This window comes from Pelophylax lessonae, assembly GCF_965119305.1.
Source record: "Pelophylax lessonae genome assembly, chromosome: 2".
NCBI classification, from domain to species: domain Eukaryota; kingdom Metazoa; phylum Chordata; class Amphibia; order Anura; family Ranidae; genus Pelophylax; species Pelophylax lessonae.
In genome coordinates this window covers 236,409,640-236,481,728 of record NC_138769.1, presented here as the reverse complement: position 1 = coordinate 236,481,728, position 72,089 = coordinate 236,409,640, and positions in this window count along the sequence as shown.

The following is a 72,089-nucleotide window of genomic DNA, read 5'->3' as shown; positions in this document are numbered from 1 at the left end:
AGGTATGTAGAGTTTGTTGTCAAAGTAGAGGAAGCCTTCTGCATCAGCACTTAGTTGTGGTGGTGGTGAATCCAGTCCTAGACTGTGCAGAATCTCTTCCTTTAAGGAACGAACAACACCAATAATACGGTCATGGGGTATTATAGGAAGTGAAGGGATTTCAGCACAGTTATCTTCGGTTAACCGTGATAACGCATCCGCCTTCTTGTTTTTATCTGCAGGTGTGTAGGTCACTAAGAAATTGAATCTTAGGAAGAATAATGACCAACGTACCTGCCGATGGGAAAGGGTCTTATTGGTCTGAAGGTATTGGAGATTCTTATGATCTGTATATATGAGTATTGGCAACCGGGTACCTTCAAGTAAATGTCGCCAATTTTCAAGTGCCAGTTTTATGGCAAGCAACTCTTTTTCACCCACTGGGTAGTTCACCTCTGGGCTACTTAGTGCTTTAGAAAAGAAAGCAACTGGGTGGAGTGGTGAAGTATTCGTTGGTGGTTGGGAAAGAACTGCTCCTACAGCCATATTTGACACATCCACCTCTAGGATGTATTGGAGGGATGGGTCTGGATGGCGTAGTATGGGAGCAGAAGTGAAGCTTGATTTTAACAAGCGGAAAGCTTTATTTGCTTCTTCAGACCATTTGTATGTTTTTTTCACACTTGTAAGTTGTGTGAGCGGTCTTACAATAGAAGAGAAGTTCTTGATGAACTTCCTATAAAATTTTGAGAACCCAAGGAATCGTTGTAATGCCTTACGAGTTGTTGGTACAGGCCAATCCAGAATACACGATATCTTGCTCATATCCATCTTGATGCCATTCTTTGATATGATGTATCCTAGGAATAATACTTCTTCCTTATGAAATAGGCATTTCTTCAGCTTTACATATAAATTGTGTGCGAGTAATCTGGACAACACAAGTCTTACATGTCTTACATGTTCAGACAAGGATTGAGAGTAAATGAGTATATCATCCAGATATACCACAACACAAACATCGAGTAGGTCTCTGAAGATGTCATTTATAAACCGCTGGAATGCTGCGGGAGCATTACACAATCCAAAGGGCATCACTAGATATTCAAAAAGTCCGTATCTAGTTCTGAATGCCGTCTTCCACTCATCCCCATTACGGATACGGATGAGATTTTATGCCCCTTTTAGGTCCAACTTTGAAAAGTAGGTGGCTCCACGCACTTGTTCAATGAGTTCCAGAATGAGAGGTAAAGGATAGCGATCCTTTATTGTGATAGTATTTAACTGCCTATAGTCAATGATAGGCCTGAGACTTAGATCCTTATTGCGGACAAAGAAAAGTCCTGCAGCGGTGGAAGAAGTAGAGGGTCTAATAAACCCTTTCGCTAAATTCTCATCCAAGTATTCCTTAAGATGAGAAAGTTCATCCTGAGATAGAGGATAAACATGTCCAAAAGGTAGTTTACTGTTAGGGAGTAGATCAATAGAACAATCATAGTCCCTATGGGGAGGCAATACTTGAGCATTTTTCTCAAGGAAGACTTCAGATAGATCCTGATAGCATGGTGGTGGTGTGATTTCATCTGACACCATTGACAGGATTTTTTTATAAGATTGGAGGTTACACGTGGTCTCACAATAGTGAGAGGGGAAGGTTAGTGTCCGCGTTTTCCAATCAATGTTTGGTTGATGTATGTGTAACCAGGGAAGCCCCAAAATAATGGGAAAATGTGGTGAAGTTAATACATCAAAGGAGGTGGTCTCAACATGAGACTCGTTAGTAGTAACAAGAAGTGCTTGTGTCTGATTGGTAATTGGACCAGAAGATAACGGAATACCGTTAATTAAACTAACAGAGACAGGAATAGGTTTTGAAATAATAGGTATTTTATTCAAAGCAACAAAACTAGTATCAATGTAGTTCCCACAAGATCCTGTGTCGATCATAGCCTTGGTAGTGATTCTATTTTGGTCCCACTGTAAGATCAAATGAATGAAAAGATAGGGATTAGAAAAAGAAGTCGTTAATCCCGCCAGTAATACATGTGAACACTCACCCTCTTTTTTGCGGACAAGGGGACAGACGCTTATCAGATGATCAGCGGAAGCCCAATACATGCAGAGATTTTGAGATTTTCTCCTGGCTCGTTCAACAGACGATAATGGTGGGCGTATGATTCCTACCTCCATAGGAGTAGGGTCAAAGGACGAAAACCGAGAAGGATTGGGTAATGGTACTCCCATTTTCTCAGCCTTCCTTTCTCGTAAACGTCTGTCAATATTGATGCTGAGTTGTATTAAGGCATCCAAAGTGCCAGGTAAATCCACTCGGGCGAGCTCGTCTTTAACGGCTTCGGATAAGCCGAGCCTGAACTGGGTTTGCAGAGATGCATCATTCCACCCTGAATCAAGGGTCCATCTCTTGAACTCTGCTACGAAGTCTTCAACAGGTCTCCTTCCCTGTTTTAAAGCCCTCAATTGGCTGTCAGCAGTACTCTGCCTATTTGGGTCTTCATACAGGCTAGAGAGTTCTGCTAGGAACGCAGGATAGGAGTTGAGAAGAGGGTCATTTTTCTCAAAGAGAGAGTCTGCCCAAGCCCGTGGATCACCTGACATATATGAGATAGTGGTGCAGACTTTAATTTGGTCTGTATTGTAAGTACGAGGTTTTAAATTAAAAAGCAATTGACATGCGTTTTTAAATTCACAAAATTTTTTCCGATCACCTGTAAACACTTGTGGAGGGTTTATTTTGGGCTCACGGGGTTGAGCAGCAGTGAGCTGTGATACACGGGCTATCTGCTGTCTCAAAGTCTGATTTTCTTTTTATACTTCGGTAAGAGAAACAATTAATGCATCTACCTTTTGTATTAGGTGCATCACATGAGTGGCTAATTCTGCTGAATCCATTTTTTCTGGTTCATGCAATCTGTAACGCTCTGGGGTTTGATTTAATGAACTGGATGTGCAGCTGCAGAATTTCCACTCAGTCGTCTTGTAGAGATGTGTTGAATCACCTTATCCAACTCTCCTGACTCATCATAGTGGCTCAGCCCGCTTCAGTATGCACATACACAAACACTCAGATAAGATGTTGCTGGAGTGATAGATATCTATGCAATAGTATTGAGGTGATATACTGAAGGAATAGGCTTGAGTAGTGATAGCAATTAATGATAGGCACTCAGGTAGTAATGTTGCAGGAGCGGTAGCAGATGGTGATAGATAGTATGCAGGAGGGTTAGCAATCATGTACAAGTAACAGGTGGTAGGGGATAGCAGATGAAGTGTACAGGAGATGCTAAGTTAATGCAAGGATATAAGTTACAGGTGGTAGTAGGCTCAAGAGCTAGCAATCTAAGTAACGATGCAGGTGATAGATATTGTAGTGCATATATCCTAGAGTTTAGCAACAGTTCTTAATATGCAAGAATAGATAGCACGTGACTTGATAGGAAGGGATCCCCTGTGGGGTACTTATCACTAGCTGGTAAGCGAGGTAAAGGATCAGGTAGCGAGGTAAAGGATCAGGTAGCGAGGCTCCGGTCAATCCAGGTATAGGAAGATAGCTGGAGGATTCGGCAGCGTCAGACAGGGATGTATAACGAGCGCTTGCACGAACACCTTGTGAGTGCACAGCGTCGGTTGAAATAGCCGCTCAGAGCGGCGCCTAGTGATGACGTCATCAGATGTTAAAGAGAAATGCAGCTATATGCGTTCCACCTACCTGAATGGTGGAACGCAATGCGGAAGTAAGAGGCTAGAAAGGTACTGAAAGTACCAGGATCTTACAGTCGGGCTGTCGCAAATCAAGTGCCTCACTGGCATGTTGTTTCACCGCTGAATATCTGAAAAGTGCGCCATGGCCGTGTAGGAACGCCTAAAATGGCCACACACCTTCCTGGCCTGCTTGAGGATGTCCTGTAAGCCTGGGTACTTCTGCACAAAGTGTTGTACAATCAGATTCAACACATGTGCCATGCACGGCACATGTGTCAACTTGCCCAAATTCAATGCCGCCAACAAATTGCTTCCGTTGTCACACACCACATTGCCGATCTCCAGTTGGTGCGGGGTCAGCCACTGATCCACCTGTGCGTTCAGGGCGGACAGTAGTGCTGGTCCGGTGTGACTCTCTGCTTTCAGGCAAGTCAACCCCAGGACAGCGTGACACTGTCGTATCCGGCATGTGGAATAGGCCCTTGGTAGCTGGGGGGGTGCAGTTGGTGTGGAGCAAGATGAACAGCAGAAAAGGACTCAGCCGAGGAGGTTAGCAAAGAGGATGGAGTAGGAGGAGTAGAGGAGGAGGCAGCAGGCCTGCCTGCAAGTCGTGGCGGTGTCACCAACTCCTCTGCAGCAGAGCCACGCATTCCATGCTTGTCAGCCGCCAGCAGGTTTACCCAATGCGCAGTGTAAGTGATATACCTGCCCTGACCGTGCTTTGCAGACCAGCTATCAGTGGTCAGATGGACCCTTGCCCCAACACTGTGTGCCAGACATGACATGACTTCCTTTTCCACAATAGAGTACAGGTTGGGGATTGCCTTTTGTGAAAAATAATTTCGGCTGGGTACCTTGCACTGCGATGTCCCAATAGCCACAAATTTTTTGAAGGCCTCAGACTCCACCAGCTTGTATGGTAAAAGCTGGCGGGCTAAGAGTTTCCGACAAGCCAGCTGTCAGACGCCGGGCAAGGGGGTGACTCTGTGAGATTGGCTTCTTACGCTCAAACATTTCCTTGACAGACACCTCACTGTGGGCAGGTGAGCAGGAACTTCTGAAGGTGAGAGGCGGAGGGGCGGGTTGTTGATAGGGGGCAAGGAGGACAGCAGTGGTTGACATGGCTGAAGATGCTGGACCAGGAGGAGGATGGTGGCTTTCAGTTTGTGTGCTGCTTTTACTCATGTGTTGATCCCATAGGTGTTTGTGATGTGAGATCATGTGCCTTCGCAAAGCAGTTGTACCTAGGTGGGTGTTGGACTTCCCACGACTCAGTTTCTTTTGGCACATGTTACAAATGGCATCGCTGATATCAGAGGCAGACACAAAAAAAATGCCACACTGCTGAGCTTTGCAATGACGGCATTCTGGTGGTGGCAACAGCTTGCGTTGATTGGCGTGCTGTCTGGCTGACCCCGGGTGCCGAATCTACATGCTGTCTGACTGTGCCACTAGCTCCTTGCGATGACCTCCCCCTGCTTCCAACTCATATCCTCCTCCTCTCTGTCTCCCCATCTGAACTTTCCCCCTCTTCTTCTGCTCTTCGAGCAGGCACCCAGGTGACATCCACGGACACATCGTCATCATCAGCAGCTTCACTTGACAACTCAGCAAAGGCAGCAGCAGCAGGTACAACATCATCATCATCATCATCACAATGTACGTCCATGTGTATAATGCTGCCTGACTGAGACATATCCCCGTTATCTACATCCTCTGGCACTAATGGTTGCGCATCACTTATTTCTTCCAACTGATGTGTAAATAACTCCTCTGACAGATCAAGTGAAGCGGCTGTGGTGCTAGTGTTGGTGGTGGTGCCGGCGGGCGGGTGAGTGATAAATTGAGAGGTGCCCGAAGCTGAGCTGGAGGAGGATGGTGCATTAAGGTTCCGAGCAGAAGCTGTAGACGATTGGGTGTCCTGTGTAAGCAAGTCAACTATGTCCTCAGAATTTTTTGAGTTCAGGGTCTGTGGCCTCTGAACACTGGGCATTATTCTAGGGCCAAAGGAAATCACAGCACCACGACCATGACGGCTCTTGCGGGGTGGCCTGCCTCTGCCTGTCATTTTTTTTTAGATTTGTGGTACTATGAGTGCAAGGTGCTGTGCCACCCTATAGGAGTTTTGGGCAGTGGGTACAGTACACTCTGTGGACCTGACAGTCACTGGCAGCCCAGGCAAGTCTGCAATTATAAAAAAAATATATATATATTTAATTTGCAAGCTGCTGTGCCACCATATATATCAGTGGTGGGTGGGCAGTGGCACTGCAGTGGGCACAGTACACTCTGTGGACCTGACAGTCACTGGCAGCCCAGGCAAGTCTGCAATTATAAAAAAAATATATATATATATTTAATTTTCTCACTTCTGTGCCACTGTATATATCAGTGGTGGGTGGGCAGTGGCACTGCAGTGGGCACAGTACACTCTGTGGACCTAACAGTCACTGGCAGCCCAGGCAAGTCTGCAATTATAAAAAAATATATATATATTTAATTTGCAAGCTGCTGTGCCCCGTATATTTCAGTGGTGGGTGGGCAGTGGCACTGCAGTGGGCACAGTACACTCTGTGGACCTGACAGTCACTGGCAGCCCAGGCAAGTCTGCAATTATAAAAAAAATATATATATTTAATTTGCAAGCTGCTGTGCCACCGTATATATCAGTGGTGGGTGGGCAGTGGCACTGCAGTGGGCACAGTACACTCTGTGGACCTGACAGTCACTGGAAGCCCAGGCAACTGCAATAATAAAAAATATGTTTTTTTTCAATTTGCAACAAGATGCTGTGCCACCGTATATATATCAGTGGTGGGCACTGCAGTGGGTACAGAACACTCTGTGGACCTGACACAGCACTCACTGCAATTATGACAGAGGAAAAAAAATATTTTTTAAAATGCAAGGTACTGTGCCTGTGCCACCCGAAATGAGTGTGGTGTGCACACAGTACAGTCTGTGGTGGGTCTGTGCCTCTCACACACAGCGGGCAGGCAACTGCAGTGCACAATAGATATATATATAGGAAGTCCTATTGATTGCTGCCTCCTGTCGCCGTGTGGGCTGGGAGAGGAGGACAGACAGATGAGTGCCTCCCGACAAGCTAGTGAGCATGGGAGAAGACCCCCTGAAGTGATGTGCGCTAAGGAGGGTAACCAGTTGTGAAGACTTCTCAAGGTAAATAAACAATTTATATGTGGAAGAAATAAAGGAATGTTTGCCATGTGGAGAGAAAACAAAGAGACAAGCAAATGAACTGTGTTCAATGTGAAGAGAAAAACAAAGGGACAGCTTAAATGAACATGTGCTGTGGTGGAGAGATAAAACATGGACTATTGAGAGTCTGCTGTATGACCAGCCAAGTCTGCCCAACAGTAGGTTGGGGACAGACTTCATTAGATAGGTTCCAGTGTTTGAGAAGGTAGCCGCCCACAGTGGCAAGGATTTATTTTGTTTTATTTTATTTTGGCTGTTTTGAGGCTTGCAATTGTGTGAAGTAAATTGCATGAATAAATCAGTGTTGTTTGCAACCACTGCTCGGCTATCTCTCTGTGAAAACGCACCCCCAAAGGGGTCATCCACGCCCGCCACCGAGCTAATCCCTCACAATATATATATATATATATATATATATATATATATATATATATATATATAAAACAGAACAAAAAAAATTACTCAAATACCAGCCCTAAGAAGGGCTTTTTGGGGTGCTGTCCTTACAGCAGGAGTGTACCAAGAACACTGACTAACAAGATCGGGAACACTGACTAACAACTGTCCCTAGCTATTAACAGCAGCAGCAGCAGAACTTTCCCTGCTCTCACTAACACACTGCTTCAGAAATGATCTAAGATGGATGCTGCCCTTGCTTATTTATAGGAGGTGGAAGGGTGTGGGAGGGAGGTATGCTGATTGGCCTGGAATGTGTCTGCTGACTGTGAGGTTCAGGGTCAAAGTTTGCCTCAATGATGATGTATAGGAGGCGGACCGAACATCGCATATGTTCGCCCGCAGCGGCGGACGCGAACAAGCGATGTTCGCCGGGAACTGTCCGCCGGCGAACAGTTCGGTACATCTCTAGTCTGGAACGCAGGTGGAACACGAAACGGCATCCCTGCTGCATGAATTAGCTTTTGTGGATCATCTGTCCTGTAAATGTTTTTAACCATTATGCGCTATTCATAAACAAATAATACTACACTATGAAGGGTCTTCTACTTTTTCCCACACTCTATGTTTAAAAATCGGAGCTCCACTGGAGTAGTGCCCAAAGTGGGAAGTTGCCATTGCTATGAGGAAGACCTCTTTTTGATTGAACAGGCATAAAAATCCTACTTCTGGTGAGTAGGAATTTCATTTGATGGTGGTGGATGATCACTTTATCACAGTTCATGGCTCTTTGTGTAGCACTACTCCCATGGGAGCTGCTGGTTGTGGATTCCTCTGGGTTACTCATAGCAACAACTTGACAGTAAAGCATATTCAAAGTACTTGGCTCATTCAGAAAACTGTCTAGGGGTTTTTTTTTTTTTTTGGTTTTATTTGAGAACTTGGATAGGAGAAGGGATGAGTGGGATACTCCAACTGAACAAACTATGCACAATTTGCTGAGACTTCTAAGTATAGCTGAGTGCGGCAAGGCCGCTGATTCACTTTGTCACTGCAGTGAAGAAGAATTTGATGAACTGTATGGCTCTGTGAATCACTTTTCAGGGCCCTACTTGGCACCCCTTTTGTCCCTATTCTTCAGGGTTCTAAAACGGCACCCCCTTTACTATGACACTCTGTGTGAGCTAACACATTGATCCTCTGACTTCACTGGAGTGGTCCCCCTTCCTGGGCAGACCCTTTGGCAAGTCCCCTGGTACTCATGGACACTGTTTTTCCTGGAAGACTCTGCCAGTAGCTCCACTGCCAGCTTCACTGGATCCTCTGCAGCTCAGCACCACACCTGGTTCACTAGACTGACTGCCTATGACCACCTTCCTCGTGTAACAGGAGGAGAGACAGCTTTCAGGCTCCTCCTGGGACTCTGCTTCCCGCCAAAGATGCCCTGTCACATGTCCCCCAGCTTTTATGAGCAATCCCAGGATGCATTACAAGAATGCCCTCCCACTGGTACTCCCACAAAAGCCAATGTGTCACTGGCTGGATTTCCTCCACTGTCCAACAAGCTCCCTCATTGGATGCAGTTGGGACACTCCCTCAGACTCAGTGAATCACACCTGGAAACATGCAACAGGCAACCTAACAGATCAGGCTCCCCTGATAAGCAGAAGGAGCAATAGATGCTTTTACCTAGCACCTACCTAGGAGGGTGCTACATATGGAAGAGTTGGAGTTCTTCATGATCAAGTCACTATTTTTAAAGCCCCCTTTTGTGTTTCTTTCAATCTAAATCTGATGCTTACCTATGCTTCAGGATCTTGTGGACACAGGGAATTCTGGCAAGGACATTGGTTGCAAGTGAATGGTATCCGTCTTGGATAAGAAAAGGTTTTACAGCTAAAACTGTCCTTCTAGAGTTATTGACTGTTGTTGTGGCCCTGGAATTGTGGGGTTCACAATTTAGCGATAGGAGAATTCTCCTGCCTTCAGATAATTATGGTGCGATAAGTTGTTTGGTTTCCAAATCTTTGCCAGTTATTGCTATACTTCGTCATGTAGTTTCTAAATGTTTGGATCTTATTATCGGGCTTAAGGCTAAATTAGTTCCAGGTGTTTCCGATCTCATTGCAGAATGCTTATTTTGTCTACAGATAGAAAAATGTCAGATGTTGGTTCAGGACGCAGATCCTGTTGGCCTGTCATTTCCTCAACATTTGTGGAATCTGATATGACTCCAGTGAGGATTGCTATTCAGAGTTCCTTAGCTCCTTCCACATGGGCCTGTTACAGAGCTGCATGGACCTTGTGGTGTTCATTCTTAAAACAACACAATGTGGCGAGTAATTGCTTTGCTGAAGATCGATGTCAATAATTTTATTCACATACTTTGAAAACCATAGCAGGAGTTTCCTTTTTCTTACATCTGAAAAGGGCTCCTACTTGCATTCGTTTTTTTTTTTTTTCTCTGTACAACATGCTTTGAAAGATTATCTCAAAGCACATCTAGTAGCTGATACTAGACTTCTGATTTTGACAGATCTATTGGGTAAAATATGTTCGGCAACTATGGCAGTCTGCTTTTCTTCACAGGAATCATTATTGTTTAAACTTTCCTTCGTCCTTTGTTTTTTTGATGCCTTTAAAATTTCAGAACTGCCGCCAAACAATATTAAGGTTAATTCGGGTCTAATGTTTTCTGAAGTAGTTCTTCATCAAGAAGTTATGCGTATTCTGCTGCTTAAGAGTAAAACTGATCAATTTGGACATGGTCGTTGGATCATACTGCACGAAAACTCTGATCCTTCCACTGGTGTGGTTTTCTTAGCATGGCAATATTTGCTTTGCCAACCAGTGACTGAAAAGCATTTCCTTATTCATGATAATAGTTGTCCTTTAACAATTTATCAATTCAATTCTGTATTAAAAACATGTTTATCCTTCCTGAAACTTGACCATCTTCCCATCTCCTCTCATTCCTTCCTTATAGATGCTCCTACAGAAGCAGCAAAGTTTTGTTTTTCTAAATCAGTTTTAAAAAGAATTGGTGGGTGGTAGTTCAAATGTTACAGATCTTATGTTTGCTTTTAAATTTCAGATTCATCTTACGTTGTTTGGGACATCAGGCATTCATATGTATTTTCGACACATAGAAGAGCTGAATGTAGAAGTTATGGTCCATATTTGGGATTGCCTCCTTCTCGTTTTACTGTTGGTATGGTCAACGTGGCATGAAATGGACTGATTTCACTAATTAAATCGGATCTAATGTGCCTTCATTCGATCCTTCCGGATTGCGTCCTGGTTTTCTCTGAGATCCTACCTCGTTTACTTTGTCTTAGCCCAGAGAAAATATTTTGATAAAATTTGCAAAATATTTATTGGGGCAATGGCAAAATGTATGCCTTTGTTACATGGTTTATCTTTAAGGCATGTGGATTTGGAGGGTGGAGTTCTCGGTTTTACCAACAAGATCAAATTCACTTGTCTGACATTGCACTGGACATTTCTAACCTAGATTTGCAGACCTGTATGGAGTTGGCCATGGGCCAGGTGGGGTGCCAGTCTGATTGTGGATGAGCATGGCACATGGGACTTTAACCACTTGCCGACCTGTCACATTGACCGTACTGCGGCAAAGTGGCTCAATATCGTCCAGCGACATAGACCTACGTTGCTGGACTCCTCCCCTTGTGGGCGGCGTGCCGCAGGAGGCTCGCTCCCGCTGTTTTCAGTCACAGCGGGAGTCGAGCCAGGGGAAGATCATCGGGGATCGAGTGTGGGAATCCGCCCGCTTGTGTAAACAAAGCGGGCGGCTCTCCTAAGTGACAGGCAGGGTCAGATTGCAGGATTCAGCATAGCTGAACCTGCGATCTGTCCCTTTGTCACTCAGTCCCCTCCCCCCACACATGTTAGTAAGCACCAGGCATACATTAGCCCCTTGATCACCAATAAAAATTAACCCCTTCCCTGCCAGTGTCATTTTTACAGTAACAGTGCATATTTATAGCACTGATTACTGTAGTAATGTCACTGGTACCCCCAAAAGTGTCAGAAATATGTCAGTCAAGGGTCCAATCTGTCCGCCGCAATGTCGCAGTCCCGCAAAAAAAAAAACACAGATTGCTGCCATTACTAGTTAAAAAAAAAAAACAATAAAAATGACATAAATTTCCCGTAGTTAGTAGCTGCGACAACTTTTGCGCAAACCAAACAAAATATGCTTATTGCGATTTTTTTTACCAAAAATATGTAGCAGAAAACAAATTGGCCTAAAATGTAAAAAAAAAATATATTTTTACATTTTTGGGGTGGGGGGGGGAATTTTATATAAAAAAAATTGAAAAATATTGTTATTTTTTCAAAATTGTCGCTCTTTTTTTGTTTATAGCACAAAAAGTAATTTAATTTGGGTACAGCTTTGCATGACCACGCAATTGTCTCTTAAAGTAACGCAGTGCCGAATCGCAAAATATGGCCTGGTCAGGAATGGGGTTACATCTTCCGGTCTTCAAGTGGTTAAAAAAATGCTCATTGAGAATTTTTTTGTCAAAGACATGTAGCTAAATACATTTTGGCCTAAATATATGACAAAAATTTAATATATTGGATATGTTTTAACTGTCAAAGTAGAAAAATATTGTTATTTTTTCAAAATTTTCAAATTTTTTTATTAATATCGCAAAAAATAAAAAGCGCAGAGGTGATCAAATACCACCAAAAGAAAGCTCTGTTTGTGGGAAAAAAAGGAAGCAAATTTCGTTTGGGTACGGCGTTGCATGACGGCGCGATTGTCAGTTAAAGTCGCACAGTGCCGAATCGCAAAAAGTGGCCTGGACGTAAGACAGCAAAATCCTCCGGTGGTAAAGTGGTTAAGTTGTAATGTTTATAAGCTTAAGCTGCAATAGCTGAGATAACTGTGTTGTTGAAAAATTTAGATAATATAATTTGATGAATACCTAAAATAAAGTGCCACGGCCTATTGAATCCACAGAATTCTGAGTCAAGTGTTTTAATTTTTAATATGACATACTGTATGTGTTCTGCCTACTGTCCCATGCTCAAAAAACATTATCCATGAATCTAACTGATTGTACCCTGATGTTTAATGCATATATATGGTGGTTATAGTTTGCTGTATTTGGTGAACATCCACATAAAGTCAGGCCTAGAGCAGTAAAAGGAGGTGTCTGTTGTACAGGACACAGGGAATGTGTCCTGGACGGCAAGTATATTTCTTCAGTATATGAGTTGTGGTCCCTTTTAGAAGGACAGTTTAAAGACATTGTTGAGTACTCAGGGGTTCTCATCCATGCGAGGTGAGATGGTCTGTGGTAATCCTGTAGCAGAGCGAAGGACTTATTTTCAGTATTCTCTGGATTGAGAAGCCCTTACTGGTGACCCAGAATTTCAGAGGTTTGATGAGTTTTGGGAGGGAAGATCATCCAAACCCTGATTCAAGGGACTCTGGTCCTGAAGGGGTTAAGAAAAAAGAAAGGGAGTTTTAAGACGCAGCAGGAAAGAACCTATGTCTGGGAGGAAGAGTCTAGTGGTACACAAGCTTTGGGCAAGTGGGAACTCTCTGGCAACTGAGGCTTTGTTGCTGATCCCCTGTGGTTTTTTCAGCACCCGCGAACGACACTGACAGGGGAAGGAAACCCGCAGAGCCTCAACAGTCGCAACCTCCAGGGTAAAATTTAATGCCTCCGACTTGAGTTGATTAACCCTGAGGCCAGACACCCCTCAAACCGCGATAAGAGCGTGAACAGGTTGGGCAAGGTGGTGACGGGATCCGTGACAAAGAGCAATAAATCATCGGCAAACAATCCGCAGTTATGATGCCGACCCGAGCTCTCCACCCCATGTATATTAGGATCAGATCTAATAGCTATCGCCAATGTCTCAATAGCAACAACAAAGAGAAGAGGTGATAGAGGGCAGCCTTGTCTAGTTCCCCTCGCTATCCTCAACGGACCCGAGACACCACCATGCCCAACTATATTAGCAGACGGACTAGAATACAATGCCTCCAAAACATTGAGGAAAGACGGGCCACAATTGCACCGCAAAAGGACCCGAAAAAGAAATGTCCAGGACAAAGAATCAAAGGCCTTATGAAGGTCCAATGATAATATCATGCCCCTGCGGGGGGGAGACCCCGTTCCAATTTGATTGTAACACTGTGATCCAATTTACCGCCCGTCTGATCTGGTCCGCCGCCTGCCTGCCAGGCACAAAACCAACCTGATCAATATGAATATATTGTGCCAAAAAAGTATTGAACCTGTTAGCATAAATTTTCGTTAAAAATTTAAGATTAGTATTGATCAGGGAGATGGGCCTATAATTAGTCGCGTCAGTATGATCCTTGCCCGGTTTAGGTATGAGACAGATGTTTGCTCTGTTGGCATCCGAGTCAAGAGGCGTTCCGTCCCGCAATGTTTGGAAATAGGTAAGTAAGTGTGGGGCCAAGTGGGCTGCAAATTTTTTATAATAAGCGGCAGAAAAGCCGTCCGGGCCCGGGGTCTTAGAGGGCTTCGCCTGCTTGATCACCTGCAAGACCTCCGCCATCCAAACGTCCCCCTCCAGGAGCTCCCTGTGGGAATCTGGGAGGGAGCGAAGGCGGACATCCCGCAGGAAGTCAACCACAGCTTCCACTGTTACATTTCCCTGAGCACTATACAAAGAGGAATAGTACTTATATATATTATATATAATATAGACATGATCGTCTGAGGATTTTGGGTGAGCGTACCGTTTGCCCTCCGCAGCTTGGGGGGCGCCACTCGACGCAATCGGGGAGTCAGCTTATGAGCCAGCATCATCCCCGGTTTATCCTTCAAAGTATAAAAGGTGGCTTGCGTCCACCGCAAATGTTTTTCTGCCCGGGTGGTCAAACAAAGATTCAGTTCCAACCGTACCGCATCAATCTTATCTCTAAGGTCCAGGCGTGGATGTTGTTTGTGGGTGCGCAATAGTTCAGACAACTCCCCCTCCTTTTCCTTAATAAGAGCTTGCGAGTTCTCTTTCAAACGTGATGCAATCTGGAGTAATTTCCCCCTGATAGTGGCTTTATGAGCCGTCCAATTAATGACCAGAGAAGTATCAGCCGGGTCATTGGAGGCAAAATAATCTTTATTGTTTTGTTCAAGCTCAAAGCATACTGTAGGATTGCTCAAAAGCGATTCGTTCAACCGCCAGGGAGCAGGTCCCCTCCGGACAACCAAGTCGTCACAGGAGGTCCATACCAGGAAGTGGTCCGACCAAGCGACATCCACTATCTTACTACGTTGAAAGAGGTGCGCTGACCCAGGGTGGATAAGCAGATGATCAATCCTGGAGTAGATCTGGTGGGCATGCAAAAAGAATGTGTAATCTTTCGCCGAGGGATTTAGCTCGAGCCAAAGATCAATCAAATTATGGTAATGCAGCATTTTAGTCAATTTGGAACCTATTTTAGGATAATGTCTAGAGGAGGATGTCGGCTTCGCCGTCTTATCAAACACTGAGTCGAAGGCAACATTTGAGTCCCCCCCATAGAGTACCAGGCCCTCCAATTTGGGGGGTGAGTGTATGCAACAGAGAAGGGAAGAAGGGCAATTGACCAGCATTGGGGGCATAATAAGAGATTATAGAAACCGGGGAACCCTCCAGACACCCCACCACCAGTAGGAATCGTCCCTCAGGGTCACTAACCTGCCTCTCCAAAGTGAAGGACACACGGCTAGAAAAGCAAATTGCCACCCCCCCCCGTCTTGCCCACACCATTAGCTAAGTAGAAAGTGGGGTAATGGTGGTGTAAAAATGTTGGATTATAGTTTGGCGGGAAATGCGTCTCCTGTAGGAGAAGCACATCCGCTTGTAGGGATTTGTATTATTGAAAGGCCTGCCGCCTCTTAACCGGAGAATTCAGACCCCTCACATTATTTGTGACAAATTTCACCGGGAGCCTAACTGTAGTGTCTGCCATAGCGCACAGGGAGTTATACCAACTTACCCACCAGACCACTAGACCACTCAGGGAGAGAGCTCAATTTGCGACCCCAATGCAGCAACCGGGAGTCCGGCGTCGGGAGGACAAAAAAAGACAAACAAAACAAGAAAAAGAGAGAAAGAGAAAGGAGAGACACAGAAGAGAAGAAGAGAAAATCGAGGACCGAAGAGTCCCCAAAGGCAGTATTGACCTAAATATAAAAGAAATATGAATTCGTCAAATCAAACAGCAACAGAAAAATCTGTAAACCACCGAGGAAGTACCCCAGCAAACCACAAATGTGACGCTGGGCAAGCCCAGGAGTTGGTTTGGCCTTGTCTCACCCACGAAGGGTGGGGAACAAAGTCAAACAGGGTGCATGACCACCACCGCCGGCCCTCACCCGCCCAAAGAAGATATAACAGTCAACAATATAAAAAAATAACATCTGTGGGGGTCGATGACCCAGAGACCCCAGCCCGGAGGAACACAGAACACTCCGAGGCCAGACAGTCTCCAGTCCCGGAGCCCCCACATCTAGCAACAGTATATCAGGGTTTCTCAGCCGGGAAATCCCATGTAAGATCCCGCCCAAGGATCAAAAGTGAAAAATTCAAAAATCAAAAGAAAGCACCAAAAAGCGTCCAAAAAAGAGAATCAAGTCAAAAAATACTGCGCCTGAAGGTGGAAGAAAAAAGTTTGCACAGGGTCACCTAGGACCTGGAGTCTCCATCAGTCCATCAGGGGGGCTTGCTTTTCATCCTGGCTTGGCTCCTGGTAGACCGCCACACCTGAGGCAACGGACTCTGCGTGGACTTGGCTGCAGAACTTGGAGTGAGGAGTAGAAGGGGGTCCATCCGGATCCGTGGAGATCAGACCCAGGCGCTGCAGGAGGGCCTCCCCCTCGGGAAACGTGGCAAAGGAGTGCTTCTTATTGCGATACGTAAAGTTCAGTCTAAAAGGAAACGTCCAATAATACTTGATGTTTTTAGCTATGAGGGGTTGTAGCAATGGTTTTAGATTTCTGCATTTCTGGATTGTAGTAGGTGATATGTAAGCAAATATCTGGATTTTATGGTCACGAAGCTGTAAATCAATTGTGAAGAACTTTGACCCATGACACATCCATAAGGTGGAACAGGACAGCCAATTGAGACATTCCAGCACATGGACATACCCCCTTACCTTATAAATAGAACTGATCTGGCGGCCATTTTACATTCTGCTTTTTTTCTTAGTGTAGGGAGAGGTTTGCTGTGTGCAGCAGGGACAGATTGTCAGTGACACAGATCGCTCTGTTATAGGTCCAAAAAAGTCATTTTAAGGACTGGTATTTGGTATAGGTGTACTATCTATATTCTCTCTTTTGTCAGAGTAGGGAGAGGTTTTCTGTGTGGAGCAGGGACAGACTGTCAGTGCTGGTTCACACTGATGCGATGCGGGAACACTGCGAATATATCTGCACGTTCCCACATCGCATCCGCAGCACAGGCAGTTCACACTGCCATATGCGATATGCTGGAGGTGTCAATTCAAAGTTAACGACACCCCCAGCTCAGATCGCATATCGCAGTGTGATCTGACAGTTCGCACAGAATCAGATCGCACTGGTGTGAACCACCATGCGATCCGATTCTGCTGCGGATCAAAAAAAGGGTATTTTTTATGCTCACTGCGATTGCTGTATGGCTGAATATGCACCGCACAGACATCGCATGTAATTTTAGGAGCAGTGCGCTCCGAATTACATGCAATCTCTGTGATCGCATCAGTGTGAACCAGCACTAAGTGCCAGTTCACACTGATGTGAATCACTGATGCAATCACAGAGATTGCATGTAATTCGGTTTGTGTGTCTGAATTCGCACCGCAATCACAGTGAGCATGCATATGACCCTTTTTTTGATCCGCAGCAGAATCAGATTGCATGGTGGTTTACACCAGTGCGATCTGATTCTGTGCCAACTGTCAGATTGCACTGCGATATGGGATCTCAGTTGGGGGTGTTGTTAACTCTGAATTGACACCCCCAGCATATCGCATATGGCAGTGTGAAATGCCTGTGCTGGTGATGCAATGCGGGAACACGCAGATATAGGACTGGTATAGGTGTACTATTGTTTGGTGTGTACTATATAGGGGTTTAATACACTTATAATATACTTTCTAATATAGAAAGCATATCATAGTGTATTTGGGTACCGCAGAAATTTTGCCTCTTTCACTGCGTTAACCCTGCTACACACAGTGACAAAAATTACTAGAAAATTTTTTTTTATAACTGGTGTGATAAACCAGTGGCCCCCAAAACGACAGATTGAAGCAGGGGGGGGGGGTTATACTTTCATAATAGCGTATTTGGGTACTGCAGAAATTTTGCCTCTTTCACTGCGTTAACCCTGCTACACACAGTGACAAAAGTTACTAGAAAATATTTTTCATAACTGGTGTGATAAACCAGTGGCCCCCCAAAATGACAGTTTGAAGCGGGGTGTTATATACCTTCTTCCACATATACTGCGCTTCTCTAGAGACTTTTGTCCCAGGGTCATTTAAAAAATGACAGGCAGAGGAAGAGGCAGGCCCTTCCGCAGGGGTGGTAGGGGTAGGGCAGGAGCACCAGGCCGGAGCCAAAGTGGGAAGTTGCAGAAGGTGCGTTTGATTTCGTCAAAGGACGCACCGGACTTGGTTGAGTGGCTCACTCAGCCTTCCTCTTCTACACCCTCCTCATCCTCTCTATCTGCACCCTCTTCACTCTCTGCTGTGTGCACCCCAAAAGACACCAACACCACCATATACCCATATACCCTTGAGTCACAGGAATTATCTTCCGATCCATCACAAGACATTTATGATGCGCAGCCATTCTTGGCATCGGATCAGGAAGAGGAGGTAGAAACAGCTGCCACTCAGCAGTCTGATGACAGGACCCAGATCAGACCAAGGAGGTTGGTCCTGGCTGTTGCTGCCTACTCCGAGATCTCTAACGTTAGTGCTGGGGAAGGTGATGTTGATGATGCAGAGGCAAAATTTCTGCAGTACCCAAATACACTATTATGAAAGTTTATTGTTATATAACACCCCTGCTTCAATCTGTCGTTTGGGGGGGGCACTGGTCACACCAGTTATAATACTTTTTTCGAATTGCGTTTGTCACTCTTTGTAGTTGTAAAATCACTGCAGAACCACTCACCAGTCACAATGCTATAATATGCTTTCTATATTCATCCAGCATTGCGATTTCCTCATCTTCCTGCTCCTGCTCCTCGATGGCTTGATCAATGACACGACGCAATGCATGCTCCAGAAAGAAGGCTTAAGGTACAATGTCACTGATGGTGCCTTGGCTGCGACTGACCAGTTTGGTGATCTCATCAAATGGCTGCAGAAGTCTGCATGCGTCGCGCATGAGCAGCCACTTGTGCGGTGAAAAAACCCAAGCTCCCCAGAGTTCGTACAGGTAGTCATTAACTGCACGTTTCTGCTGGAGCAGCCTATCAAGCATATACAGTACAAGGTTGAGTTCCATCAACAAATAAGACGTATGACGGGCAGGTTGTGTTGAATGTCAGCAAGGCGAGCCATGGCTGTGTAATATCTTCTGAAATGGCCCGAGATTTTCCTGGCCTGCCGCAAGACGTCCTGGACCCCAGGGTATTTGACAACAAATTGCTGCACAACCAAGTTCAGGACTTGTGCCATGCATGTGATTTTGCCCTGTTTCAGCGAGCTTAGCAGATTGGCACCGTTGTTGCACACCACTGTACAAACTGTCAAATTGAGTGGTGTTTGCCACTGATCTGCCTGTGAACGCAAAGCTGAAAGGAGTGCAGGACCAGTGTGGCTCTTGGTTTCCAGGCACAACTGACGCAGCACAGCATGGCAACGTCTCACCTGGCATGTTGAATAGGTTCTGGGGATCTTGGGCGGCACAGCGGAAGAGATGGTAGCAGCAGAAAAGGAGGAGTCAGCCGAGGAGGAGAGGGAGGATGGAGTAGGAGGAGGAGAAGAAGAGGCAGACCTGCATGCAATCCGTGCTGGTAAAATCAAATCTACACAGGTGCCACGAGTTACATCCTTGACGGCCGTCAGAAGGTTCACCCAGTGGGTGGTAAAAGTTGTATACCTTCCCTGTCCGTGTTTGCTAGACCACGTGTCTGTGGTCAGATGTATCTAGGCACCGACAATGTGTGCCAGAGATACATTCACTTGCCACTGAACATTGCCATATAGCTCTGGGATGCTCTTCTGCGAGAAATATTTCCTTCCTGGGACCTTCCATAGTGGTGTTCCAATGGCCACCAGTTTATATGGCAGTAGTTGGCGGGCTATCAGATTTGCTCCCCCAATTTTTTGCTGGGCTATCAGATTCGACAAGCCAGCGGTCAACCATTGGGCAACAGGGTTATTCGGCGTCATCATTTTTTTACCCTTGAACATTTGGGCCACGGAAGCCTGCCTTTTTCTAGAAAAACGTGAGGACAGCATGATGGAAGGTGGAGTGCAAGACAATTGTGAGGAGAGAGGAGAAGGAGGCTTCACGGTGAGAGCCTGGAGTGTGGCTTTGTGGGTTCTGACGGCGTTGCTCCCACTGGGCTCAGTGATCGGAGTCCAGGTGCCTTCTTAGGCCCCTTTCACACAGGCGGACCGTTCAGATCAGCCTGTTTGTTTTTTTTGGCGGATCTGAACTGTCCCCCCAAGCATGTCTATGGGGCATCGGATGTCAGCATAGACATGTCCGCTGACATCCGATCCGATCCGTCAAATCTGGACGGATGGAAACCCTATTTTCCATCCTTCCAGTGGATCGTCCCTAGGTGAGTGTTGGGCTTACCGCGACTTATGCGTTGACTGCAAATCTCCAGCATCAGGGAACACATAGACCAACAGGTGTCTGACTACATCGAGTTAACGGCCGATGTGGACGCTCTGAGAAGTGATGAACCCCTGTACTACTGGGTGGGCAGGCTTGACCTCTGGTCAGAGCTTGCACAATTTGCAATGGAACTTTTGGCTTGCCCCTCGTCCAGTGTACTGTCAGAAAGGACGTTCAGCGCAGCAGGGGGGATCGTGACCGATAAGCTCACTCGCCTAGCTCACGACAGTGTTGACTACCTCACATTTCTAAAAATGAATGAGGCATGGATCTCGGAGGAATTCAACACATGTGACCAGTAGACCATGTTTGATTCAAATTCCTCATGACAGGCCACAAATATCCGCCACCACCCATAACAATTCATGGTCCCTGTCTTAGGTAAATACAGTGGCATAAAAGGCCTTTTATATCTGTTGAATGCCTAATTGCTACAGTCTGTCCCAGCTCCACACAGCAATCTCTCCCTATACTGATAAAAGACTTTTGTGGACCTATTAGCTTGCGACTTGTGTCGCTATACAGTCTGTCCCTGCTCCACACAGCAACCTCCAGCCACCAAATACAAAGTTCTTTGCTGTCAGGCGAACCCCTGTGGGCTCATTTTTGGGGCCTGTACTGGTCGACACTTACTTCTCTATCCTGTCAATGCCTAATGTACCTCCAGCCACCGAATACAAAGTTCTTTGCTGTCAGGTGAACGCCTGTGGGCTAATTTTTGGGGCCTGTACTGGCCGACACTTACTTCTGTATCCCGTAAATGCCTAATGTATCTCCAGCCACAGAATTCAAAGTTCTTTACCCTGTGAATGCCTAATTTTTCAGACTGGAATTGAAAAGCAATGGGTCTGTAAAAGTTTTGCTAAATTGTGGAACGGATGTGGACCCATTTTACAGATGTGTGAGTGGACCCTATATGTATTTGACATGTATTTACCGGCTGCTGTCAGTTCTTTAGAAAAAATAAAATAAAAATTTGGCTGAAAAAAAAAAAATATATATATTTTCTGGCAACTTTTCCTATAGCAATACTTCTGGTATGTCAGTGTCCATGTTGTGGGACTATGTGCGCACAGCTAGTAAGTATTTTGTGGCTGCAAATATGACCTGGAGGTTTTTAATGTTCACTGCCATTAAAGTGAATGGGGTCCGCCGCGAACTTGCGGTTCGGGAACATTTGAGAAAGTTCACGGATGGCGTTTGCGAACCGCTCTGTCCGATGTTCGTCCATCACTACTCCTAAATTGGCTACTTGTGCATTCAATCCAACTCCAACTTGTTATGTGCAGACTCACAGCCCAACACCAAGATTAGCATCGGTCTCAGTATTATAACTGTTGCAATAATAACAATCTCTTTTTCATCCTCAATTTTTATCTGGTTTCTGCATTCGTGTAGTGTTATATTTATCTACTGAAGAAGCCCAATAGGAGGAAGTAACGCATATGGGTGGGAGGAGCCGAAGCCTGTGACGTCACACATCTGCCATTTGTGTCAGCATGGTGAGCTGATTGAATGCATGTTTTTTTTATATCCCTGTGAGTTTTTTTATCCCCTTTTGATTTAAATAAATGTTGGGAAGAAGAGAGCACTATGGTATTTTTGTTTTATGTCATTTCATGTTTTAGTGAAGACCATGGATTAAGGAAAGGAGTGAAGTAGGGTTACTCTGTGAAGGGTCAGGAGGGGTGTTGCTGTATCACCCATAGTTGGAATGGATCTAAGGCTAATATGACTCTGTAGTGGGGCCAGATACTGGAGGCGAGCAGGCACTTTTACCTAGAGGTGGTGGGGACAAGATATACTTGATAAAGTTATATGAACTTTCACTCATTTTGTACACAGTAGTGTAGTGCTGTGTATGGGACTGATTTTATGGAATTTTATTTATCATTTTTTTTTTATTTATCACATGTTTTGTTTTATGAATGTATAATTTATATTTGATTGCGCTACACTTATATTATGCACTGTATTTTCATGTGGTGAATTTTGTGGACATGCTTATCAAGTGACAGCGGCAATCTCAGTCTGGGTTATTAGGCATATGATTTATGTGAACAGTAATTCGCACGTTTAAAGTAGTTGGTGATTGCGACACTTCAAACTAGTGCAACAAGTAGGCAGGTGTTGGGCTGCAGTATTTCCACAGACCTTAAGATGGCATTGTGTAATTTCTTAAGGCTGGCAGGAAACCATTAATTACTGGTTTGTCTCCTGCTATAGACTGCAGTAACCATCTTGGAAAACATAACTTATCTTATTGGATTCTGAACTTCTGCAAAATTTGAGCTGCAATCTTGACACAGAATTCCATTAATTGGAGATTGTGCATCATTTGGTGTACCTGCAGTGTGGGAGTAAGATAGGGCCAAAGCCCACCACTGGTTAGGGAGAGAGTAAGAGCAGTGATAGGGAGAGGTATCTGACAAGGAGACTAGATTTCCCCTTACAGGGTATCTCTTATTTTTTTTTTTTGGAACAGTCTCCAACTGGCAGCTGCATATGCAGGGACATTGGGGATCATAGTCTTATACCTCCTTAAAGGGAAGTGCCCTTTAGGCATTCTGTGGTCTGCAAGTGGCTGTTATATTACTATTGGAAAATGCCTAAAGAACTGTATGGTCTACAACATATCCTGTACCATCGATGCAGATGTTGGTTTGTGGCCATTAAATTTCTACAATATAAAAAGCATGTACAGTACATAGCTCTAATCTTTGGGTGCAAAGAGGCATGTAGTAGGAGTAGTGCATGGTCTATATCTGCTGAATATATATTACTGACAATAAAAAAAAATGTTTTACTATTTCAATCTTCAATCTTGCAGTTAGTATTATAAGTATCTGAGTAAATGCCACAAACATTTTGTAAAGCTTACTGAATTTTTTTGTCTTAATTATCTTTCTAACTGAAATTCATTGTAAATAACTCTGTAATGTTTGAGGGCCACATAAATTGCTTAAATGGTCAAGAGCACAAATCTCGCAGTTATCACCTTTACAGAGGACATAAAACATACTTCACTAAAATTAATTCTGTGTAATTATCAAATGACTAGACCTTTGAGCTAACATTTGAAACTAATTTAAAAGGTGGCTAAAAATATAATACATAGCTGATTGACTTTTTTTGACTACTTTTTTCATATGACTTTAATTTAAGACTGCACCATTAAGTGGCATATTACTCATCTTAAAGTGACAGCTAGAATAGTCAATACAAATGCTTTCCATTGTTCTTGCTTACATATTGATTCTTGGTATTTAACACCTAAGGGTTTGGAAATTTGTCAGAGTAGTGCTGTCCCTGATATGCAAGATGTATCCTATCCAGGCCACTGGATAGTTGAGTATTCTTGCTTTCCTGTCATATTAAACTGGCTCTTTTAATGCTCTTTTAATGCAGTCTTCAACACTCTTCTATGCTATTACATACAATGTTATCGAAAGGATGCACAATATTTAAAATAAATTAGCATCCTTTAGTTCACTTTAGTTCACGTTTTAGAAAAAAATGATAAATGCACATTTTTTTGCCGGTAAAAAAATGTGCAATTATTTATTTATTTATTTGAGCCTCAAAAGCATTTTACCAGTTAGAAGATTTCTGGTGCCATACATGTCTCCTCCAGATCTGTCATCTGCAAGCCCCAATATCCCATATGGGCAAGAAGATACAATCGGACAGGAAGAATCAATAAACTACCAAGGCGCTCCACAGTGCTCCAAAGTGCCATGGTAATTTGTTGAGAATTACAAGCCGACAACGGCAAAGGATGTCGGCGCTTGTAGTTCATTCACACACAGGGAGTGCAGGGATCGGGCAGTGGCTGCAGCATTGGGAATATGTCACAAATTCCACTTTAAAAACGGGTGGAACATGAAACATGTTTCCAAAAGTGAACTTATCCTTTACCAGCAACAATGAAAACATTATAGCATTATAGTATTTGCTCAGTAATTAGAAAACCTTAGTTTTTCTCTAAATGTTTTAATACTTGAATAACAACATGGGTTAATAACATAATGACAGTGCAATTCAGAATATGGACACTTTCTTCAAACATCTGACTCTCCTGGAGACCTTCAAGAAGTTCACTACTGTTGGTTGTTCACATTGCTTGTTTTTATTATTGCTTCTGTCCAATGATTTATTGTAGCAAGAAAAAAAAATGCACTGCAGGACCTAATTTTCAGACTGTAAATGTAACAATTCCATTACTTGCCAGAAGGCCTGTTGTGACTGAGACTATTACTACTGTGTGCTGTTGGGATTGGTTGAAGTAACCACAAAGCACAGTGGGGGATGCCAGCATCAGACATTCCAAGAAGTGTCAGATACAAAAGATTTTCTTTAAGATCATCTCTTCACTGCAGAATGCAGCAGTGAAGTCAACAGGAGTAGTAAGTAATTGCTTGCTTTGCATAGAGCTTCCTTTTGGCTTTACAAAAAAGCAAATTTCAGTAACAATGAAAAGTGCACAAGTATCCAGAACAATAACCATCAAATGTGTACTCTTTATTGCATGCCTCCTACAGTTATATTGACCATTTTGTCACTTCCTACTAATAGGCTGAAACCCTTGGCCCACATAGCATTCTAAAGATGGTCTGACTACTTTCCACTGTTCATTTAATTTACCATTCCAGACACCTTTAAGTGCCTTCCTACCTGAACACTAAACAAAACCTTCCTCTGCCAACAATTGCTCCAGAGGTCTCTCAAAGAAGTCATTTGAGATTTTCAGACAACCTGTGAGCTTGATTCAACCTCTCTTTCTCAGTGAAGTGGGCAAACCAGAAATGTGTCCAATCTCTTGTGCATATTAAGCAGGGCTATTCGTTCAAAAAGCCAAATCATCTCAGATTACCACTTTGCTTTACAATATCCAGATCTTAGAGTGATTGCTTAAGAGAAACCCAGAGTTTTTAGCTCTTAACAAATGCTTAGAAATAATGAAGGTACTAAATCAATTCAACCCATGCAAAAAGGACCTACATGAATTTGGTAACAAAAATGGGAAACTCCTAGCCTAGTATATTACACTCAAACAAGCCTGCACATTTATACCTAAGCACCTCTTGAAAAATAGAATTACATTTCCAAAAGTACTACTCCTACATTTTTAACATCCTCATTTTCAGAACCTAGATAAAGCTCCACAGCCGTACATCCAGCTACTGGACTCCCAAAGCTAGCAAAAGAGACCATTAACTGCCTCTTGACTTAGGTCAACCTAGGAGATATCTGGAGTCATCCGCTCCTTACCTACATGAAAGATCCTGGGTCCTGATGGTTTCATATGCCTCTTCAATAACCTGTTCCAAGATACATAACTCAGAAACTTGTCCCCATTTTTCCCAAAGGCAAAAAGACTCTTCCTAATTCTCCAGTTACAGACTAATTTCCTAGATTAACAATTACTTTAAATAATCACCAAACATATCACTAACCATCTTACAGTCCACATTCCTTCTTTGATTTGTTTGTGACCTACAGGGAAAAGAAGCAGAACACGATTTAAAAAATGTCCCCTTATGGACAAAAAAAAGTTCCCCATGTCTTCTCTCCTTTAATGCAGAGAAAGCATTTGATCAACCAAGTGTCAAATTCCTCACTGCCATTGTCTTAAATAGGTAACCCACATTGTTCTGGTTCTTCCAACTCTCCTAGTGCATAGGTTAGGAACGAATTAACTGTAGCATATTGGGAACCATATAAAGCCACTTTGGTACCTCTTATTTATACAGCCTCACCTTGGAGAACTTGGCTATTGATATCCAGAATAATCTTTCCATAAAAGGCATAGTGATCAACCACCACAACACATTACATTACACAGATGAGTGATCTGCACTTTGAACCATGGAAACACATGTCCTACCCTGATGCAAGAGTTTAAAACTTTTGGCTACAATAATTTTAAGGTAAACATAAAACAGAAGTCCTGAACATTTTGCTTTAGGATACAGAGATTTTCAGTATAACCTATGACAATCCTTTCTTTTTTTTCTTGGCAAACTTTAACCATTAAATACTGGCTTCTGCCATCTAGAACAAATAATTTTGCGTAAGTAAACAAGTAAAAAAAAAAAAAAGTGAGACTGGACTTTAATGGTATGACCCCTTAGTGAGTGATTCACGCATCAAAATAGAAAAAAAAATCTACTTTATAGATTCTAGAAGTTAGTTAGTCAACTATGTTTCTGCTTGATCCCAACCTGCAACCACTCCTTACTGACCTTTGGCTTGTTTGCTGACTATGTTTCTTCTTATCCCTACCTACTATACCTACTACTGGACGCGGCTTGCTTCCCTCCTGGTGGGGCAATCCTGAGAACTGCTACCTGGTACTAACAGCTGCAAAACCTACCTCCACCATCAAGAGCTTTGGTGAACACAGGTTAGTACTTAGAGTCTGCATCTCAGGTGAGTCTGTGTTGTCCACCAGAAGAACCTAGCTCTGTACATGTCCAACTGGTTGGTAAGGGCCTTGCTACTTCTTTAGCTACTGGCCTCTGAGCCTGAATCCAGATAGTCACACTTGCTCTGATCAGGAAGTAGATGGTGATAGGTATTATATGAAGGTGAGAATATTGTCAGTAAGGACATTGAATTTCTTTTGTTACTATGAAAAATTTATCTTTGAGGGTTTATCTATATAAAAGACAGAGCCAGGTTTAATGGATGTTATGCTTAGAAATGGATTGTGAGTCAGAAAAAAATCAAGGGATCATAGAAAGAAACACATTTTTAATGAGGAACATTAAAAATATACATTGCACACTTCCGGTTCCGGCGCCTCATGTGAGCGGACGCTAGGAACAGCGGCTCCGTACTCACCGGCTTATAAGGACATATCTGAGCCCATCTGAGCCTTCAGACCGCCCGCTGGGGATCCTCTTGTACCGAGGGACTGGCAGCTATGAACAAGTTTCTTTTCCACGGCCCCCCGCCGCCATCCATCCCGGCCCGTAGCGAGCCTGCGGACCAGGCATCGTCCGAGGCAGACATGGCGGACGCGGTGCAGCCGCCTGCCCCTCTCCCTCAGAGCGCATCTTCATATGGCATCCCCGAGGCACACATCTCCTCGTTAGCCCAGGCTGTAGCAGCACTTCTCTCCCCTACGATCACTGACGCTGTTGATAGGGCGATTGCTCTGGGCATCACTCAGCTCCGGAAAGAGCTAGGGGAACACTCCTCCAGGCTGACAGAGCTGGAGCACCGCATGTCTGATGTGGAAGACGAGCTCCAATCTTCTTTCTCTCAGGATCAGGCTGCCAAGCAGATGCAAAGATACCTGCTGGAGAAGCTGGATGATTTAGAAAATCGATCCAGATGGAACAACCTCAGGATAATTGGCCTGCCTGAATGCTTCAACAATGACTCTCTACATGACATTTGTCTGAATAGGATCCCTTCAGCATTGGGCCTCACACACTATGCATTGCTGAAAGAGCCCACCGCCTTGGTGCCCCCTCCAATGAACGTCGCTCCCCACGGCCGGTTATTGTCCGATACTTAAACTACATTGACAGAGTGAGCATTTTGAAATCATTCAGAAACTCCAAAGCCCTCCAAATTGACGGCCACAAGCTATTGTTATTTGCGGACTATTCGCAGGAAGTATCCAAACAGAGAAAAGCCTTCCAACCCATATGTCAAGCTCTTTTCCAAAAGGCTGTCAAATTCACACTGGCATACTCTGCGGTCTTACGCTTCTCTGATCCCTCTGGGGAACAGAAATCCTTCACCCACCCGGAGGAGGCCGCCCAATATCTCCAGCATTACATGCATATCCACCTGGACACCCCAGGAAGCTCTGAAGCTCTGCACAGCGACAACCCAAGGGACCAATGTAGTCCTAGAAAGGTTCCGGCCAAGAAACTTTGCCTCTCCGGTCCCAGCCGCAGATCACGTCGTCGCTGATCCTACTGGTTACTATCGCTCTGACTCTTAGTGATCCCATGCCTGCCCTGAGTACCCTTTCCGGCACATGTCGTTGCTTATTAATCAGGCACCAGCCTGCTTCTACTGGTATCTTCTCAGTTGGGCTTCTCTGCAAGCCTTCTGATATATTGTTGTTGTTCTCTTACTTTGCAATATGTCATCTAGTTATTTTTGGTATCTGATGTCTGGCTCCCCCGGGGCCTCCCTTTTGTCCTTCTTACAGGAAACCAGCCTTCCCGGTGATCTGTGATATTAATCCTTCATCGGTCCCCCGGATGAGTGTGTCCTGGCGGGCACACTGGTACTTCCGTTGGAGAAACCTCCGAGCGCCCACCGCTGATTCTGATGTGTACTTAGAGTTACATGAGGAAAAAGCGAAGTCTCACAACCATCTGGTATGTACCTGTTTTGTTTCTCCCCAAGTCCCCTGTTGGGCACCCTCTTCCCCTCTGATGCCCGGTTTTACATGCAGATGCTCTATACCCCTGCTCCCCTTCTCTGTCAGACAAGATTGTTCGGGCATCACTACCTCCTGGTGTGCACACTCACTGTTGTTAAGGCTGCATATACATCTTAACTGGTACCCCCCAATTAGATGAAATTTGTATCATGGAATGTCAAGGGACTACGGTCCCCTCATAAACGTATGGTGATCCTCAGACACCTTCGACGCCTGAAAGCAGACATTGCTGTCTTGCAGGGGACGCATCTATCTGAGGAGGACATCCCTTGTATTTGCAAGCTGTGGGTGGGCCAAGTTTTTGGCTCCCTGGCTGTACAGGGCAAGGCGGGTGTCCTAATCCTAGTACACAAGTCTCTGCCGTGCGAGGTCTCCCTATCTTATGCAGACGATATAGGCCGCATTCTCATAGTACAACTAAGCTCGGATGCCCGTACCTGGGCTCTGGCGGCGGTTTATGCCCCTAATTCCCAGATGCAGTGCTTCTTCCAGACGCTCACGGCCAGGTTAGCCCCCTTTATACACCTCCCCCTGCTGGTAGCGGGGGATTTCAATACCCTCATGGTCGATAGTGAGGATAGATCGGGGAGCAGGGCTCACTCCCTGTCCTCTCTGCCTAGTACCATCTCACCTCTCCAGATTTTCACGGATGGGTTACACCTCACGGACGCATGGCGTTTGGCTCATCCCTCGTCCCGCGATTTTACCTTTTTTCCCACCCTCACGACACGTTGACTAGAATAGATTACATCTTGCTAAATGACCACCTACTCCCCTTTACTTCCCAACCCGGTATCCATGATATTGTGGTCTCAGACCACGCTCCTACTTCCATTGACCTCTCCTTTTCCCTTTCATCCCCCCTCAAAGGGTCCTGGAGGTTTCCTTCATACCTAGCCAAAGATCCAGGAGCCCGCAAGCTCATAGTGGACTCATGGAATGAATTTCTTCAGTTTAACTCTACCCCTGACTGTTCCCCCACACTACTTTGGGAAACGGGCAAGGCAGTATTGCGGGGACGAATTATATCCTATGTCTCTGCCCACAAAAAAAAAATTACTAAAGCCTATACGGCAGCCAGCGAGTCTCTCAGAGTGGCACAGAGGCTTTTAAATCACTCCAACACTCCTGAGCACAGGAGTCGCTGGCACGACGCCAAGCTGGACTTTGATAAATGGGCTGCGGCACAGGAGACCATCCACGCGTCACAGCAGGCCTGGAAATTCCATAACTTTGGCAACAATCCAGGTAAACTTATGGCTTCCCTCTGCAAACCCCCTATACACCTACCCATATTATGACACTGATGGACACCCAGGGCAACTCGGTCGACTCTCCCCAAGACATCACCGACGTATTTGAGCGTTTCTATAAATCGCTGTACGGCCCTGACCCCATCGATGAGGCGGAGGCTAACTCTCTCCTAGCCTCCATCTCGCTCCCCACAATATCCCCTGACCAACTGACTCTTCTCAACGCACCAATCATGCTGGAAGAAATTGTCACTACAGTAAAGACCCTGGCCCCCGAGAAAGCCCCTGGTCCAGATGGGTACACCTCTGACTTTTATAAGATGGCCATTGATGCAATAGCCCCCACCCTTCTGGACCTTTACAACCTCATATACTCTGGCGGCCCCTATCTGCCCACCAGGTTCCAAGCACACATAAAGCTTATTCATAAGAAAGGAAAGGATCCCACCAATCCAGGATCGTACCGCCAAAATAGTCGCAAATCGCCTAGCCAATATTCTCCCCTCTCTTACTCACCACGCCCAGGCGGGTTTCATTCAAGGCAGATGCGCTACCTCCAACATTAGAAAGGTCGTAGCAGCCTTGGAATACGCGAGGGCCAATCCAACCTCGGACTCCGCCATCATTACGCTCGACGCTGAAAAAGCATTCGACAACGTGAGCTTCCGTTGGTTGGATTTGGTCCTCGCCAAATTCGGGTTCTCAGGACCTTTTACCCACTTGATCGGAACTATGTATTCCGAACCGACGGCTCAAGTGATGGTGGCGGGTCGTGCCTCAGGCTCCTTCAGATTGCACAAGGGTACGAGACAGGGCTGTCCCCTGTCCCTGCTGTTGTTCAATTTGGCAATGGAGCCTCTGCCTAGACTTATTACCGATCATCCACAGCTACATGGCATTTTGGTGGGGGACAGGGACTTGCGTTCAGTGCTATTCGCTAACGACGTCCTGATCTTCACTGCGAACCCCAGTCATGACCTTCCAGTAATACAGGACCTCTTTGCCAACTTTCGCCTGTGCTCTGGGTTACGCATCAATTTCAGTAAGAGCGAGGTCCTCCCCCTCCACACCCAACGTCACCCCCCCTGTGCCTCCAGTTCGTTGCTCAATGTAGTACACTCCTCCATCACTTACTTAGGAATTAAAATAGGTAACATCCGTCCTCCCTTTATCGTCTGAATTTATTGTCCACTATTGATAAAATGATAGCCGAACTCCATTCCTGGCAGAAACTCCCTATATCGTTTCTAGGCCGCTGTCACCTATTTAAAATTATGAGCTTCCCTAAACTGCTATATCCTCTTCAAACTATACCCCTTCTCTTAAAACACACTGATGTCTCCAGACTAAACAAGGCCGTTGCTAAGTTCCTATGGAAAGGTCGTAGATCACGTATAGCTATCGCCAAATTGTTCCTGCCCACCAAGGATGGGGGGGGGGTAGGTCTCCCCGATACACGCTTATACAACTTGTCCTGTCTCATTCAGGGTGCTCTGGATTGGATCACCAGAGATTCCAGATATACCAACTTAGAGCTGGAATCCAGTATGGTCAGGCCGTATGACTTGGTGGCGCTGCTGCACTGTGGGCACAGGGATCTCCCTTTGCCTCTTAGACAGAATGTCCTAATTAGAGACACGGTCCTGGCATGGCGGGAAGTCTGGAAGAAACTGGGGGCCCCCCAAAGGCTATCCCCCTATCTTCCTATTTGCAACCATCCATTGTTCCCCCAGGCCCAGCAGCGCTTCCCCTTCTCGGACTGGGCCTCTAAAGGCCTGACCAAGTTTGTACAATTGTTCGACCTCCGTAGAGGCACTCAATACCCAATATGGCATCCCTCTCTCTCTCATCACTTGTATGTACAACAATGTATTTGTTTTGTTAACTCTATATGCTCGAACAAGTCTACACGCTTTCAGCATACTCTGATTGACTACTGGGTCTCGCAGGGCAGGCATAGGATCTCCCACATCTATACCCCCCTTCCTCAAGAATGGCATGCCACAGTCAGTCTCCAAGTAGCCAAACAATGGAATAAAGTGCTGGACTCCCCCATTGCTCACCACCTGGCCCACAAGGGCTACAATGCCACACGCTTGTATGTCCGCAATGAATTTTGGAGGGAGCAGCAATTTAAGATTCTGCATGGAGCCTACTTCCCTTGTCTTCAATGGTCAGACGACCCGGCCCACAGAGTATGCACCCTGTGTGGGACTCAGCTACCTACGTTACTCCACAAACTTTGGACTTGTACGGCTATCTCTCGCTTCTGGGACAAGATTCTCACCTTCATCTCTGCTACACTTGGCATACACCTGCCTAAAGACATTTTCGCTTTACTATTTGGCTGCACGGATGGCGTTTTACTCTTTTGCCTCCCTCCAATAGGAAATCCCTCCTCTTCCACAAACCTTGGCTCCTCAATTGCCTCATGATAGCGAGGAGAGCCATCCTTCGACATTGGACTGCTACTTCTCCATCCTCGATTTCGGAAGTCTGCACTGACCTCAATACTCTAATGAAATTCGATCTGTTGGACTTATATCACAGCCCGTATCCTAGACATAGCCTGTTCAACAGAACTTGGATACCTTCCTACCTTGCCAACGCCCCCCCTCTCTCAGACCACCTAGGGGGGTATCACCATGCCCTGCTTGCTGATCCCTCAGGATTGTCTTAATCTCAGCTGCAACTTTCCCAGAACGGAGAGTGCCCACACCAGCTGCTTTAGTTGATTGTTTGTTTTGGATGAAAAGTCTATCCAATGTTGAATCTTCCACGGTCACCTTCCCATTTGTATGATGACTCTGTCTGACCCCTACTCTACAGCAACTGAGTCTCCTTGTTCTGTTAATTTATTCAATATCTGCATCTGCTACCCCCTCCCCCCCTCCCTCCTGCTTCCATCTTCCCCATTCTACCTTCCCCCTTCTTCTCCCCCCTCCACGTCTCTACCCACATTTTGGAGATCTGCTGTTTTGTTACTTTTGTTATCAAAAAATTTGTTCATGTTTTGTATATCTTTCTCAACGGTCTTCAATCTTTTGATATTTGTTTATCACTTTGGATAATTTCTTGCAATGCCGTTATGATTTTATCATTGTATTTATGACAAATTTCAATAAAAATTGTTGTTAAAAAAAAAAAAAAAATATATATATATATATATATATATATATATATATATATATATATATATATATATACACATTGCATATATTTTATGGATCACAGGGATGGCTCTATTATTTGTAGTGACTAAGCTTTCACTAAGTTTTTTAGTACTGAAGTTGTTAATATAATTGATAATTACTGTAACTTGTTTATTAAAAAAATGTAAGATTTCTAAAATCAATAATAATGGTGATGGCCCGTTTAATATCCATGTGGTATAAGTTTATGCTAGTGCTGACTATAATTCCATGACTTGTGCAGCATGGGAAACAGTGGCTCTTTATTTCAGGACCAGTTGATCTACAGTGAGTCACACTAAATGGCAATAATGGCATAGCAGCCCAGACAGAAGGCACAGGATTGGTGAAATTCTCCATGAATAGGATTAAGACTTAAATTTCCAGAAAACAAAATTATAATTTATATAGCTACATAGACTTATTAGATAAGATGGAAAGCAACTGCTATGTGGAGCTGCTTATGTCAATAAATTATATTTTAATATAGTATAGTAAGTTCAGAAAGTCTCTATAAGGATGATTTCTGGATACTAAAAGTTACTGAATTGTGTAATATACTGTAATTTAATAGTTTTATTTATTTTAAAAGGGTGAATTCTACCTCTTTGTAAACCGAACTTTGCACTATGCATCTTTTTAAAACCACTGTAAATTTGCATACTCTTATAAACCCTAATAAAACAAATTGAAACATTTATAAACAGGTATTTCCTACCAGATATCTAGATGTTGCCATTATTGCACATTATGGAAAGGAAATATATTTTGTCATAAAGCAACTGTTATTTTATTTTAGATTTTGTATTAAGTTCTATTTAAAGGTCATGAACAGGATCTTTTAATATGTATGGAAATGCCTATGAAACATATTTTTGAATTTTAAGGTTATAGTTGATCCATTATTTTCACCCATGCTTATTGAACAATACATAATAGCCCTTCTCTCTCCTACTATTAAACACCTGCAATTAGGGTAAGAAGCCACAAAAAAGTTTGATGTCAGCATGAGGAAAAATTATGCATATTCAAACACTGTGACATCTATTATAGTTTGGATAACAAATAAAAATTCATTTCTAATAAACAAGAGCTGTGGCACTTTACTATTCCTACAAGCAGCAAGCTAAAAAGCTTGGCCAAAGCAATTCATTGAATACCTGTCGTATATCAATTATAATACGTGTTCTTCCAACCTATTAATTTCTTGTGGATTTCATTTTCTAACTAGCAGGCCCTCAACTCATTAGCGCTAGTTTATATAAATCTGTCTGTTTTACATGACTCTGTTATAGATTTCCTGTTTGTCAGCATAGAGAATATTGACATCTCCTAATTAAAATTAACAGAAACAAAAACTGCCACTGTAAAAACAAACTTGCGCATTTTGTCTGCTTGCACAAATACAAATAAATATTTATCTGGTATTGTTGGGGTGTAGTTTTACTTTTAATATATGATGTATCTATAACATAATAAAGCATATTCAGATCCTGACTTATACTCGACACTGGACCTAATAAGCACCAGATGCCTCCAGCTATAATCCCCAGCTTTTATAGCCTGGGCATTTACTGAACACAAAAATAAGAATTTTGGGCAACTATTACATATATTTTCTGTTATAAAAATTAGTGTCCTGTGTTTAGGAAAAATGATAAGGTTGATGCTTATGTTGAGCATTGAACGAATCCTCTCATCTTCGCTAACAGTATTGAAAAGGTTGTGAATGGTGGTGCACAGAAGCACATTTCCCAATAAGGGTACTAGTATAGATACAATCATCTTCATTATAGAGATATGCAGGCCAAGGTTACATCCAGACATATGTTTTACTCTCACATAATCTAGTCCACATCAGCTTGATTCATATGTCTTTTTTCTGATGCAACTGTCTTCTAATATCTATGGGGACAGTCAGATGGCCTCTGATCAAAGCTTCTAAAAAGGGAACATAAATGGGACAAGTTAGAAAACCTAATACCCCTCCATTCCTCCCCCAAAAAAGAGTGGATACAGCTACTTATTTTACCTGCATCCCTTCATACTGGAATTAACATTAACACCTGGCAGAATCAAACCTTTATGTCACTGACAATGCTGAAAGGTGGTCATATAGTGCCTGCAAAGCCAACCACCTTCCTATGTCTACAGTCACATAAGGCTGATATACTGTACACAATTTTACCCTGTGTATCCCCCATGACAAATGTATTGTTTACAAATGTTATGTTGTACTATATTATGCCTGTGTTTAGACTAATTATTTTACATGTTGCTAACTTCAGTTATATGGGACTAAGTCTAGCTTAAATGCTGTGGGAAGCAGACACTGCCCCCCCCCCCTCTTTTTTGTGCCCACGTGCCCTGGCCAGCTCGCTGACCTGGACGCCTGTGCACAACTTGGTCGGATGATATTGTCCAACTCAAAGTGATTTGTTCACATACTATGTTGCCTTACAGACTTTTTTCTCTTTTTGGAAATTTCTTCTGGACTTTCTTCCTCTTTCCTGCCTTTCTTTCACCTGCTTTCAGTGTGCTTGGAGCCTATAAATTAAGTTCTCTTTTTACTCTCCAGATGACCCCCTTGAATATTCTGTCCCTTAATGTTAAGAGCCATAATTACCCTCATAAAAGGGTTAAGGCCTTCCATACCTTCGCAACCTTAAAGGTATGAGTGGAGGCCCTCCAGGAAATCCATTTAGCTGTACGATCGATCCCTAAATGTTATAGCTCTCGTTACTTGCAAGTATTTTCAGCTGCAGCCAGTACAAAACACAGGGGAGTCTTACTGACTTTTCATTATAGGCTACCATTTACTCCCCTTATGAGATCAAGGGTGCTACCTTATTTTAGTTGGTCTGTTATAACATGTAGATGTAGAAACAACACTGGTCTACTATTACTGTATGCCAGACTCACTATAAAGGCACGTTGATCCTCTGAGGTGACTCCAACCTCATACTTCATCCACACCCAGTCAAATCTCCTTATGCTACTGAGTCACATTTATGCAAACAGCTACAGCAGGCCTCTCTTCTAGACACCTGGAAGGAATGTAACCCCCCTTAAAAACAATACTTTTTATTCCTACCCACACAAATTAGGATTCATCTAGAGAAAACCAAAACTGAGCTAGATCTGCTATTGGCTGAATCAACTGACAAGGCTATTCGTAGGTCCAGCCACACAATCTACACCAAAGCTAATAAGCTGGATATTTTCCTTGCTCTTCACCTTCATTAGGTGGACCAGGTCTGCAAACTGTTCAGACTCAAATTAGCTAAGGACCTCCACACAAGCAGGTGTTGTCTAAGTTTCGTAAAAGCTATTACAATGATTTGAAGCTAAGTCTAATTTTTCTTTGGATCAGACTAGCTCTTTATTTCAAGATCTACCCATACCAAAAATGTCTGATTCTAACTAAAGCATCCTGTCTTGGTTGACAAGGTTTTTCTGACAATCAAAACCTCTAAACCACAAAGGCATCCCGGACCTGACGGGTCTCAGGCCGCATATTTTAAAAATTTGCTGACATATTAGCTCCTCTACTATCTAACACTTTTAATGCCTTGCTGAAGAAGCACTCCTTTGACCAGGACTTATTGTCCGCCATAAAATCCATGATACCAAAGCCTAAAACAGATCTTACAATATGGTCTAACAACAGATTTATATCTTTGCTTACCTTGATATCAAAATACTAGCAAAAATTCTAGCCCTTAGACTTAATCCGATAATAGGAGCTTTGGTTCAAAGAGATCATGTAGGCTTTTTTCCGAGGCGCCAAGTAAGCAAAAATCTCAAACGAGTAATTTCACTTTAACATTTAGCCAAAACCTGCAATATACCCCTCCCTCTCTTTTCACTCGATATGCAAAAAAGCTTTTGACACGGTCTCATGGTCCTACCTTTTAGCCTCCAGAGATGGGGTTTTGGCCCCAATTTTCTGAGAGGGATTGCTTCCCTGTACGACCACCCACAAGCACATGTTACATATTCAGGCTTTTGATCAGAATGATTCCCTATCATGCATGGTACTAGACAGGGTTGCCCATCATCCCAATTATTTTTTGCTATTGCAGTAGAACCCCTTGCACTCTTGGTCCAAACTAATACAGATATTAAAGGCCTAGAAATTGATATGACCCCTTAATATGTATAACCCTTCCAAAATTACTTAAACTTCTGAAAAACTTCACTTTAGCATCTGGTTTGGAGGTCAACCCCTCCAAATCCAAGGCTCTTAATGAGTCCCTGCCCCTGGAGGAACTCACTTATGTCAAGGAAACATTCCAGTTTCAGTGGTCTACATCCTCAATGCCATATTTGGGAATCAAATTATTGAGCTGTCCCTCTCTCTTTACTGGCCTCTTGGCAACCGCTTTGTGTCTCTTGGTTAGGCCCCATTGTGGCAGTTAAATGACCTTACTTCCTAAAATGTTGTACCTATTTTGAGTCCTCCTGGTTTCAATCCCCTCTTACTTTTTTTGGGCCTTGCAGAGCCATGTACATCAATATGTCTGGGGTACTGTTAAACCCAGAGTCCCTAGAGCAGTATTGCTACGGAATAAACTACACAGGGAATTGGGGGTCCCCAATTTTCTTATATATTATCATGGGGCTCAACTAGCCCAGATCACGCTATATCATGCTACATCTGAAATTCCGCTATGGGTTGGTCTCGAGGCAATTAATCTCTATCCCTTGTCAGTCACCAATGTGCTATAGATGTCTTGCTCTGATCATGGGTCTACTGCTAACACAGTTACACAAAATTTTCTCGTACTATTGGATAAACTTTGCCAACCATTTAAACTTGTGTCCCCTCACAGCCCGCTTCTCTCTTTCTACATCAACCAGCATTTTATCAAGCCTACTCTTCCTGCTTCTTTTCATTTCTGGAAATCCCTATGGCTCGTATATGTGACCTTGTGAAAGATAACAACCTAAAATGTTTTGCCACACTACGAGAACAGGTTTAAATCCCACCCCGGGAATTTTTTCATTATCTTCAGATTGTTCACTTTCTTAGGGCCATCATATGCACTCGCACCTCCCTTACTAGCTTGTCACTTTACAAAGGTATATACAACTCTGGCCCGCATGCCCCTGGTATCATCTCACGTCCTATTTATCCAGTATGCCATCTTACACAGCACAGTAGTCTAGAGACCTTGAGATGGATCTGGAGTCAGAGGATTGGGATGCTATTTGGACAACCACTAAATCCTCTTCCCAGAACATTCTAGCACTTGAGACAAACTATACATTTTGGTATTTGGTCCCGGCAAGGAACGCCAAAGTTTTACCTGGCTATTACCCATTGTGTTTCTATGCATGTGGTCAAGAGGTTAGTCATTCCCACAACTGGTGGGTGTGCCTGTGCCTGGTTGTGCAGCAATTTTGGACTGACATTTTCCAAAATTTCCACCCTGGTTTGCACCATGCTTGATCCTGACCCATCACTTGCGTTATTGAACCACAATACCTTGGACTGCACTAGAGTCCAGTTCTGCCTCATTTTATTACTGCAGCCAAACAAACTGTAGCATGTGCCTGGAAGCCTCCTACCCTTTGCACCACTGAAACTAACATAGGGTCACCCAGGCTATGATACATAGTAAAATTCAGGCAACTATTCAAGATAAAATACCCAAACACCAGAAAATTTTGCAACCCTGGGTGGACCATTTTCTTTCCATAGACTTTGATGAGTCCCTACTGGAACCTTGAGGCTTGTCCTCCCATGAACGCCAAGTCTTGGTCCTTCTTTCTTTCTTTCTTTCTTTCTTTCTTTCTTTCTTTCTTTCTTTCTTTCTTTCTTTCTTTCTTTCTTTCTTTCTTTCTTTCTTTCTTTCTTTCTTTCTTTCTGCCCTTCCCCCTCCTTTCTTCACCCTTTTTTTATTTTTCTTCATCTTCTCTCACCTTTAAACACAGAAGGTGATTGTTTGAGGTTCCCTCCTTGGAACCTATTGTTTACTATTTCTGGATATTTTTGCAATTGTTCCAATGTTGGTTGTCTTATTTGATTTATTATGCTTTGAAGGCCTTGTGCCTCCTCTCCATCATGTATGTTGTATAGTTAACGTGTCTTTGATTCGGCATATTGTTGAGTCATGTACTTGTATGTATGCCATAAGTTTTCTTTATATTGAAACTGATTTGCATTATTTTCAACAACAATAAAAAAGTTTGAAAAGTAAAAATCTTTCAGCAATTAATCTCTGATTTGCTGCCTGACACACCTAAATGTGAGATAATGGTGGACAGGGCTCACAGATTACCTAAGCCAGCTTTCCTCCCTGACAACATGCCACGAGATGTTATAGCTCCCCTGCACTTCATATGAAGGACAACTTGATGCAGTTTGCTAGAAAGCATACACCCTTGCCTGAACCCTATTTACAGCTGCAACTGTTCACAGATCTCTCGCAGCACACCATTCAAGCCCGAAAAATCTTTAATTCCCTGGCCAAGCTTTACAGGAATAATCAGCTGATCTATAAATGGGGTTTCCCAGCCAAACTAGTGGTCACTTGGAATCACAAATCATACACAGTAACTTCGCTTGTTGAGGGTATGAAACTGGCCTGACGGTGGGGGCTAATTCTGCCCGATAAGCACCAAGACTCTCAAAAGCTCTCCCCGTCCAAAGTGGACCCTCTGTGGGAAGAGACTCCTGGATGATTACCTAGTTCCCCTTACATTTACCCTACTGGTGGTTGTTTTTTTGTTTCTCAGGGTGCATGCTGTATCTCTGAAGGCTGAGAACCCCCTTTTGTAAAGACAGAAAAATCCGCTCATTGAGAGGACTCTTTTTTTTATATGTTGTTTTTTCATTGTTTTCTTCTCTGTTTGAAGGTTCTACATCTCTGACCTTTACCAACCACGATCTTCCTGGACTTGCCACTACAAGTTGGAGGCACTACATGCTATTACGTTTTAGGACGCCTGCTTGGACTTTGTCAATGTATCCCCACCGCCAAGGTTTGCTTACAAAAATAGCGATCGTGCCTCTCGGAAGTGCCCTGGGCATTGGGCGCTCCACACGACAGCCTACATCAACAAGGTATCTTTCCACCTACACTGATAATGCCACTTAAATTTGTCTCCTTGAATGTCCACGGTTTGAACAGTCTATTTAAACAGCGGGCTTTATGGAATATGGAATACGGTCTATAATCTGAAAGGGGATGTGATCTGTGTTCAAGGGACCCACTTTAAAGAGAGCAATCCCCCAAAATCTTCACATAAACTGTTCTCTAACATTTTCACCTCTAATGCAGCAGTCAAAAAAGAGAGGAACCTCGATAGCCATATGGAACTCAGTATCATTTAAACTGCATGACTCTATCCTGGACCCTCAGGGTCGCTTTATTATTCTAATATCTGATCTGAATATTATCACATACACAATCAAAAACCTAAATGGTGCATGTCTAGGAGATATTTATAGCACCTATAGGTAAGCCTTAATATGCACACGTAAGTCATGCCATACTGAACCTGCTTATATGGGGCGCAACAATGTCTCTCTTTGCAAAGCGTCCAATTAGATGATTTGAGGTGTAATGTCACTGGCTTCTTCCAAAGAAACGATACACTGGGAATTGCACCTTCTACTGTATGGTGTGCACACAAGGCCTTCTGCAGGGGTTTACTGTTGCAGATGGCGGCTAGAGAAAAGAGGCGCAAGATGCAAACTCTCACTACCCTTCTCAAAAATCAAAACTCTCGATTCTTAACACAAATTGAATCTATCCAAGGCGGTAGAACAGGAACTTCAAGAATTTAGTCAATGATTACATGGCGCTCTCTGATGTTAGTAGGTGGCATACCATGAGGTAAAGAGGTAAAAATATAGAAAGTAAAAAATGGGTAGAAAAATATAAAAAAGGATGAGGTGGAAGGGGGGAGGGGGCCCACGAAAAGCGTCTGCAAGCGGGAGCAAGGAGAGGCTCTGAGGAGAATAAACAGAAAGAAAGTAGTGCCAGCTTAGTGAAGCATAAGGTTTATTAATACAAAAAACACGTAAATTGAATCTATCTAGGGCGGTTGAACAGGAACTTCAAGAATGTAGGAACAAGTTAAAATCTCTCCTTATAGCTGACTATGAAACTTCTCTGCGGAGATTTAAGGCCCGCCATTACTCGCAGGGAAATAGAGCAGGCAAATTTATAGCGAGATATATCAAAAAGAAGCAGGCAAAGTTCAAATTGGCCTCCCTTAAGGACCCAGATACACAATGCTTGGTGTACCATCCTAAACATATTGCAAATGCTTTCCAAAAATATTATCATAGTCTGTATAATCTTGGGTTAGATTCTCTGACGCCTCAACCAAATGAGGTGCTGATAGGTAACTTCTTAAATTTAGTGTCTCTGCCTTCATTATCGATGAAAGCATTGAGCGAAATGAATTCCCCTATCACTAATATAGAAATTCAGAAGATTATTAAATCTTATTACAAAACTTATTAGGATGTGTTGGTTAAAGCTGACCAAGTAGGATTTGTGAGTGGTAGGCAAGCCGCTGATGGTACCAGGAGAATGTTTAATATTCTGAGATTTGTTGAGCTTAAACATCTCCCTGTGATAATTCTTACAAAAAAAAGCATTTAATAGGGTGCATTGGGGATACCTTTGAGCTACCCTATCTAAATTTGATTCCAGGGTTTTGTCCTTTCGGCTATCCTGGCCTTATATTCCATAATATTCACATCAAATGTGTTCTCTGACAAATTCCTAATTACGAATAGCACCAGGCAGGAGTGTCCCTTATCACCTCTTATATTTACGCTGGTGATGGAGCCCCTGGCTGAGGCCATTAGAATCTCTCCGGAGGTAACAGGTATCACCATATCAGGAAGGCAGCATAAAATAGGACTGTTTGCTGATGATGTGATTTTGACATTGACTAATCTGGAGTCTTCCCTGAAAGCGGTGGACCAGATTCTTGCTGACTTTGGCAGTGTCTCGTTCTATAAACTTAATAGATCTAAGTCTACTAAAATGCCGATAGGTATTTCAAAGGCTATATTGTGAAACTTGAAGTCTAGGTTCCCATATATTTGGGTATCCAAAAAACTACCTTACCTAGGTGTCACGCTAACCTCACCTACGTCTGAGACATATGAAACTAACTTCCCCCCTCTTCTCCAGATGATAACCCAAGATCTTAGGAATATTGAACAGTTTGAGCTGACTTGGTTAGGCCGTATGGCGGCCTTTAAAATGATGGTACTCCCAAAACTACTTTATTGTTTCCGCATGGTTCCAACCCTTATACCAACTACATTTTTTCGAACGATTTCCTCCATGCTTAAACGTTTTATTTGGCGAGCCAAATGGTCTAGGATACCTTTCTCTACCCTGACTAAACATAAAGATCATGGGGGTACGAATTTCCCTGTGATACAAAATTATCTATTTAGTGGCCATTTTAGATCAACTACACGCGTGGTTTGATAACTCTATGGATAAACTATGGGTGGCGGTAGAGAGTTCCATGATGGGGGGCAGAGATCTTCCTTCGCTTCTTGTAGCCTCACTCATGGGTCTCCTCATGGAAATACCAGTAGTCCCAGCATTTCAATCCTCAATCCAGGCATGGCAGACGTTCCACCGTCCAGCATTTCAATCCTCAATCCAGGCATGGCAGACGTTCCACCGTCATGAGACCAGCCCTAAAATGACGATCCAAATACTTACCCCGTTTCATGTCTTAGAATACCTGCCACCACATATCCGATTAGTAAAAAATATAACACAAAAAGAGATACAAGTCATAAAAGATATAGATTTGCAGACGCAGATAGACGACTCATATACTTTTCTACAAGTCCGTCGCTTCTTACGCCTATACCCTTTAGACTTTACAGAGGTTGCTTGCAATCTTTGGCAAAGGCTGCATCAAAGCCTATAAAAGAAAGGGGGAATATCCAAACTCTATGCCTATGTACAGTACCAAGAGTGCTTTAGGAAATCCGCTAGTATGTTAGCGTGGGGAAGGGATTTACAGGAGGTTTACGACCCACAAACTTGGCAGAAGGCCCTATCTCTTATACCTCGTGCATCCCACTGTGTGAACCATTGGGCCAATTTTTTAAAAATTCTATATAGAGGATATCGAACTCCCTACAAACTGTCTAAAATGTTCCTGGAGGCTCCACCCCCATGTTGGCGCAGGTGTGGTGAGGTGGGCAATCTCCAGCATGTCCTTTGGACTTGCAGGAGTTTGCAAAGTTTCTGGAATGTGATTTTCTCCCTAATCTTCAGAGTTACTGGCTTCTTTATATCTCCATCCCCAGACCTGGCCCTGTTAAACTTATGGATAGATCAAATCCTTGTGGCTTGTGTAGCAACTGTTACAATTTAGGTTATATTTTTTGTATACACTTAGGTAATGTACTTGCAGAATAATTCCACATTGTTCTTGTTATATTTTTGTATGTGTCTTTCTAAAAACTTTAATAAAACCATTTAAAAGAAAAGTAAAAATCTCCATAGGCGACACTTTAAAAATGTCTACAGGTTACTAGTTTAGAGTTATAGAGGGGATCTAGAGCTAGAATTATTGCTGTCGCTCAGACATTCGCGGCGAACACCATTTACATATGTGGGCATGACCTACGTGTGCATTCACTGCTGCGTGCAAGCTTCCAACCTTTTTTTGTTTTTACACTGTCACTTTTAAAAAAAAAATGTGATCACTTTTATTGCTATCAAAAGGAATGTATGCATAATAAAACAGCATGACAGATCCTCTTTACGGAAAAATTTGGGGTCTAAAAGACCCCAAATCTTTACTTTTTAAAGCACTAAATTTAAAAAAAATGTGTGGCAACCATCTTGCCTTTGCTTATCTCTATTGCAAGCCACCGCCAGTTCCCGGGCTGAGCGGTCGGTAACGTAAGCCTGGGAACCACCAGGAAGCAACGAGAGGGGAGATACCCCTCCCGCCACTTCTAAAAGTGATGCCACAGTGAATACACCATGGGGATCACATTTATCTGAAAGTCCAGCACCTGATGGAAAATAAAATCCTGGATTTATGGCATCTAGCTGCAGCCATAACCCCAGTATTTAACGTCAAACAAATTATGTATTTTTCCAATTATGCAGTTGATATGTGGCTATTCTGAATCATAGCACCCAGTTTCCAGGTATATGCAGCATTTAAACTGAGATAAGGTGGTGTTTTTGTCTGATGAACATTTAAAGGAAGACATGGTATGTATGAATGAGAACGGGATAAATGTTTGTTACAGATTTAGGTTTAGAATTAGGATTGGGGCTGGGGATAAGGGCTACTTATTAAGGTTTTTGCTGGGTTTCAGTGGGTTAAGTGTTATGCTTTACTCGAAAATATTATGACATGAGTAAAAGCTTGGTAGGATACAGAATTTTACAGTACTTAATGAAAGTATGGAATGGGATAGCACAAAATAGTTTTCATGAAAGGTCCCCTTTAGGAACAGAAAAGCACTATCTATGATTTGTCTCTATATTTTGGAAACTGTTAAAACATCTAGCAGAAAAAAACACTCATAATGCCTTTAGTTCAAAACTCATTTCTTTTTTTTTTTGTGCAATCACGACTTATTTGCTAAATTTGTCAAATGTTTCTTTTCATCTGTCATAAAGGAAGAAATCCCAGCACCAACACTATGAATTATGAATGGAGGCTTCAGATAGAATGCATCTTGCTCAGTAGCATGTTGTGAAATGTCAGGCAGCGTGGAGCCGCACAGTGAATCTTGAGTCTCTCTGTTCATGTGAAGCTCAGCATATATTACACGTGTATTGACACAGCTGACATTGATCTTGTGTCCACCAGCTCACTTGATTGGTGTCCCTAGCCTCTCCAGAACTTGTAAAACCAATCTGTAGCCAGAAAAATATCATTCACTGTTTGCTATAGTTGAGGATAAAAAAAAAATAATATCATTTAAATGCATTTTCCAGGTCTTGTGAGTCAAGTCACCCAGCTGACTTTTACAAAACAGTGATTAATCAGCTGACATGGATTCCGGGTAACAATATGTAAATAGTTGTATGACATTGAGTACCCTATTCACTTTTAGCATACTTATTTCCTTAGAGATTTCTCATTTTCTGAAACCTAAGCTCTTTTTTCATTGCCTTAAGTTGTTTGCATTAAACCTCATGCTCTTCATTGCACTAGATTCTGAAGTAAACCTGTACTATATATTTGACACCATTCTAGGTGCAACATGTATTGATTAAAAATCCTGTGATAGTTTGCATGGATCATTCACTGCTAGTGGTACTCTTAGGTAGTGATGTCGCAAACAGAAAATTCGCTGTTCGCGAACGGCGAACGCGAACATCGGCGAATGTTCGCGAACTGGCGAACATTGCAAACCGCCATAGACTTTAATAGGCAGGCGAATTTTAAAACCCACAGGGACTCTTTCTGGCCACAATAGTAATGGAAAAGTTGTTTCAAGGGGACAAACACCTGGACTGTGGCATGCCGGAGAGGGATCACACAAAAAAAAGTTCTTAAAAATTTTAATTTTTTTGATAGAGAGCCAATTATTGGAAAAATTAAAAAAAAATAAAAATAAAAAATTTCTTTGGATTTAGCATCTGGGGTGTCTAAAAAGTGTACCTGTGAAGTTTCAGCTCTGTAGCATGTCCGGAACCAGAAAAAAATACGAATTAGGGTTAGGGCTAGGGTTAGGGCTAGGGTTAGGGTTAGGGCTAGGGTTAGGGTTAGGGTTAAGGTTAGGGTTAAGGCTAGGGCTAGGGTTAGGGCTAGGGTTAGGGTTAGGGCTAGGGTTAGGGTTAGGGCTAGGGTTAGGGCTAGGGTTAGGGTTAGGGTTAGGGCTAGGGTTAGGGCTAGGGTTAGGGTTATTTTTATGGCTAGGCTTAGAGGGTTAGGGTTAAGGTTAGAAGGTTAGGGTTATGGTTAGAGGGTTAGGGTTAGGTTTAGTGTTAGGGGCTAGGGGCTAGGGTTAGGGTTACGGTGAGATACTTAGGGTTAGAGTTAGTAGCCCTACCCCTACCCCTCTAACTCTAACCCTAAGCACTAAAAATAACCCTAACCTTAGCCCTGACCCTAACCCTAGCCCTAACCCTAACCCTAACCCTAGCCCTAACCCTGATTCTATTTTTTTTCTGGTTCTGGACATGCTACAGAGCTGAAACTTCACAGGTACACTTTTTAGACCCCCCAGACAATAAATCCAAAGAATTTTTTTTTTGTTAAGTTTTTTTTTTTTTTCAATAATTGGCTCTCTATCAAAAATGACAATTTTTAAGAACTTTTTTTGTGTGATTTAGTGTCTAGGGGGTCTAAAAAGTGAACCTGTGAAGTTTCAGCTCTGTAGCATGTCCAGAACCAGAAAAAAAGATAATTTTTCAGTAGAGCAGGGATGGTGGGAACCCCTTTTACACCTATATGATCTTTTTTTCCTGGTTCTGGACATGCTGCAGAGCTGAAACTTCACAGGTACATTTTTTAGACCCCCCAGACAATAAATCCAAAGAATTTTTTTTTTGTTAAGTTTTTTTTTTTTTTTTCCAATAATTGGCTCTCTATCAAAAATGACAATTTTTAAGAACTTTTTTTGTGTGATTTAGTGTCTAGGGCAGTGATGGCGAACCTTGGCACCCCAGATGTTTTGGAACTACATTTCCCATGATGCTCCTGCACGCTGCAGTGTAGTTGAGCATCATGGGAAATGTAGTTCCAAAACATCTGGGGTGCCAAGGTTCGCCATCACTGGTCTAGGGGGTCTAAAAAGTGTACCTGTGAAGTTTCAGCTCTGTAGCATGTCCAGAACCAGAAAAAAAAGATAATTTTTCAGTAGAGCAGGGATGGTGGGAACCCCTTTTACACCTATATGATCTTTTTTTCCTGGTTCTGGACATGCTGCAGAGCTGAAACTTCACAGGTACACTTTTTAGACCCCCCAGACAATAAATCCAAAGAAATTTTTTTTTGTTAAGTTTTTTTTTTTTTTTCCAATAATTGGCTCTCTATCAAAAATGAAAATTTTTAAGAACTTTTTTTGTGTGATTTAGTGTCTAGGGGGTCTAAAAAGTGTACCTGTGAAGTTTCAGCTCTGTAGCATGTCCAGAACCAGAAAAAAAAGATAATTTTTCAGTAGAGCAGGGATGGTGGGAACCCCTTTTACACCTATATGATCTTTTTTTCCTGGTTCTGGACATGCTGCAGAGCTGAAACTTCACAGGTACACTTTTTAAACCCCCCAGACAATAAATCCAAAGAATTTTTTTTTTGTTAAGTTTTTTTTTTTTCCAATAATTGGCTCTCTATCAAAAATGACAATTTTTAAGAACTTTTTTTGTGTGATTTAGTGTCTAGGGGGTCTAAAAAGTGTACCTGTGAAGTTTCAGCTCTGTAGCATGTCCAGAACCAGAAAAAAAAGATAATTTTTCAGTAGAGCAGGGATGGTGGGAACCCCTTTTACACCTATATGATCTTTTTTTTCTGGTTCTGGACATGCTACATATATATATATATATATATATATATATATTAAAAAAATACTCAAATACCAGCCCTCAAAGGGGCTTTTGGGGACAATATATATATATATATATATATATATATCACAGAACAAAAAAAATTACACAAATACCAGCCCTCAAAAGGGCTTTTGCGGACAATATATATATATATATATATATATATATATATATATATATATATATATATATCACAGAACAAAAAAAATTACACAAATACCAGCCCTCAAAAGGGCTTTTTGGGGACAAAAGATATATATATATATATCTCCAAAGAAAACCTCAAATACCAGCCCTAGGAAGGGCTTTTTGGGGTGCTGTCCTTACAGCAGGAGTGTACCAAGAACACTGGCTAACAAGACCGGGAACACTGACTAACTGTCCCTAGCTATAACAGCAGCAGCAGCAGCAGCACTTTCCCTGCTCTCAGTAACACAGAAATGATCTAAGATGAATGCTGCCCTTGCTTATTTATAGGAGGTGGGAGGGTGTGGGAGGGAGGTATGCTGATTGGCCTGGAATGTGTCTGCTGACTGTGATGTTCAGGGTCAAAGTTTGCCTCAATGATGATGTATAGGAGGCGGACCGAACATCGCATATGTTCGCCCGCAGCGGCGAACGCGAACGTTCGAAGTTCGCCGGGAACCGTTCGCCGGCGAACCGTTCGGTACATCTCTACTCTTAGGCACACAGATCATTTATATTCAGAACCCTTTTTTAAAAAATAGTTCCAGCATATGAAAAGTAACTCAAAAATAGGCAGCATAAATCTGTATTCAATACACAGCAATCACATGGTGCCAAGGGTAATCACAGCAATCCTGTACTATGTGATGGATGTGACTAATCAAAGCATCATAGTAAATTAGGTTTTATGAGCAAAACAATATACCCACTTCAATACAGGGCACTTTCACCCCCTTCCTGCCTAGGCCAATTTTCAGCTTTCAGCGCTGTCACATTTTGAATGACAAATGCACGTGCAGTGTCATGCAACACTGTACCCAAATTAAATTTATATCATTTTTTTTCACAAAAATAGAGCTTTCTTTTGGTGGTATTTAATCACTGCTAGGTTTTTATTTTTTTACAAAAATAAAAGGAAAAAGGCTGAAAATTTTGAAAAATGTTTTCTGTTTCTGTTAATGAATTTTGTAAATAAGTAATTATTTCCCTTCACTGATGTGCACTGATGAGGCGGCACTTGCTTGGCTGCACTGATGGGCACTGATGAGGTGGCACTTATGGGAACTGATGAGACGGCACTGTAGGACACTGATTAGGTGGAACTGATGAGGAGGCACTAATATGCCGCACTGATGGGCACTGATATTCAGCACTGATGAAAACTGATAGGTGGCACTGATGGGCACTAAATGGTGGCACTGGTGGGCGGCACTGATGGGCAGTACCAATGGGCACTGATGGACACCACTGATGGTCACTACAGATGAGCAGGCACTGACGAGCACTGACTGGCATCACTATTGGGCACTGATTGGTGTCACTGATGACCACTGATTGGTGTCACTGATGGCCATTGATTGGTGTCACTGATGGCCATTGATTGGTGTCACTGATGTGCACTGATTGGTGTCATCGATGTGTACTGCTCTAGCTTTACTGTAATCAGGGCACTGATGATCAGTGTCCTGATAACCTGCCCTGGGCTCCCCTTCGAGGAGAAGTCGCTGATTGGCTCTCCTTGCCACACACTGTGATGGCACTTCCGTATTTACATGTGACCTGCTGTGATTGGTCACAGCCAATCACATGGGTAAAGAGCCTCATCATTGGCTCTTTACCATATTGGGGTCACGCCATGTCCCATGTCCCAGGGAGCGTCCATTCTGGGGTGCCATCATATGACATCATGCCAGAACGAGAGCCGCACTGCTCTGCCATCATTTGGCAGTGGGCGGGCGGCAAGTGGATACATACTGTATGCATATTGAATTATTTTTCATACGGTCACCAGACTCACCAGACCAAGTGCAATATTACTACAGTGACATTGTACTCCTGTGGCATTGATCATGTACAATTGCTGGCTCCTCTGATATTGCTGCATGTCAGTGCTACCAGCCATTCTCTCTAATCACCGCTACAGCAGTACCATGTCACCAGACCAGTGTTGTCAGTCAGTATCCTAATCCTTGCCACAACAGTCAGTGTCTGTAATGACCCTCAAACACTTACTGTGTCCCTGATCCCTGCCATTCCAGTATCAGTGTCCCTGATCACCACCACACCAGTCCCCTGTCTACATAATCACCATCACACCAGTTACAATGTCAAAGATTACAGCCACAACAGTACAGACTAAATTCCTGCAAAACAACAGACGAGTGGACATGGCATTCCTAGGGGCAGCCATGTGTTGGCGTTAAGGGACAATAGACTGCTATAGGTGATGCTAAACTAAGCTTTATCATCTGATCGCATAGAGGTAACCCTTACAGTCCATTGGTTTTGACACATTTGGTTGATTTGTGAGACATACAACATACAATGTCTAGTACATATGTAACACATATTGTATCCTGATACTTGGGTGGAGTAGCAGAATGTGCTTTGTTGTAACTCCAAATATGCCCTTGCTGCATGTGAGAAATATCCTATTAAATTGATAACTTTGTGTATAAAATTGTTTATTCATTTCTTTCTTCATTTAAAAAAAAAACTTGTGGCAATAATATGAAGTCTTCGAAAGACTCCCTATGAATGTAGAGTGAGAGGTATAGGTGGTGCTGCCTATTTAGTATGTGTAATCCTCAAAGAAAAAAATTCCAAAAATATGTGAAAAATAATAATAAATGACACAAATATGCAAAAAAAATACTGTCCCTTTAAATAAACCTCATTTAAATGAGATCATCTTACATAAAAAGCAAAAAATAAAAAATAATTAATAAAGTGCAAACATGCTAGTAAATCTAAGACAAATCTAAATGTCTCCAACCTACTGTGTCACAGTATACATAAAAACAATATAATAATATACAAAAGGTGCTCTCAGTGCAAAAATGTGCAAAGATGTGCAAAAATAAATGTTGGTACATAAACAAATAATCAGATCAGTCGCCAAGGTAATCCCATAAGTGAAATTCAAAAGTCCTTATAAACATTTATATTGTAAAGTAACTTCTGCAGTGTTGGTCTCTTGGTGAAGAAAACAGGAGGTGAATCCACTCAGATCCACACTCACCAGAGGACTGAACCCCTGCAGGGGTCAGAGGCACCACAAATAGGTGACTGCACAGTCCTTTCTCTCCTCCTCCTCACCAGGTCTGTTCAATGGGGACACTCATAACAGGGTAGATGGACAAAAAAGGCATCTCATAGTGTAAGTCCATAACATGAACGTTTATTACTAAAAGAAAAAAATCGCACTTACAGAGTTCCACATAATCAAAGTAGTTAGTCAAACACTATGTCTGCGTTTCACAAACCAGAAAGGCTCGAAACCGGAAGTGACGCAATTAGGTTTTTTCCTACGCATTTGGTGAGGAGGAGGAGACAAAGAACCGTGCAGTACCCTATTTGTGGTGTCCCTGACCCCTGCAGGGGTTTAGTCCTCTGGTGAGTGCATATCTAAGGGGTGAGCACGAGTGGATTCAACTCCTGTTTTTCTTCACCAAGAAACCAACACTGCACTTTGCCATTTTTGCACGAGTCATTTTACAATATAAACATTTATAAGGACTTATGAATTTATAAGGACTTATGAATTTTACTTCAACATTACCTTGTTGACTGATTTAGATATTTTTTTATGTACCAACATTTATTTTTGCACATTTTTGCACCGAAAGCACCTTTTGTATATTATTATATTAATTTTATGTATACTGTGACATAGTAGGTTGGAGATATTTACACAAAAGTGTTGCATTTATAATTTTGTTCAGTGTAGATTTGCAGATTACTACTTAATTGTAAGTTTTTACTAGCACGTTTGCACTTTATTAATTGTTTTTTACTTTTTATGTGAGATGATCTCATTTATATGAGGTTTATTTAAAGGGAAAGTATTTTTTTTTACATATTTGTGTAATTTATTATTAAATACATATTTAATAATTAAAATATTAAAATATTATTAAATAAAAAATCCTTAGCACTGAATCATAACTATGTAAAAGACTCCCTATGCCTCTTAAAAAATACCTTGGGATGTTTACCCTACAAAAAACAGTAATTTTGTGGATGTTTCTACTGTTCTAGTGCCCAAAAAATGTGATAGGTAGTCAGGAAATTAGATCCGTAATTTATGTCCCTAGAAAACCTGAAGGTGCTTCCTTGAATTTTGGGCCCTCATTATATGGCTAGGCTGTGAAAAAGTCTCACACATATGACACCACCATACCCAGGAGGGGAAGCAGAATGTGTTTTAGGGTGTAATTCTAAGCATGCGCATGATGTGTGTAAGAAATATCTTATTAATTGACAATTTTGTGTTTAGAAAATTTCATTTTTCACCACAAGATTTAGGAAAATGAAAGAAAGAAAATTAAAATGTACTTTTTTTTAAAGACTCACAATGCCGTTTATAAAATACCTTGGCGTGTAATGGGTACACTAAATTAATGTATAATTTATCTGTAATGTTTTCACCTTGAAAGCCCGAAGATACTCCTTGGAGTTTGGGCCCCTTTATGCATCAAAGATGTGAAAAAGTCCCACATCTATGATATGCATATACTAAAACAGAATGTGTTTTTGGGTGTAATTATGCCTATGCTGTTGTGAAAAACAACTTGCAATTTGACATCCCTGGGTTAAACATTGCTTGCCACCAGACTTTGACAAATTACTTTTATTGACCTGCTAACCTTTCCTTTTGTTTCACACCTCCACATGTCCCACCAACTAGGGCCAAACTATTCTAAGACACTCAATTCCTATTCCTACTTCACTTTTCATCCTGTTTTTACCCCCTTTCCCCTTCCGATCTGTGCTTGTTTTTCTTTGCACGTTTTCCTTTCCCTCCTAAGATATAGTCTGAGGTAAAAGAAAGAGGCACATGTGGTACTCTTAGGGTTTTACTTTCCATGCATAATCACCTAAATCAGCTCCATTGGCCTATAATCAATTTGGCTAATAGCAAATGGGTAGATAGCCACAAGCATTTTCAAGCATCCTCTATTATTTGCATCTCTAGACTCCTGAAAAGGACTGTCTATAGGATAGCTGGTATATTGTACTGTCACACTCAAGTCTTAAATGCATAATTCTAAGTTGTTTTAACTTAATACTCTCTTGTCTAATTTTGTGCCACTATGTCTGTAGATTCATAATTGTTCAAGACAATAAACAAATTTGACAAAAAATGGCAACTTTGTGAAAAAAATAATGATTTATTAATGTTCCAAAAAATTGTGACAAAAAAATTACAAACATTCCCCGCCTTTCACTAACTACCTTGGACTGTCTACTTTCTAAAAAGGGGTTATTTGAGGGGTATTTTTACTGTCCTGGCATTTTAGGGCCTCAAGAAATGAGAGTAGGTAGTCAGTACACATGATTGATCAATTTTCAAATATACGTATACTGTATACCATAGTTTGTAAACTATAACTTTCACACAGACTAAATAATATACACTGATTTAGGTAATTATTATCAAAGAAATATAGCAGAATACAGTTTTGTATAAATTTATGAAGAAATGTTATTTATTTGCAAAAATTTTTAACAAAAATATTTTTTTTCATTTAGTGCCGGTTCACACTAGGGCGACCTGTGAGGCGACCTGGTCGCCTCCCATAGGGAAGCTACGGACCCGTTCTAATAGGAGCGACACAAGTCGCTCCGACCTAGAAAAAGGGTCCGGAGCTTCTTTGGGGCGACCAGGAGGCGACCGCCATAGACTTCAATGTTATGAAGTCCGTGGCGGCTGCTCCGAGGTCGCGGTGCGCTGCTCGCACCGCGACCTCGGAGGTCGCCACCTAAAGTAGCGTCGCGGTAGTGTGAACCGGCGCTTAGACATTTTCAGAATGTTTTTGTTTATTTAGCAAAAAAAAAAAAAAACACCAAAAGAAACCTCTATCTAAAATTGGCCTAGGCAGGAAGGGTGTGAAAATGTAAGAGCTTGGTTTCTTTATCTCTCCCTACCTCCAACCTTCTTTATTTATTTTGTAGAGTCACTTATCTGCTACCTGGATCCTCATGCCGTAACTGTTGATATCCTCAATGGTTTTCTGATCTGCATAAGTGTTTTTACTTCTTTCTTACACAAAGTCAGCAAGCTTTCCTTCTCCCTCCCTTGTTTGCTATATTTACAGTGTGCATTTATGTTTTTCTTTATGGATTTTTTCTTCAGTTTTGCCACCCATTTTAATTGAGGGACTTAATATGTATGAAGATGCATTGGTGTTGCTTGTTTTATACAGCTAAGCAAAATAACTTATTTTCTTGATACTAAATTGGTTAATTAAAAATTATGTATTATTCATTTTTGTTGAACCAATAAAGTGCCACAACCCTTTTTATCTACATTTGATGTACTTCTGTGTTTTTTTTTTTTTTTTTTTTACTATTATCGGCTTGCCCTCTGGAAGATTTACCCCCCTTCATGACCAGGCCATTTTTTGGGATACGGCACTGCATTATTTTAACTGGCAATTGCGCGGTCATGCAAAGCTGTACCCAAATGATCAGTGACTTATAGAGTCAGTTCTTTGTGGGAACCAGTGACACTAATACAGTGATCAGTGATAAAAGTATGCACTGATGACATTGGCTGGAAAGGGGTTAAACATCTAGGGCGATCAAAGGGTAAATGTGTGCTTAACCAGTGTTTATGTGTACTATGTGTCAGCGGGTCTGTGGTAGTGAGCCCTTTTCGATCCCCAGCTCAGGATTACCCAGGGCGCGGAGACCAAGGCCCCTGATGGTGGGGATGGATTTGCAGCAAGCTGGAACCAGGTCGCAGCCCCCAGGTCATTCCGGCTGAAGATGTGGAGATCACTGGTGTGTGCAGAGTAAGTAGCAGACTAAAGGATATCCACAAGACAAGCTGAGGTCAGGACAGGCAGCAAACACAGATGGAAAAATGAAGCCGGGATCGGTACACAGTAAATCAGATCTAGTAGCCTAGGGGTATACGGATGGGAGCTAGAGAACAGTGAAGTTGCTCAGGCAAGGAGCAGTGCACTGAGCACGTGTATACATAGGGAAGCAAACAGGGAGGTGACCCAGGAAGTAATAGAAAGGGAAAGGATATAACCCACAGTGAAGCAGGCGATACCCATAGGTGAACAGAGAAGCCAAACACCACATGTGAAAAGAAGCAAGATTGAAGCACTGCAGCAAGGATGTAAGAGTATACAAACAAAACTACAGGCTAACTTGTGACACTATGTGTGCAGTTTTTACTAAGGGTGTAATGGATTTTCTTGCCCTGCTTTGCAGGGCAAGAAAATCTATCACATCCCGCTGACAGGATGGAGCTCTACCTTGTTTACATAGACAGTGCTCTGTCCTGTGTCTCTCCTCACCAGTCAGTGGGTGCCGGCGGACATCCATTGGCTGGAACCCGCTGATCAGCATCTGCTGTGACTAATTACAGCAGAAGCAGTGCTCCTAAGAGTAAATTGTTTTAACTGCGGGTGGCTGTGGGTGGCTGCGGGTGCTGGAATCGTTGCAATTCCTGCACCAACAGCCACACGCATATGTACGAACCTAGCATGACATACATATTAAGTGGTGGTCAGCTGATTACTTATTGAACGCTAGGTGTATATGCTTGCACTATGCGTGTTCATACTTGTCACCTTGATAAAGGGTGTTGCTGTCCTCAAAAATTATGTGATTTATTTTTTCCTGATATGGTACGTCAGTAAACCTTTCATTTGGATTTTTTCCTGGGGTCCTGGCTTTTGTTGCAATTGGCTGTTCTGTATGGTGGGATGCGTCAGTCCGGCCATAGACAGTTTGAATCTCTGCTCATAGATCATCCACTGCTATAGCCACTAGCAATAATTACTGTCTCCTCCCAGCAGGATACAGAGAAAATATTCAGTGCTAGATCAATATAACCCTGGTACTAAAGCTGCTGAACACTGAAAGGTCAAACCAAAACCTCAAGCAGTATGTATAACGGAAAATAGTGCAGCGGGACAGCCTCCCCCATCTGCCCCTGCCAGGAGCAGACAAATGCTCAGCAGGAGGGATTCCCCTATCAGCTCTGTCTGTGCTGATGGTGGAATCATGCATGTATCAAGAATCATTATATGAAAGTGATATAACTAAAGGTTTGGTGGGTAAGGTATGGCTTTTTTTTTTTGCCAATGACACAAAGGTGTGTAATAGGATAAATATCCCTGGAGATATCTGTAATGTGAAACATGATTTGGCATTGCTGGAAGATTGGTCAAAGTGTTGTAAACTGCAGTTTAGTGTTTCTAAATGTAAACAAATGCACTTAGGGAAACAGAATCCCTTGATAGACTACATTATTGGGGGTACAGTGTTGACCAGCACTACAGAAGAAAAAGATTTGGGAGTACTTATTTCAGATGAAAGTGGGAAAGCAAATATAATTCTAGGATATGTCTCTAGAAGACATCATCAGCAGGAGAAAACAGGTCCTGATTCCTCTACATAGATCTTTGGTTAGTCCTCATTTAGTATACTGTGTCCAGTTCTGCACTAACAAACAAGATAGAACAATGCTGGAATCTACCAACTGCCTGCCTGGACGGGGGAAGACACAGAGCTCAGTCGCGGGACAAGGTCAAATAATACCCAGGGTGAAGATGCCAATTTGCCCCTCTCTTTCCAGAACGCATGAACTATCCCCAGCATTGATGTCATTGGACAAAAATTATAACTCCCAGCAATAATGTCAGTAGAAACATTAATAAACCTCAACACAGGTATCAGTAGACACATTCATAACCCCCAACACAGGTATCAGTAGACACATTCATAACCCCCAACAAAGGTATCAGTGGATGCATTAATAACCTCCAGCATTGATGTTGGTGGACACATTATTAACCCCAACACAGGTATCAGTGGATACATTTATAACCCCCAGCACAGGTATCTGAACGCATTAATAACCTCCATGGAGGAGGTTAACTTTCACTGCCACTAACTCCCCCCATCCCCCACATGCATCGGTAGACATGGCAATGTTAACCCCTTCCTCACTTCCAACCTGCTCTCCAGTCCCATTCCCCTGGTGCTATGGCAATGAGGTAGAGTCAGTCAGCTGAGCGTACCTCAGCACACACTTGCTCCTGGTCGACTAACATCTCTCCGGCAGGTGGCCAGACAGACGGGTGGGTAGGCAGGCAGGCGGACGGTTCAGACATGTGGACGGGCGGAGAGCAGGTAGTTCAGGCGGTCAGTTCAGACATGTGGACGGACGAGCAGGCAGTTTGGACTGGCAGGATCCCATGTTTGTAAATGCAATTTTAAGTTCTGGTTTGTGTCATTATTGAGGAGGGTATTGATCGGTGCATCCATCCTAGCCCGCTCAGCCCATTGATCAATCTCTAGCACATTGGACCTCCCATTTACTACAAGAGACCACATAAAGCAATATTGTGTTAATCACCCTGTGTGGGAATGTGCTTTTGACCTCTGTTGATTCAGGGGTCCATTCAATGAGGTGAGCAGCTACTATTTCCTGTGGTGGAGGTTCTGCGTGGATTAACCTTCAAGAAAATTGGCTATTGAAAAAAAAAGAAAAAAAATGGCGTAGGGTTCTTTCCCCCCAGCCAATACCAGGCTCTTCGGGTCTGGTATAGATTTTAATGGGAAACAAACGCCAAAATAAAAAAAAAATGGTGTGGGGTCCTCCCTAAGATCCATACCAGACTCTTAACCGGGAATGCAGCCTGGCAGGTAAGAAAAGGGGGGAGCAAGCGAGCACCCCTGCTTTGAACCATACCAGGGCACATGTCCTCAACATGGGGGGATGGGTGCTTTGGGGCAGGGGGCCTTCCTATATGAATGGGTATATAGTACCCCTACCCGTTAACCAATAAAGTGTACAAAAGTAATAAGCACACAAGAGAGTTTTTGACAGATCCTTTATTAAAAAATAAAAAATAGTGTCCCTCAATGTAAATCCATCGTCAATCATGCCGCCCGCTGACCCTAAAAGTGGACAAAATTAAAAACGCTCTCACCTCCTGGGAGGCCTCCCATTGTATGCCCGCTCCACATGCTTTTACATTTCTTATATAGGCAAAGGGCAGGGCCACCTGGTTACATTACCCGGTGGCACCGCCCCTTCTGACATCACGTGCACACAAACACAATATATTACACATTTTCTTTAAATATAAGAGATGATGTTGCATCAAGTAAACATATACCAAACATGCCAAACTGTTAAATTGCACCTTCCAATGAAATTGCACCTTCCTGTGACGGTGCACTTAAATATGTCCATAGGTGATGCTTTAAAAGCTCTCACAGATCATCTGTTTAGAGTTGAACAAGGATAAATAATGACCCTTGAATTATTTCACTCACATGTTGATATCCACTATATTACCAAAAGTAATGGGACGTCTGCCTTTACACAAACATGAACTTTAATGGCATCCCAGTTCTAGTTTAATATTGAGTTGGCCATCCCCTTGCATCTATACCAGCTTCAACTCTTCTGGGAAGGCTGTTCACAATGTTTAGGAGTGTGTCTATGGGAATGTTTTACCATTCTTCCAGAAGCGCATTTGGGAGGTCAAGCACTTAAATTGGACGAGAAGGCCAGGCTCGCAGTCTCCGCTCTAATTTATCCCAAAGGTGTTCTAACGGGTTGAGGTCAGGACTTTGGCGCAGGCCAGTCAAGTTCCTCCACCCCAAACTTGCTCATCCATGTCTTTATGGAAACACTCCTAAACCTTGTGGACAGCCTTCCCAGAAGAGTTGAAGCTGTTATAGCTGCCAAGGGTGGGCAAACTCAATATTGAACCCTACAGATTAAGACTGTGATTATATTAAAGTTTATATGCATGTAAAGGCAAGGTTTCCCAATACTTTTGGTAATATAGTGTATAATGTGTGTGGCACAATCAGCGTTTTTACACATACTGTAGGTGCTCCTAACGCGTGTTTCCTTTCTTATGTGGGGGCGGGAAGGCACTTTACATTTTTGGGGGAAATTTAGGCACTTGGGTATGGCCAGGAACCATAGCTGGGGGGTCACACAGAGGGGTTTAAAACAATTGTTTTTCCTGCCATTTTATTTTATAATTCCTCCTGTATATACACTAAATATGTGTTTCTATATCAAATTGTAACAAAATTAAATTAGATAGATTAAATTATTTTTATTTATTTTATTTTGCTCTTCTTTTTTACATATATTTTTTACTACATACAGAAGTTTATAGGGTCAAATAAAGACACCAGTCCATTCAATTCAATGTGTATGCGTTTATGTCACTACCATTTTCCATATCCCTGTACGTTGTGTTCACAAAGAAAGACATCTAAAAATGTTTTGAATTTGTCTACACTCCCCACATACACTACCAACTGTGGAAGGGAGAAAAAAAAACCGTTGCTTCTGGTTTACAGAAAAAAACCATCATATATATATATATATACACACATATATATATATATATATATATATATACATATATACATATATATATATATATATATATATATATATATATATATATATATATATATATATATATATATATATACACTAACAGTATCTCACAAAAGTGAGTACACCCCTCACATTTTTGTAAATATTGTATTTATACCTTTTCATGTGACAACACTGAAGAAATTACACTTTGCTACAATGTAAAGTAGTGAGTGTATAGCTTGTATAACAGTGTAAATTTGCTGTCCCCCTCAAAATAACTCAACACACAGCCATTCATGTTTAAACCGCTGGCAAAAACACCCCTAAGTGAAAATGTCCAAATTGGGTCCAAAGTGTCAATATTTTGTGTGGCCAAAAATAATTTCCGGCACTGCCTTAACCCTCTTGGGCATGGAGTTAACCAGAGCTTCATTGGTTGCCACTGGAGTCCTCTTCCACCCCTCCATGTTGACATCATGGAGCTGGTGGATGTTAGGGACCTTGCGCTCCTCCACCTTCTGTTTGAGGATGCCCTACAGAAACTCAATAGGCTTTATGTCTGGAGACATGCTTGGCCATTCCATCACCTTTACCCTCAGCTTCTTTAGCAAGGCAGTGGTCATCTTGGAGGTATGTTTGGGGTCATTATCATGTTGGAATACTACCCTGCGGCCCAGTCTCCGAAGGGAGGGGATCATGTTCTGCTTCAGTATGTCACAGTACATGTTGGCATTCATGGTTTCCTCAATAAACTGCAGCTCCCTAGTGCTGGCAGCACTCATGTAGCCCCAGACAATGACACTCCCACCACCATGCTTGACTGTAGGCAAGACACACTTGTCTTTGTAGTCCTCACCTGGTTTCTGCCACACACGCTTGACACCATCTGAACCAAATAAGTTTATCTAGGTCTCATCAGACCACAGGACATGGTTCCAGTAATCCATGTCCTTAGTCTGCTTGTCTTCAGAAAACTGTTTTCGTGCTTTCTTGTGCATCATCTTTAGAAGAGGCTTCCTTCTGGGACGACAGCCATGCAGACCAATTTGATGCAGTGTGCGGAGTATGGTCTGAGCACTGACAGGCTGACTCCCCACTTCTTCAACCTCTGCAGCAATGGCGGCAGCACTCATATGTCTATTTCCCAAAGACAACCTCTGGATATGATGCTGAGCACGTGCAATCAACTGGGATGCCAGCAACTGAAAGGTTGTAATGGTGCACAATGAAAATCTGTGGCTTTGTGTAACTAAAAGGCAGACTTGATCCATCTGCTGGCGTATATACTAATGTTCTAAGCCGAATGGCAAACCCCATTGAAGTCTATGGGAGCGGAACAGGAAAAAATCAAGTTTCCATTTTGAAGGCATATATGCAAGTAATTGGCCATAAAAGTGATATGGGGGTCTGGGTACTTCCCTGAGGGACATGGATCATAAAAAAAATTGCAAAAAAACAATTGTTTTTTCAGGAGCAGTGATTTTAATGATGCTTGAAGTGCAACAATAAAAATGAAAAATGAATTTAAATATAGTGCCCGGGGGGTCCCCTTGATGTGCCTGTAAAGTGGCGCATCAGTAGCAGGTATAGACTTTCTACAGTAAAAATTAAATTTCTAAAAAATAAAAAAAATCACATTTAAAAAGACTCGCAGTTACAATTGCTGTCTCCTGTCTATTAATAAATTAAAGAAAAAAACAGCATGGTGTCCCTCCCAAAATCCAAACCAGACCCTTATCCGGGCACGCAGCCTGGCAGGTCAGGAAAGGGGAGGGGACGAGCGAGCGCCCCCCCTCTCCTGAACCATACCAAGCCACATGCCTCTAATATGAGGGGGGTGCTCTGGGCTCTGGGGCCCATTTTGATGGGGACAATGGTCTCTTCCCAACAACCCTGGGCTGTGGTTGTTGGGGTCTGCAAGTGGGGGGCTTATCAGAATCTAAGGGGGCCCCAAGATCCCACCCCACCATGTGAATGGGTATCGGATACATCGTACCCCTACCCATTCACTAAAAAACCGAACAAAAAAATAAACACACAAGAACTTTTTTCAAAAATAAAAAAAATTGTGTCCCCTGATGTAAATCCATCATCATTTACACCACCTGCCGCACCCTCTGACCCAAAAAAAAGCAAAAAAAAAAAAGCACCACTCTCTCTGAACAGATCCCACCGCCTGTCTGTTCACAGTTAGACAGTTCTGCTATAGGGAATGGACGGGGCCACATTGGTGATGTAAACTAGTGGCCCCGCCCCCCTGAGACATCACCAACCCAGCATGCACCAGTCAGTGATGTCACAAGGGGTGGGGTCACATCAGTGACGTGATATTCCCTATATATAAACTGACAAACCTTGAAAAGGCAGACCGTGGGGAGCGTTTAACAATAGCAGAGCTTTTTTTCTTTTTTTTTTTTTTTTTTTCGGGTCAGCGGGTGCAGCGGGCATCATGATTGACAATGGATTTACAGCAGGGGACACAATTTTTTGTTTTTGAATAAAGAACTTGTCAAAAACTTGTGTGTTTATTTTTTTGTACTCTTTTTTTGTGAATGGGTAATACCCAGATACCCATTCACATAGGGGGATGCCCGGAACTGGGGGCCCCCTTTTTAAAGGGGGCTTCCAGAATCTGATCCAGGAAGTTGAAATTCATGAATGATAGATGCCCTTCTTTTAACAATGGGCAATCTGCACGTGTATATTTCAGGTGTATTGCGGTTTGCAAATCCATGCCTTAACTAGATGATGCCTGCGTTATAGCCGAATGACGGCTACAGCATGGACCTAAATTGCCGGGAGGGCATACATTGATGTTCTCCCGTGCACGAGCAGCCTGCGCGCTCCCTGCGGAGCAGCCTGCCCCCTTAATACGTGATCAGCTGTCAACTAATGACAGCTGATCATGTAAAGTAAATAGCAGTCGGTGATCAGCTGTTTTTTTCTTCTCACACTGTCAGTGTGAGGAGGAAAAACAAAAATGATTGCTGGCTGCTGTCAGAGGTACATCGGTCCCAAAGAGGAAAGGAATTTGTGCCCCCAGTGCCACCTACCAGTGCCCACCAGTGCCACCTACCAGTGCCAGCTAGTGCCATCTGCCAGTGCCCACTAGTGCCACCTACCAGTGTCCACCAGCGCCACCTACCAGTGCAACCTATCAGTAACAATCAGTGCCCCATCATAAGTGTCACCTACCAGCGTCTATCATTGCCCATCAGTGCCACCTATTAGTGCCCATCAGTGCCCATGAGTGCTGCCTATTTGTGCCCCCCAGCACCACCTACCAATGCCCTTCAGTGCCACCCATCAGTGCCCATCGGTGCCACCCATCAGTGCCACTTATCAGTGCTGCCTTATCAGTGCCACCTTATCAGTGCTACCTTATCAGTGCCCATCGGTGCCGCCTTATCAGTGCCCATCAGTGCCGCCTATCAGTGCCCACAAGTGCAGCTTATCAGTGCCCATCAGTGCAGCCTATCAGTGCTCAACAGTGCAGCCTATCAGTGCCCATCAATGCAGCCTACCAGTGCCTATCAGGGCCCTTCAGTGCCGCCTCATCAGTGCACATCAATGAAGGAGAAAAATTACCTTGTTGCAAAATTTTAAAACAAACTATAAAAACTGTTTTGTTTGTTATTTCAAAATTTTCGGTCTTTTTTTGTTTGTTCAGCAAACAATAAAAGTCCCAGTAGTGAATAAATTCCACCAGAAGCTTTATTTATTTGAAAAAAAAGATACAAATTTAATTTGGGTACAGTTTTGCATGACCACGCAATTGTCATTCAAAGTGTGACAGCACTGAAAGCAAAAAAATTGGCCTGGGCAGGAAGGGGGTGAATGTGCCCCGTAGGCAAGTGGTTAAAGTGGATGTAATGGCCACATTTACGTCTTCTTAAAACACTGCTTCCCCTCCTCCTACCTATGCTGCATACTGCTGGTGAAAAAAATGTGTGTAAACTCCTTTTTTCAATCTTCTCCTGTATGGTCACGTGATGCAGAAGCTTTCACTTCCCTATGTCATGGAGAAGTTGTTGTAGGGGAGAGGATGGAAATGGAAGCTGGTGGATGACATCATGGCTCCCAGAATTCAGCTCCATTATCAAGCCAAAGGGAAGACCTGGGGTAGCCATAGCTTCTTCAAAACATGACTGCATCTGGGCAGATAAAAAAAAAAAAAAGGTATTTGCATGCATTTTCTTTATCAGCAATATACAGTATAGATAGGAGGAGGGCAGAAGCTATGCTTTTAGGAGGACTTAAAGCGGTTCAAAAGTCTAGACATTTTTTACCTTTTTGCATTCCCTACAATAAAGTTAAACATGTTTAGCCACCTGTACCCACCCCCTGATGCCTATAAGCAGTGTGCTTGCTTGCCTTCTTGGTTTTACAGAGACTCAGGGAGCAGCAAAAGACATTGGCTCTGGCTGTTTTTAGTTAAATCCTTTAAGGTGGGAGCAAGGGGGTGTGGCTCAGCCGCAACGTGTGTGCCCTGGCTTGGGAGAGTGCCCCCACAAGTGCACCCTCAGCATACAGCTTGTTATGGGGGTACTCACAGGGAGAAGAGGAGGACAGCACCAATGGAGGAATGCTAAAGAAGAAGTAAGGGGGGGAAGAGCTAGTAAGTATAAACTTCATTTTTATTTTAAATTAAAACAACTAAGCTTTAGTATAATTTTAAAGTAGCCTTTACTTACATTTGGCACGTTTTTCTTTTCAATAGCAATTAATACAAGGCTGCCATTAAAAAAAAAAATGTTTAATTCCAGTCAGCTGTTCAGGTCTCGGGGAACAGATGAGGATGAGTGAACCGGGCAAAGTTTGGTTTTTAGGAAGTTAGGGGGATTCAAAAAAGAATCAGGTAAACCAGAACACAACAACAAACCCCATTTAAAGTCCAAATCTTAATATTTTTTTTCTGGTCTTTTTTAAGGCCAGTTTGAAAGTTTTTGTTAAAAAAGAGCTATAGTAGCAGGGCACTGCAATAGGGGACATGTACCAATGCAAAAATGAAAGGGTTTAAACTGTGATTTAAAGTAGCCTGTCATTTTGAGGTAGTAGTACTAACACTGATAAATGCCAGACTTGTGTTTGATGCTTGTTTCCAAATCTGCCAAAGGTTCAATTGGGTGAACTGGTCAAATCTGGACAGTTTGTTCACTTGCAAGCAGAACCGTGAATATGCTGACCCAAAGCTCATCCCCAGAGACAATAAAAGGTATGTCTCTGAACAAGCATAGTCCATGGTATGCTGGCCTCTGTCTACTTGCCTATAACTAGAATTAAAAGAAAAAAAAGTCCGGGTCATCTGGGCTGAGCAATTGTATAAAAAAGGTAGCTAAGCATTTTTACCTTTTAAACAACATTTGATCATGTATGTGCTTATTTCCACTGGCCCTGCCCATAGTACTATAAATAAAACGATGTTAACAAAAGTATATATATTTCTGTATCCTGTAAATATTATAGGCAGTAACTGTCTAATTATTGTAAAATCTCCCTTAGTTTTCAGATAGTATTTTACCTCTTCATTTCATGTCACTATTTATATGTATCCACCTTTTTGAAACAGCTTCAGCTTGTCAATTGCTGAGGAAAAACCTTCTCGGGTTGCATTTTTGTGGTTTATCTTTTGACCTTTACAATGTTCTTGTTGCCATTTATGTGGTCCAAAAATTATATAGCATGGATTTCAGGATCCCGCATGAGAGGTTGAATGACTGGGTCTGTACTTCAACTAGGAGGTGTTACTTTTCAAATGTCAATAATGACTAACATGAATGACATCAATGTCAGATGCTAAAAGAGTGTATGTTCTACATAAAATATGTGTTCCATGATATACAGTACAGCACATAGGAATCGAAGGTTCTATAAGATTCTCTGCATCCTACATAGCTGAAAAAATGTTTTAAGTAGGAAGCACACCCTTTAAACATCTAATGTTAACAATGTTCAGTTTGTTTTTGATGAATAGTAAATTACCCTAGGTACAAAGAAATTGTGTAGCTGTTGATCCCGAAATCCATACTGTGGGTTTTGACCTAACTAAATGGAATGTTGTAAAGGTCACCATCCAAACAAAAAAAGAGCATAGTAATATAGATTAGGTGTCCTCTGTTATCCACAAATTCCTGGGCTTTATAATGTATCCAAATATATATGTAATATGCAAATGCACCCAATTTCTTTCACATCTTATAGGCTAGTTGCTCATAAAATTATTATTAGCTAGGTAATTCACTGTCTTGCAAATGTTGGATTAATGAGATTGGAACTGTGTCCAGTATGACTTCCCCATTCTCTCCACTCAGTTTAAGATTCATCTGACCTCATTGTCTTCACACTTCCCCAGTGCCATCTTAAGAGCATTATAGGCCCCGGGCAATGCAGTGCACTGGGCCCCACCTACACAATCACCCACGAGAATAAAAATGCAAATTATCGATAAGGCAATATTTATTGGTACAGCAGTGCCTGGCTAATGACAACTTCCAAATTCAGCGGCTGGGTCCAGTGAACACACACACTGACGGGAGTCAGACTCGACCATCCTGTGTGTGCCTGTTCCCTTGGTGGCAGACAGGCATTCCTGCAGTTGTGGGCTCCCCCTCCATGGCCCAAGTGGCCTGACAGCAGGGCAGGGCCGACAGGCGCTTGCCACCTACTAAGTTTGGCAGCGTTATTCACACAGGAATTGGCACTAATACTTCGCTGTGGCTGGGTCGCTGGGCAGGTGGGGCCCCCTGAGCAAGTGGGCCCCCCCCCCGGGCAACTGCCCAATGTGCCCATTCGGTAAGATGGCCCTGCACTTCCCCTCTTTTTGGAGATTGCATGGAAGGGACTACAAGTTAATTTGCAACATCACTGACTTCTGATGGCTCTGCTTTCCAGGACAATCTATCTGCAAGTCCCTTCTTGTGCTGTATGTTGAAATCATATTACTGGAGAATCAAGCTCCAATGGAGTAGCTTGCCATTTTGCTCAACAACATGGTTTAACCAGCTGTGTGGACTGTGGTCATTGTGAAGCTGCAGCAATACAGGTAGTGTTTCAGATTCTAAATTGCCTACACAATTGAAGAGACTCCTTCTTGAGTGCACAAGCTACCTCCTTGGGGAGCAGCTTCCTGCTCAAGCAGTGAATGAGATGTTCCCCTCCTAAGTAATTAACCTGGCTCAGCACTACACCTAAGCCATGGGCATAAGCATCAGTTTGCATCAGAAACCAACGGGTTACATCTGGAACTTGTGGCACAGGGGCACTGGTTACTGCCTCATTCAAGACATGGAAGGCTTTCACAAAGTTTGGCGTCAAGGACACCAACATTGGCAATTTCCTGTTGATTTGGTCAGTCAGGGATTTAGCAGATGTACTGTAGTTTTACACAAATGAAAAGAAAGTAAGCAGGAATTGTGGAAATGGTATATGTTTTGGCTCTGGTTATGTGATCTTATGTCACAAACCAGAGTTACAGGTGGGTATTCTTTACTAGGCAGGTTTTTACAACAGGTTAGCTGTTGATTAAGAGGCTTTCCAAACTCTTCAAAGTACTGTTTATGATACCTGGCATCTAACATTCTTTGCTTTGTGTCTAACCTGTTTTATGTCTCTAGTGCTTTTAACTGGAATGTTCTAGTGGAGGTTCGCATGAAATGTGTACATACACCCCAGACATATGATTTAAATCTTACTATTTCTATTTTAGTAAATTGAATGAAGACAAGGAGGAATGCTTTAAGTATTTTTTTTTCTAATGGAGGACATAAGGGAGAAACAGTGGCGTTACCTACAGGTACAGCAATGTCAAAGGAAAAGATCCATAAGCCACACATCATGAAGCAGACCCATGTGCATGAAGTGAGATGAATGGCAGCCTCAGCCCGGACTCCAGCCAGGCAATTCCCCCAACGCATTTCAATCCACCCCTTGGAGTATAATCATGGTGATGACCTAAAGGTACACTATACAGTAAACTGAAATATTTCAAATTATTATAAACTCAAAGAGTTGTGGTTCTCAACTTCATGCTAAATTTGAATGTAGCTCTTATATGAATAAAGGCTAAGGCATTACTGAGATTGCCCAAATGTACTGCATCATCTGCACCATATCATACTGTTACTGAAAAGTTTGAAAAATATAATGAGTTTTTTCAGGTTCATTAGGTGGCAGTTTTTCATAAACATTTATTCAAAATTCTACCATTTCATTGCAACACATCTAAAATATATTTTAATGAATCTTGCAAAATATTTTTTGACAAAGATACAATTGAATGCATAAAATATAAATTGACAAGCCAAGTTACTTGATGAGCCAAGACACTTTTTGTTCCTGCATAATGATCTGATGCGGTATATATTAAGCATTTATTCTGAAACATTTTAAACTTTTTTATAGATAATTTTTAAAATATTTTTAATAATCCCTTTTCAAAGAACCTTACTTTTATCAGTAGGGATTTAAAAGTGAACTTTAACTTAGCTAAGTGACAATATACTACTTGCAAGTCTTGACCTGTTCAATATCAGCAAAAGTATAAAAAGTGCAAAGCAGAAAGAAAGAAATCTCACACACTCTTGTCATCCACTTTGCATTTTTGTCATTATCAGTACAACACAAAACATGAACCAGCTAAGAAACTTCTACAATAGCATATTGTAAGCACGATAGAGAGAAACTATGTGCTAAAAATGCTGCTATACTCAGGAACATCAGCACAAAAGAAAAGTGCATGTTGCAAAAAACAGCAGCTGCACGTTATTTTTATACCTTACAACTGTAAGCAGAGGGTACTCTTGAACATTTGCAGCCCAACCCCTCCCAAAACTTTCCTTTAAGTTTTGGAAACATTTCTGTGTATTTGATGGATGGTAAATTGAGCATGAAGTGTTAGAAAACATCCCTAAAGGGGACAAAGATAGAAACAAAAACAGTCTTTAAGGAGTTAATTTAGACATAGGAACCATTACCACACGTGAGTAAGCATGTTTTTTCCCATATTAACATATGTTACATTAGGAAACCCATTGGACTGTCAATTAACTAAAACGTCCATAAAAATGGACATATACCATTTTTGGAAATGCAGTGGACCACAATGCATAGTAGTACATTATGCATTGTAATGCTTGTGTATAGGAGCTACTTGGCCATAGTGAATTAGGGTATCATTCAAAATGTGTGACACCACAAAACGCTAATTTACATAATGGGGAGATTATCTAAAATTGGAACGTACAAAAATCCCAGTGCGGCTGTGCAGCTGTGCATAGAAACCAATCTGCTTCCAGGTTTTATTGTCAAAGCTTAGTTAAACAAGTGGAAGTTACACTAGTTAGATGCTGCCCTGGGATCCTATCCGGGAAGAGCAAAGGAATGTTGCTTGCCACGATTTAGAGGGCCTTTATCCTTGAAGACTCCAGCACTGGGGAATGCCATTTTTGGATCCCCTGACTATCAGGGCCAGACTAGGAATAAAATTCAGCCCTGGAAATATTTTCATACCAGCCCCATAGCATTATTATACAAGCCCAACAATGTAACATCATTATTTTCTTGTTCATAAAAGGGAAAACCCATGCATTTTAAAGCACATTTGAAGAGTGTATTATAGATAAGACAGATATAAAAGCATATAGGGTTTTATATATATATATATATAAATATATATATATATATATATATATATATATATATATATATATATATATATATATATATATATATATATAAGCATAAGCAAATTCCTGTTAAAAGTGCGGACGTGGTACAGGAGATGGTCATAGGCTGTGTGGGCATGGTACAGGAGATGCAGGCGCTGTGGGCATGGTACAAGAGATGCAGAGGCTGTGCGGGCATGTTACAGGAGATGCAGAGGCTGTGGGCATGGTACAGGAGGACATGTCAGAGGCTGCAGACATAGTACAGGAGATGCAGGGGCTGCAGACATGGTACAGGAGATGCAGAGGCTGTGGGCATGGTACAGGAGATGTAGAGGCTGTGGACATGGTACAGGAGATGCAGGGGCTGTGGACATTGTACAGGAGATGCAGAGGCTGCAGGCATGATACAGGAGATGCAGAGGCTGTGGGCATGGCACAGGAGATGCAGGGGCTGCGGGCATGGTACAGGAGATGCAGGGGATGCGGACATGGTACAGAAGATGCAGAGGCTTTGGACATGGGGCAGGAGATGCAGAGGCTGTGGGCGTAGTACAGCAGATTCAGGGGCTGCGGGCATGGTGTAGGAGTTGCAGGGGCTGTGGGCATGGTGTAGGAGATGAAGAGGCTGCAGACATGTTGCAGGGGCTGCGGGTATGTTGCAGATGATGCAGGGCTGAGGGCATGGTACAGGAGATGCAGTGCTGCGGGCATGGTACAGGAGATGCGGGGCTGTGGTCAAGGCGCCGGAGATGCAGTGCTGCTGGCATGGTACAGAAGACGCAGTGCTGTGGGCATGGTAAAGGAGATGCAGTGCTGCCGGCATGGTACAGGAGATGCAGGGGCTGCAGACATGGTACAGGAGATGTAGAGGCTGTGGGCATGGGGCAGGCAATGAAGATGATGTGGGCATGGTGCAGGAGATGCAGAGGCTGTGGGCATGGTACAGGAGATGCAGAGGTTGCGGGCTTGGTGCCGGAGATGAAAGGGCTGCGGGCAAGGTGTAGGAGATGCAAAGGCTGCGGGCATGTTGCAGAGGCTGCGGGCATTATGCAGGGGCTGCAGGCATGTTGCAGGGGCTGCGGGCATGTTGCAGGAGATGCGGGGCTGTGGGCATGGTACAGGAGATGCAGTGCTGTGGGCATGGTACAGGAGATGCAGTACTGCGGACATGGTACAGGAGATGTAGAGGCTGCGGGCATGGGGCAGTAGATGAAGAGGCTGTGGGCATGGTACAGGAGATGCAGAGGCTGCCGGCATGGTGCAGGAGATTCAGGGGCAATGGGCATGGTGTAGGAGATGCAGAGGCTGTGGGCATGTTGCAGGAGATTCAAGGCTGTGGGCATGGTACAGGAGATGCAGTGCTGCGGGCATGGTACAGGAGATAAAGGACTGCGGCATGGTGCTGGGGATGCAGTGCGGCGGGCATGGTACAGGAGATGCAGGGGCTGCGGACATGGTACAGGAGATGTAGAGGCTGCGGGCATGGGGCAGGAGATGTGGGGCTGCGGGCATGGTACAGGAGATGCAGTGCTGCGGGCATGGTAAAGGAGATGTAGAGGCTGCGGGCATGGGGTAGGAGATGAAGAGGCTGTGGGCATGGTGCAGGAGATGCAGAGGCTGTGGACATGGTGTAGGAGATGCAGAGGCCGCGGGAATGTTGCAGGGGCTGTGGTCATGTGGCAGGAGATACAGGGCTGTGGGCATGTTGCAGGAGATGCAGTGCTGCGGTCATGGTACAGGAGATGCAGGGCTGCAGGTATGGTTCAGGAGATGCAGTGCTGTGGGCATGGTACAGGAAAATCTCCAATACCATGCCCGCAACACTGCTTCTCCTAAGGAGATACAGATCTGTGGAGGGGTCTTACTTACCCATCGGTGAGGCGCCTCTGCTCTGTTGCCAGCTCTTCTGCTGGGTTGGTGTCATCATTCTGGGGCACCAACTGCTGCTGGGAAGGGGAGTCAGCTGTTCCATCTTCCTTACCCCCATCTGGCGTTTGGGACAACCTTTCTCCAGGACTGTCTCCCAGATGCACAGATCCTGGCTGGGAAGGGAAGACAGTTTCCTCTGCTCTGACTGACTGTTGGGGAGAGAGGACAGCTACCTCCTCTCCTTTCTCACCCTGGGCCTCCAGAACTGCCACAGGGGTGGGGCAGAGGTTGTTGACTCTCTGTCCGGCTGCCAGCGCTTCAGCTGGGTGTAGAAGCTCCACTTCATCAGCTTGTTGCTGGAGCAAGGGGGCGATTTCCCCAGCTTCCTGGAACTCTGTAGCTTTTGCTCTCATGTGACCCTTGCTTTGCGCCCGATGAGGAAGGATGTGATGACCACCGTTTCACAATGACCCTGTCAAAATGACACCTTACCACAACACACCACACTGAAAAGGTGTGAATGGGTACTAATAGACTGCGGAAGACTTTGGGCTCATTTAAGTTGCAAAGCGTAGTAACTCAGAAACCCTAAAAAATCTTTGGGCCGTGCCCTGTAAAATTTGTCAGCTTAAAGCAGAACTTCAGGCAGAGGGTATTTTCCTATTTAAGTTCTGTAAAAAAGTTACCTCTGCTGATGTATATCCTACAATTTGATTGCTGATTTTTATTAAAAATTCTACTTTTGTCATACTTCTAGCCCAATGTGGATATGAGAGCTAAGGCTTGTGTTATTTATTTGTCCCTCCTCTTTCCTTATTCATTCACAGAATACCTTGTATTCTGTGGACCATGCACAAGAGGATTAAAGATGTTAGCATAAGCCACAGTACTCATGGTCACAGCAATTTGCTATTTGTATGAACAAACATAGGATTTTCCATGTGAAGAACAGTGATCTGGATGTAGGATGATGATCAGCAAAGGAAACTTTTTACATAACAGAAAAGAGAAAAGGCTCTTTGACTGGGAAAAAGTAGACGCCTCTACTCACAGTAGGGGCTGTAAAGGGGGATTTTTGAATACATTACACAAAATGTTATAATCCCAAATTCAATCACAGTCAACACATTCATTCACAGATTGGTAGGGAAAAAATACATGTTGTGCTTATACACAGGGGCAGTTTTATAATGGATCACTGCACAGATCTGCAAAAAATGCACAAAACAACCAAGATTAAAATAAAAATATACTGTACACATGCTTCATTTATTTACACAATATTTTCTTATCCGGGAGTTCATCATGAAATATCAAATAGCAAGGGAAGCGATTATCAGAGAGCATTCACCTCTAACATAGGGATTTAGGGATGAGTGGACTGGGCAAAATTTGTAGGAAGTTCAGCAAACACTGCGCTATATCCAAACATAGTTTTGATT